Raw genomic sequence first — 50,476 nt, 5'->3', positions numbered from 1 at the left:
TACGAGGTTTGCGGTTGTGAGGCCGTTTGGACGTACTGCCAAATTCTCTAAAACGACGGAGACGGCTTATGATAGAGAAATTAACATTAAATTCTCTAGAAACGGTTCTGGTGGATATTTCTGCGGTCAGTATACCAATTGCATGCTCCCTCAACTTGAGACATCTGTGACATTGTGTGATGTGGTTTGTGTAATAATCATGCTGTTTAATCTTTTTTATATGCCACACCTGTCAGGTGGATGGATTCTCACTAACAAGGATGTAAACAAATTTGTGCACAAAGTTTGAGAGAAACAAGATTTTGTGTGTTAAGGAAAATTGCTGGGATCTTTTAATTCAGGTCATGAATTAGGACTCCTACATGTTTTTTTATACACTTAACAAAAATATAAACGCAACATCTGTTTCTGGGAAACTGCACTAAGTCTAGTCCTGGACTAAAAAAGCACTTTCAACAAATGTGCTTTAGTCTGTCCGGTAAACCACCCCTTTAAGTTTACATTTATTTTAATGCGTTTTCAAATTAAATAAGCAGTAGTGCAGCATGCGATGAGAAAAGGAATTACCAACACTAACTACTGTCCAATTCAGATATTGATCAAAATACTTATGTTGAGGGTATCCTATATGCTGCGTCCTGTATATATTTATTTTAAAAAAAAGAAGAAATTGACACTTTCTGCATCTACTTTATATCTGTGGAGTCAACAAGCTTGTGACAAGCGTGTTTGACTTGATGTGTTGACTTGCCTCCCGGGGTTTGTAGACTCCTAGTTGGAGGCGACAGCAGATGACGTCCACCAAGAAGCCCACCATTCCATGGATCATACCTGTATGGAGTGGACAGAGAGAAGTCTTAAGGCTTCCAAATGAATCAGTTCGGCTGGCGCCTAGACGAATTCGAACGAGTGTACTTGCATACTCCCTTAAAAATACATTCACTTGAAAAACAAGTAGAAAATTGGCAATAGTACTGTTTTTCCATTTTGAGACGCCGCAGCCAGCATATACTTGTACAAAAGAGTCTGAATTAATCTAAGCTAACGCAAATCTCATTAATTTTGGCGTTTTTGCAATTTCACATCACATGACAACGAGTCGTCTCTTGTTGAATGACAACCTGAATGACAAAGACTATTGAAGAATCCCTACTTTCGACCATTCACCGACAAAGGGGCGTAGACTTCGGCTTGTTTGGAGAAAAAAAATGTTTTGAGTGACAGCCCCCCCCAAAAGCATTTCCCAGAGTCCAAAATGAACAAAAAGTTGTGATAATATACAGTACCAGTCAAAAGTTGACACACTTACTCATTCAAAGGTTTCTTTTTTTAAACTATTTTCTACATTGTAGGATAATAGTGAAGACATCAAAACTATGGAATCATACTGAAACCCATAAAGTGTTAAACAAATCAAAATTATAAAAAATTCTTCAAAGTAGCCACCTTTTGCCTTGAGTTTTGCACACTTGGCATTCTCTCAACTAGTTTCATGAGGAATGCTTTTCCAACAGTCTTGAAGGAGTTCCCACATATGCTGAACACTTGTTGGCTGCTTTTCCTTCACTCTGTGGTCCAAAATCATTCCAAAACATCTCAATTGGATTGAGGTCGGGTGATTGTGGAGGCCAGGTCATCTGATGTAGCACTCCACCACTCTCCTTCTTGGTCAAATAGCCCTTACACAGCCTGGAGGTGTGTTGGGTCATTGTCTTGTTGAAAAACAAATGATAGTCCCACTAAGCGCAAATCAGATGTGATGGCTTATTGCTGCAGAATGTTGTGGTAGCCATGCTGGTTAAGTGTGCCTTGAATTAAATAAATAAAAATCACACACAAAAAAAAAAAGGCTGTCACCAGCATAGCACCTCCACGCTTCACGGGAGGAACCACACATGCGGAGATCATCCATTCACCTACTCCGCCTCTCAAACACAGCGATTGGAACCAAAAAGCTCAAATTTGGACTCTGGAATTTGGAATTTGGACAGAACAAAGGACAGATTTCCACCGGTCTAATATCATTGCTCGTGTTTCTTGGCCCAAGTAGTGTTTTTTTTGCGGCAATTAGACCATGAAGGACTGATTCACGCAGTCTCCTCTGAATAGTTGATGATAATGTCTTACTTGAACTCCGAAGCATTTATTTTAGGCTGCAAGCTGAAGTGCAGTTAACTCTAATGAACTTAACCTCTGCAGCAGAGGTAACTCTGGGTCTTCCATTCATGTGGCGGTCCTCATGAGACAGTTTCATCATAATGCTGGATGGTTTTTGCGACTGCACTTGAAGAAACATTCAAAGTCCTTGAAAATATCCGGATTGACTGACCTTCATGTCTTAAAGGAATGATGGATTGTCGTTTCTCTTAGCTTATTTGAGCTGTTCTTGACATAATATGGATTTGGTCTTTTACCAAATAGGGCCATCTTCTGTATACCACCGCTACCTTGTCACAACACAACTGATTGGCTCAAACACATTAAGGAAAGAAATCCCACAAATGTACTTCATAGTTTTGATGTCTTCACTATATGCTACAATGTAGAAAATAGTCAACATAATGAGCAGGTGTGTCCAAACCTTTGACTGGTACTGTATGCGCTAACTCTCCCGAACTGTTTAGGCTGGGAAGCATGCAGACGCCTTTAGACGTCACAAAATGATAAGAATGATTTTTACAACTAGTGTTCTGTGATTATTTTTGCCTAAAGTGCTTTGGATAGGTGTGGGTCCTGTTAGGTGTGTAGTAAATCAGGGTCGTGTTCATTAGGCACTGAACATCAGAAAACAGACAAACAGGAAGGGACTACCTGGACCTTTTCCATTGCTTTTCCATTTTTTGATTATGTGCCCTAATGATAATGACCCAGGTGGACATACTTGGGGTGTTTTCCCTAGGAAGCAAAAGGGACAAAATAGGTAGGGCCTAACCTGAACTTGTCCAATAAGATACATGTTTTTGTTGCAAAACATTTTGCAACATTACACACTACTGAATACACCCCTGTACACTTGTTGCCAGCTGTGTGTGGGTACCTGTGGTGGAGAAAATGCCTCCGATGATGCCACAAAGCCTGACAAGGAACCTCCACAGGGGCATGTGCTGCTCGGTGACTTTCACCATCAACGAGCTGATGTCATACTTCATAAAGATCCCAGATACTCCGTGGCTGCCCACCGCGTGGTTGATCACCCGCTCCTACACAAACAGGGTGAAACGATGACGATACACCCACACCTTCAGTTCATCCACACACACAGCATAGACCTTGTACACTCAAATAAACACACATTCTGGACCTACCCTTTCGGTGACAGAGTACTGGTTTGTGTCTGCTGAGATCTGGTAGGTGTTCAGTTTGGTGGGCACTATGGTGATGAAGTACTGAAACATCTGATTATCTGACAAGGATTAAAGGAAAACAGTCCATACATGAATATATATTATTTAATGAAGGATTAAATTAACAGTTACAATTCCTATACAATGTCCCAATTTCTTCATAACATGTTGAGGCAGACAAACTACTTCCCTAAAAAACCCATGACTTATCTGTGCATTTAGGAAGCCTGTCATGTCACCTGTTTGATGTGAAGTGATAAAGCCTTGGGTTTAAATACTATTTGAAATATTTCCAATGCTTTGACGAATACGCTGATTCGGTGTGCGAGTTCATTAGAACGTGCGTTGAAGATGTCATTCCCATAGCAACAATTACAACATTCCCAAACCAGAAACCCTGGATTGACGGCAGCATTCGCTTGAAACTGAAAGCGCGAACCACTGCTTTTAATCAGGGCAAGGTGACTGGAAACATGACCGAATACAAACAGTGTAACTATTCCCTCCGCAAGGCAATCAAACAAGCTAAGCGTCAGTATAGAGACAAAGTAGAATCTCAATTCAACGGCTCAGACACAAGAGGTATGTGGCAGGGTCTACAGTCAATCACGGATTACAAAAAGAAAACCAGCACTGTCACGGACCAGGATGTCTTGCTCCCAGGCAGACTAAATAACTTTTTTGCCCGCTTTGAGGACAATACAGTGCCACTGACACTGCCCGCAACTAAAACATGCGGACTCTCCTTCACTGCAGCCGACGTTAGGAAAACATTTAAACGTGTCAACCCTCGCAAGGCTGCAGGCCCAGACGGCATCCCCAGCCGCGCCCTCAGAGCATGCGCAGACCAGCTGGCTGATGTGTTTACGGACATATTCAATCAATCCCTATCCCAGTCTGTTGTCCCCACATGCTTCAAGAGGGCCACCATTGTTCCTGTTCCCAAGAAAGCTAAGGTAACTGAGCTAAACGACTACCGCCCCCGTAGCACTCACTTCCGTCATATTATTATTATTATATTATGAAGTGCTTTGAGAGACTAGTCAAGGACCATATCACCTCCACCCTACCTGACACCCTAGACCCACTCCAATTTGCTTACCGCCCAAATAGGTCCACAGACGATGCAATCTCAACCACACTGCACACTGCCCTAACCCATCTGGACAAGAGGAATACCTATGTGAGAATGCTGTTCATTGACTACAGCTCGGCATTAAACACCATAGTGCCCTCCAAGCCCTGGGTCTCGACCCCGCCCTGTGCAACTGGGTACTGGACTTCCTGACGGGCCGCCCCCAGGTGGTGAGGGTAGGCAACAACATATCCACCCCGCTGATCCTCAACACTGGGGCCCCACAAGGGTGCGTTCTGAGCCCTCTCCTTGTACTCCCTGTTCACCCACGACTGCGTGGCCACGCACGCCTCCAACTCAATCATCAAGTTTGCGGACGACACAACAGTGGTAGGCTTGATTACCAACAACGACGAGACGGCCTACAGTGGGGAGGTGAGGGCCCTCGGAGTGTGGTGTCAGGAAAATAACCTCACACTCAACGTCAACAAAACTAAGGAGATGATTGTGGACTTCAGGAAACAGCAGAGGGAACAACCCCCTATCCACATCGATGGAACAGTAGTGGAGAGGGTAGTAAGTTTTAAGTTCCTCGGCGTACACATCACAGACAAACTGAATTGGTCCACCCACACAGACAGCATCGTGAAGAAGGCGCAGCAGCGCCTCTTCAACCTCAGGGGGCTGAAGAAATTTGGCTTGTCACCAAAAGCACTCACAAACTTCTACAGATGTCATAGGAAGGCCATAAAGATCATCAAGGACAACAACCACCCGAGCCACTGCCTGTTCACCCCGCTATCATCCAGAAGGCGAAGTCAGTACAGGTGCATCAAAGCTGGGACCGAGAGACTGAAAAACAGCTTCTATCTCAAGGCCATCAGACTGTTAAACAGCCACCACTAACATCGAGTGGCTGCTGCCAACACACTGACTCAACTCCAGCCACTTTAATAATGGGTATTGATGGGAAATGTAAAATATATCACTAGCCACTTTAAACAATGCTACCTAATATAATGTTTACATACCCTACATTATTCATCTCATATGTATACGTATATACTGTACTCTATATCATCTACTGCATCCTTATGTAATAGATGTATCACTAGCCACTAACTATGCCACTTTGTTTACATACTCATCTCATATGTATATACTGCCCTCAATACCATCTACTGTATCTTGCCTATGCCGCTCTGTACCATCACTCATTCATATATCTTTATGTACATATTCTTTAACCCCTTACACTTGTGTCTATAAGGTAGTAGTTTTGGAATTTTTAGCTAGATTACTTGTTGGTTATTACTGCATTGTCAGAACTAGAAGCACAAGCATTTCGCTACACTCGCACTAACATCTGCTAACCATGTGTATGTGACAAATAAAATTTGATTTGATTTGATTTAATTGACTGGAGTGCCAGGTGTGTGGGGATTGCACTTTTGGAACTTTTCTATTGAGCTTGCCCGTTACAATGGAAACAATCAAGCATGGCGTCAGTATTGAATTATTTTGAATGATATTTGTACCCAGAACTTACGGTCAGTGCAGACTTTCTCTGTCCCGTCCAGAGGGTTGATGATCCCTGGGATCTCCTCTCCGAACGACAGGTGGTCGATGCGATGGGAGAAGTTGTACGCTGTAATCAACAACAAATCAGAACAATCATTAACTCCAGGTCTATGGATATCGTCAGGTTTAAATGTGTTAACTCAATTGAAGACATCACATAGTTCCATCATAACTTACATTTGTTTAGGATGTTTTTATGTATCATGTATGGGAGTTAAACTCTAAACAAAGAAACTTACTATCGTGGCTGACGAGGGCCGCTAGATGGGCGTGGCCTCTAGGATGTGGGATAGCCCTGTATGTGATGTGAAAAGGTCAAGCTTGCGGAGACTCCTCCCACATAGGGCATGATAACTCATATTCAAGAGTCAAATATCTAGGTCATGTTCATTAGGCACCCAACGGAGAAAACAGACAAACAGGGACGGACAACCTGGAAACACTCATTGTGTTCATTAGGGCACACTAGCTAGAATTTTTTGTAGAGAGAGAAGCGGTGACCTACTTGCCCACAGTGATGTGGAAGTTGCCAGCCACCTTGTTGACATAAAGATGGCCGTGTATCCTGCAGGCCGCAGGCGACTGGGAGGGGCTGTCCTCTCTCGAAGGAGAATAGAGGGGAGGAGAGTCACTTCAATAACATAACCGTAATCATTCAATTCAGTTTATCAATTACTTCAATACCTAACTTCACTCAAACACACACACTGTCACAGCAAAGCTGTATTATTTTTTCCAGACCTGGGAGGAAGGGCGGTGGGGGATCCTTTCAGGACGGTCTTGAAGATCACATCCTGTAGCGAGTGTTCCTCTCTTAGGCGGTCCTGGATCATCAGCAGAGTTCTGGGGGAGGAAAGGAAGATGAGTGAGCAAGGGAAAGGTTAAACATGGGAGTGTTGTAGAGGGGAGTCACTATATAGGAGTGAGAAGTTATAACAGATGGTCAATGGATAGCCTTCACTCCACCATACTGTCTTTACTTTATTAGGTTTATTTGACAGATATTATGCATCATGATTAAAATGTGGGAAAATGTGCAACATGTAGCCAACCATCTCTTTTGCTTCACTGTATGCAACATTACAATTTTAGTTGTGCATGTGCAGATGCATTCTGGTGGTGCATTTTTATATTGTCAGGAGACATATCTTGTGGCTGAAATATCTTACCTGTGCCACAGCCTTTGCTGAGGAGAGAGGTCAAAGGTGACCTGCAAGGTGACCATGGGAAAAACATATTAAGAAAGGGCATTGTCACTGGAAAGATATTATGATGAAATTTATGGAACCCTGAATTCTCACCGCACTTGCATCTTGTCATTGTCAGGTTGTCATTGTGTCTGTACTGTTCTTAACTGACTGGCCTGGTTAGGCTGCTATAGCAGGTACCAGACAGAGTCATACTTACTGGCTCATAATGTAGGCCATCTGAAGCTACCATGGTCTCTGCCAAGTCTAGGACATCTGCACCTACAACTACATACAGCCACCCAGACAAACAGCAAATCAATCAATAATATAATCAATCAATATGACATGATGGAAGAGAAGGGCAGCCTACAGTCAATGGCTTCATACAACACTACTGAAATGTTAATTCTACTGCCGACAATCACATTATATCCTAGATGTTCATATCTAGGCATAAATTGTGAGAGCAACCTTCAAACAGTGTAAATACTTACATTGACACCTCATGGCAACTGTGATGTCTATGTTTATTCTTAATTTACTGCAAAAGAGAGAAGATTGTGTTAGTTAGCTCTATAGTGCACTTGGAGCTGTACAGGAAGTATTTCCCTGCTGATGTTGCCCAGCTAACTCAAAAATGATATGCCAGACTGTTGTTTGTGTTCATTAGGCACCAAATGGAAGCAAATGGACTGAAACTGGTAGGGACCAACTAACATTCACTTTCCACTGCAAAACACTTTTTATTTTTTTAAATCTCTTTGGTGCCTAATGAACATGGTCTTGAGAGTTGTTTTTTTACCTGGAGAAGTCTTTATCAACTTCATACTCATACTGCATCCACGTGTCTCGATACACAAAGAACTCAAGGAAAGCCAGCAGAGCCATGGCTGTGAAGGCTATCAGGGACACTGAAAAGACAGCAAAGGAGGAGTGATGTAGAAGGCCAAGTTTACAACTGGAGTAGGCTACTCATTGATTGAAATAAGCAAACAGGTACATGACTCTACTAGGGTTGGCCTAGATGCTCTGTTCTAAACTTTGCCCTACAGTATATGTTATTGTTTGTCCATTGCACTTATACTACGGTTGACATCGTTGATGAACTCGAGGTGTTGGGTTACTCTTAATAGCATACATTAATTTAACATTTTACAATGTATCCAATCTATAATTTTAATAATAGTTTATTTACAATTCATATTTACATTGGCTAGTTAATAACGCACCTGTTCCCCCACTGGCTGTGGTTTCCACATAGCTCTCTGGAACCTTGGGGAATGCATCCAGCTCCTTCACCAGGGTTAGAGCCTTCTTCCGGGACACTAGTCTCCTCATCTTGTTTGGGCCAAGCGTCCACTGGATCCCTCATGCATTAAATCTTTAAGTTCAACATAGAAGTAAACTGTGTTATATATCCTAGCAATCTTATACAAATAATGTCATATCCGAATACCTTTAACAGGTGGCCGCTTGAAGGGAATGAATGAAAACGAGATTTCCTCTCTAGCAAACAAGAATGGCAAGTTTAAACCCTCCCATCAGTTTCTGGCCACAGGTACGCAGAATATTCTGAGACACCACCTGGCACTTTTTACATTCTGTTTGCCTATTGACGTTTCCCAGCTGACTAGAAGCTGGTAGTTAGCTAGCTATCTTGGCTACCGGTAGCTATCAAACCCGACTGTGTATTTTATAATAGTCATACTTCGGTCGTTACTGTCTCAGGTGCCCATTCATTTTCGCCATAGAGGGAAATCCGATTTTTGTATCAATCCATTGTTCTATGCTTGGTTCAGGATTGAAACATCTGGATACTGCGTTAGTTGTTGCAACAAAAAAAACTGTCGCTGGTAACCTTTGACCTGGTGTACTACCATAGACGTTTGAGTACAGTGCATTCATTTTTGCCACAGCGCCCTCTGGTGATCAAAAGTAAGCAGACTGACTCTGCGCACAAACAGCCGTTCTTCTTCGGTGGGGTTTATCGGCGGTTGGCATCCAACGTTATGGTGCATTACCGCCACCTACTGTTTTGGAGTGTGTGCCAGAAACAGGGAGAAACTAAATCCTACCTGCCAGCCCCATTGCTCTTAAAAAATATAAAATATTTGAGACTATATCTAATGACGTTCTACTCAATATACTCTTTAAACAAATGTTCTGTATCCCCTTCTCTCTCATACTAGATCTCAACCTCTCTCTTTCCCTCCAATAATGTCCGAACTGTTTCAATACATGCTCCACGGTCTGTTTCCTGGCAATAATCACACTTTCCTGTTAGATACTTTCCTATCACATGTAAGGTCTTATTCAACTGGCTGTATACCACCCTTAATGTTGTAAATATTCCTGCCGTTCTCCCCTCCAACTTTCCTCTGTACTTGAAATAAAATCCTGCCCTTAGTATCTCGATTCCACTGCTCCTGCCATTTCTCCAACATCACTTTCCATATCATGCTTTTTTCCTCTGCCTTGCTCATTGAAACTACCACATCAACATCCCGACTACTTAGTGCTTGTTTAGCCAGTACGTCAACTGCCTCGTTCCCTTACACTCCCACATGAGCTGGGGCCCATGTAAATATTATCTGTATACCCATTTGTTTACTCCTGCCATGGGTTTGTAGCACCTCATAAATCAGGTTGTGTCTGCTACGTGATATAAAGGACTGGATACTCCTTAGAACTGCACATGAATCAGAGCAAATAACTACTCTTTCTGGCTTAACTTCCTCCACCCACTGCAAGGCCAACAGTATGGCCATCATCTCCGCTGAATATACAGCCAGCTGATCTGTAATACGTTTCCTGACTCTCCCCCCCACATTCCTGCACTACAAATGCTGACCCAGTACATCCTGTCCTTGGATCTTTTGAACCATCTGTGTAGACGGCAACAAAATTCTGATACACAGTATCCAGATGTCTCTTAAACCAATCAGATGGATCAACACCATCCCTATCTTTATGTCATCTCTCCAACACTTCTAGATCAACTACTGGAGGTGGGAGTAGCCATGGTGGATTTACAGGAATAGCTACCATTGGACTAAACTCCCTTCCATACAATCCCATCTCCTTTGCCTGGGTATTACCCACCCACCAATAGCTTGCGTTCGACCTTCGCTCATGTTCCCAGCATGCCTGTAAAATCCCTTTCCCAGGCTGAGACACCCCATGTCCTTTTAGGCGGACCCAATAATACATTGCCAGCTGCTGTCACCTAATCTGCAATGGCATTTCCCCCATCTCCACCTGTAGTGCAGCCACTGGGGACGTCTGGAACGCCCCACTACATATTTAGAGTCATTGCCCCTGTTTGACATCTAGCCTTTCCAATGATATCCGGGCTGCCGAACCATGTGCTATACTGCCATAGTCTATTACAGATTGGATCAATGCAACATACATGGTCCTCAATGAGGCATGCCCAGCCCCCCACTCCTTCCCTGTCAGACAGCGCATCACATTTAGTATCGTCTTACACTTTCCCACCACTCTCTCAATGTGTTCTGCCCAGGCCATTCTAGTATCAAAGTATACCCCAAAGAACCTGAAGGCCTCCACCCGCTCCAAGTTTCTCCCATATAACCTCAAGCATAACTTATCTCCCAACTCCCTCCTGGTAAAGAACACTGTCAGTTCTCTACAGAGAACCTGAATCCCCACATTAATGCCCACCGCTCAACCTCATCAATTGCTTCCTGTACCTTCCTGACTATATATGGTACATTTCCTCCTCTCTTCCATAAGGCCCCATCATCTGCAAATAACGACCTCCCAATATCCAGCTGTACCTGAGAGTAAACATCATTGATCATGATTGAGAACAACAAAGGACTAATCATGCTCCCCTGCGGTGTACCATTATCCACCATGTAGCTGCCTGATAGAGACTTCCCCACCCTCACCTGGATAGACCTTCAAACAGGAAATCCTTTATGCAGTTGTATGTTCTTCCTCCTACCCCCATAATATCAAGCTTGATTAACAACCACTACTTCCACATCATATCACATGCCTTATCCACATCAAAAAAATACAGCTACAACACTCTTCTTGTTCATCTGAGCCTTCCTGACCTGTGCTTCTAAGCAGAGCACTGGGTACATTGTTCCCCTACCCTTCCTGAATCCGCTTTGATGTGGCAATACTGACCCCCTGCTCTCCAGGAAGTAAGTTAGCCTCTCTGTTATCATACACTCCATAATCTTAGTGATGTTAAGGCTATTGGCCAATAGCTTGTTGGCCTCATTGGGTCTTTCCCTGGCTTCCAGATTGGTACCACTACTGCCTCCTTCCAGTTGCCTGGTAGTTTCCCCTCCTCCCACACTCTGTTGTACAACACCAATATTTTATCCAGTGCCTCATCACTAAGATGGGCCAACATAACATAGCACACCTCATCTTTCCCAGATGAATTTAACCCAGCCTTACCTATTGCCCTTTTCACCTATGCCATTGTAAATGGTGCATTCAACACATCATTTACATCCTCCCTCCTATCCAGCACTCCAGGATGCTCCTCTCTCGTTCTCTCTCTCTCTCCCCCTCATCTGACAAATTTGCCTAGCTATGCACTTGGACAAAGGCTTTGGCCATCATCTCTGCCTTCTCATCTGTTACTGCCACATCCTTCCCACTCGTCAACACTGGATAATCCCACTCCCTTCTGACCCCACTCATCCTCTGAATCATCCCCATACTTCTCCCACTGGTGTCGCCCTTCCAATGGTGTCACAGAACCGACGCCAACATGACCTCTGTCTGATGAATAGTTCTCTTCACCAGCGCCTGCTTATACTGAATCAGATGTTGGAAGTTATGTGTCCTTTGCAGTACTCTAAATTAGAGGTCGACCGATTATGATTTTAACGCCAATACCGATAATTGGAGGACCAAAAAAAGCCGATACCAATTAATCAGCCGATTTTTATATATATTTGTAATAATGACAATTACAACAATACTGAATTAACACTTATTTTAACTTCATATAATACATAAATCAAATCAATGTAGTCTTAAATAAATAATGAAACATGTTCAATTTGGTTTAAATAATGTAAAAACAGTGTTGGAGAAGAAAGTAAAAGTGCAATATGTGCCATGTAAAAAAGCTAACGTTTAAGTTCCTTGCTCAGAACATGAGAACATATGAAAGCTGGTGGTTCCTTTTAACATGAGTCTTCATTATTCCCAGGTAAGAAGTTTTAGGTTGTAGTTATTATAGGACTATTTCTCTCTATACCATTTGTATTTCATATACCTTTGACTATTGGATCTTCTTATAGGCACTATAGTATTGCCAGCCTAATCTCGGGAGTTGATAGGCTTGAAGTCATAAACAGCACAATGCTTGAAGCACAGCAAAGATTGGCTGGCAAACGCAGGAAAGTGCTGTTTGAATGAATGCTTACAAGCTTGCTGCTGCCTACCACCGCTCAGTCAGACTGCTCTATCAAATATCAAATCAAATACTTAATTATAATATAATAAATACACAGAAATACGAGCCTTGGGGCTTTAATATGGTCAAATCCGGAAACTATCATTTTTGAAAACAAAACGTTCATTATTATTTCAGTGAAATGCGGAACAGTTCCGTATTTTATTGAATGGGTGGCATCCCTAAGTCTAAATATTGCTGTTACATTGCACAAACTTCAATGTTATGACATAATTATGTAAATTTCTGGCAAATTAATTACTGTCTTCGTTAGGAAGAAATGGTCCTTCACACAGTTCGCAACGAGCCAGGCGGCCCAAACTGCTGCATGTACCCTGACTCTGCTTGCACAGAATGCAAGAGAAGTGACACAATTTTCCCCAGTTAAAATAAACTAATGTTAGCAGGCAATATTAACTAAATATGCAGGTTTTAAAAAATATACTTGTGTATTGATTTTAAGAAAGGCATTGACGTTTATGGTTAGGTACACATTGGTGCAACGACAGTGCTTTTTTGTGAATGCGCTTGTTAAATCATCACCCGTTTGGAGAAGCAGGCTGTGATTCGATGACAAATTAACATGCACCGCATTTATTATATGAAACGCAGGACAAGATAGATAAACTAGTAATGTCATCAACCATGTGTAGTTAACTAGTGATTATGTTAAGATTGATTGGCTTTTATGAGATAAGTTTAATGCTAGCTAGCAACTTACCTTGGCTCCTTCCTGCACTCGCATAACAGGTGGTCAGCCTGCCACGCAGTCTCCTCGTGGAGTGCAATGTAATCGGCATCCAAAAATGCAGATTACAGATTGTTATGAAAACTTCAAATCGTCCCTAATTAATCGGCCATGTCGATTAATCGGTCGACCTCTACTCTAAATGCCCTGTTCCTACTCCTCACCATTGCCCCACACTCCTTTGTCCTCCACGGGACTGCTTTCCTCCTCCTCCCTGAACTCTTAGGTATAGCCTCAGTAGCTTTCCCCACTAACGCAGTTCTCACCCAATTATTCATACCATCCACTTCCCCTCTCAAATCCACCCGAGCCATCACCCGCTCACTTAACTCCTGAAACTGATCCCACTTTTCCCTTTCAAACACCCACCTACCTACCACTGACACCTCCTCCTCCCTCTGGCCTACTGTGCATACTATTGGGTAATGATCACTCCCTACTGTCAACTCCTCCCAATCACAGATTCCTGTCATCACACTAGATACCCGAGAGGTCCAATCCAAACTCTTTCCCTGTAACTACATCAATCCTGGTCCCTCGGCCATCATTCATGCACACTAGATCTTTAACTTATATCAGATTTTCCATCACCTGGCCATTTCCATCCTTCCATCCACCCCCAGAGCGTGTTGTTGACATTAAAATCCCCACATGTTACCTTACTTCTATCCTGGACCTCCACCATCTCCAACTCTTCTAGGTCTAATACCTGACACGTATTATAGTAGTTCACTACCATCTCTCCTCTTAACCACACTGCCACCACCACATATTCCTGTTCAATACCTTTACCTAGCATTCTGTATGGAAGTCCTTGCTTTATGAAGGTGGCACATCACCCCTTCCCCCTGCACCTCTGTCCCTATGTGTTATAAACTCCACATTCGGTTTGAGTCATGTTTCCTGCACACAAATCACATCAGGCTTAGCTGGCATATCCACAATTAAATGATTTAACTCCTGCCCATTAGCCAACAGGCTTGGAGCATTCCATTGTAGTACTACCATCATAATTAAGATCCAGTAATACAGGACTCCACCCTCGGCTGATTGAGGTCATCTTGAACCTCTTCCCATGTCAAGCCTGTCATACTCAGATGTCTCCCAGCGGCACCCACTATTTGCTTAATCTTCTCCGTTTTAGACTTTACTTCAGGGGTGCTGTTGATAACTCCTGCTATGAACGTCACCAGCTTTCTCTTATCTATGTATACCATATCGCCACCCACCTGCCCCGTAATCGCCATCTAGATGCTCCTACCCATCTCTCTCTTGAACCTGTATCTCTCTGGACCTGAACCACCCTCACTGCCTCCACATAAGACTCCCTTCTCTCACTTGTTGCACCACCACTGCCTGCTTCATAGCCTCACACACAATATATGCCACATTATGAGCTATGAACTATGGTTACTTTATTTTGGCAGTACCTGGTCCTTGAAGTGTAACAGTATAGACGGGCTATCTGCCCTAACTCCACCCCTTATTGCTTGCAATCTATGAACATTCACTAAAACGCCTCCTGTCAAATTGTCCCTTATCTCTTGAATGCTAACACTCACAGGCACTCCTGTTATCACCCCTTTAATCCACTGCTTCCCTGCTTGATCACTCCAGCTGCTCGACAACACCTTACACTTCCCTATTTGCTTCACTCCGAGAGCTTTCTCCCTCTGCGCCATGTCCTTACAGAACATCAACAAACTACCATCTCTTAACGCTTTAGCATTGACAACTTCCCCAGTCAACTCTTTTATCACAGCCGTCAACCTTATCGGACTCATCGCCCCTACTCCCCCTTCCTCCCTAAACTTCAGAATCACTTTCTGCTCCTCCTCACCTCCATGCGTCTTATCTTGCCCTCTCTCGGCACTTTCTGCCTCCGAACTGCAGCTATGTTGCTCTCCTCAGACTTCCTTTTCTGCCTCCTCTCTGCCTCCAAAGACCTCTCGTCCCCCCTTCAAACCCCTACTCCCTTTCTCTCCCGCTTTCTTTTTCTCTTTCTTTCTCCCTCCTTTATTGTACCACTATACTCCATACTTTCTTCTCCTACCATCTCTGACCCAATCACAACACAGCTGTGTCGAACCGCCGCCACACCGAGTAAAGTTTGATTGCTTGTTTTTCCGTTAATTCTAACTGTTAACACAACGTCGCTTCCGTTTAGCTTGCAACGTGGAAAACAACCCTTTACACAGTAGCGCCTTCCCGCACGTCCCACAGACATCCACATGATTGCCCATCAAAGTCATTCCATGAAACATGTGAACATTGTAAATTACAACTAGGCCTATTTGATAACCAACTTTTCTTGGCCGTTGTATTCCTGTCATTGGTCAATTTGCACATAACTCACTGGGCGCACACTGGTTGGATCAACATTGTTTCCACGTCATTTCAATGAATTTACGTTGAACCAACGTGGAAAGCTACTTTAGTTATACAGTACAGCTACCAGTGGCGCAACTTTCACTGGGGACGGGACATGCCTCCCCCACATTCTGAAATTGCATTTTTGTCCCCACTAGTTTAATCATTGGAATGTGATATAAAATGCGGCTATGGTTTGCTTTAGGACCATGCGGACGCCTCTGAGTGGTCGGGTCGACTGTTTGGAGTGTTTATCCGTCCGAATAAAAAAAAAAATATATCCTCCCTACTTCTAAAACCGAAAGTGCGCCACTGATAGTTACTATACTATGCTCTCACTTTTCCAAGTTTTCAATGTTTTCCTATTGAGGTACTGTAACTAAAGATGGTTTAGTATGAAGAGTATGAAGTATGAAGATGGTTTAGAAACTCTGCTTTAACCTATGTTTTGTTAGGTTTAGTCATAGAGTTGTATATAGGACTCTTGTGCCCAAAAGCCAGTTTTAGCATGGGCAGCGCCATTGAGGACTTTCACCATTTTGAAGTAGTCAACTGGGTGAGACCACTGAGATATTTATGAACTGGAGATCGTTTCCAAGATGACAGACTGTTGTTTTCAACGTAATCCACTCACGGTCGCATATGCTGTTTTGTGGTGGCTGCCATCTGCTAAACAGAGCCGATAATGTCTGCACACTCAGTGCGCACTGGAGTAGCAGCGACATCATCATCCAGAAACACGACAAACATTGAATGAATATAACATTTTAATATCTTCAGCTGTGAGTGATGGGAAAAAACAAGCATGCAACTTCAGGGTTATGGGTTCGATTGTGGGTTTGACAAACTGGCAAGTGTCTTCACTGATAGTTTCAAACTCTCCCTGACCGAGTCTGTAATACCTACATGTTTCAAGCAGACCACAATAGTCCCTGTGCCCAAGAAAGTGAAGGTAACCTGCCTAAATGATTACCGCCCCGTAGCACTCACGTCTGTAGCCGTGAAGTGCTTTGAAAGGCTGGTCATGGCTCACATCAACAGCATCCTCCCGGATACCCTAGACCCACTCCAATTTGCATACCGTCCCAACAGATCCACAGATGACACAATCTCAATCGCACTCCACACTGCCCTTTCCCACCTGGACAAAAAGGAACACCTATGTAAGAATGCTGTTCATTGACTACAGCTCAGCATTCAACACCATAGTGCCCACAAATCTCATCACTAAGCTAAGGACCCTGGGACTAAACACCTCCCTCTGCAACTGGATCCTTGACTTCCTGACGGGCCTCCCCCAAGTTTTAAGGGTAGGCAACAACACATCTGCCATGCTGATTCTTAATGCTGGGGCACCTCAGGAGTGTGTGTTTAGTCCCCTCCTGTACTCCCTGTTACCCTACGACTGTGTGGCCAAACACGACTCCAACACCATCATTAAGTTTGCTGACAACCCAACAGTTGTAGGCCTGATTACAGACAATAATGAGATAGCCTATAGGGAGGAGGTCAAGTGACAGGAAAACAACCTGCCCCTCAATGTGAGCAAGCGAAAGGAGCAAATCGTGGACTACAGGAAAAGGCAAGCCGAACAGGCCCCCATTGACATCGAAGGGGCTGTAGTGGAGCGGGTTGAGAGTTTCAAGTTCCTTGGTGTCCACATCACCAACAAACTATCATGGTCCAAACACCAAGACAGCCGTGAAGAGGGCACGACAACACCTTTTCCCCCCTAGGAGACTGAAATGATTTGGCATGGGTCCCCAGATCCTCAAAACGTTATACAGCTGTATCCTGACCGGTTGCATCACTGCCTGGTATGGCAACTGCTCTGCATCTGACTGTAAGGCGCTACAGAGGATAGTACGTACAGCCCAGTACCTCACTGGAGCCAAGCTTCCTACCATCCAGGACCTACAGTGCCTTGCGAAAGTATTCGGCCCCCTTGAACTTTGCGAACTTTTGCCACATTTCAGCCTTCAAACATAAAGATATAAAACTGTATTTTTTTGTGAAGAATCAACAACAAGTGGGACACAATCATGAAGTGGAACGACATTTATTGGATATTTCAAACTTTTTTAACAAATCAAAAACTGAAAAATTGGGCGTGCAAAATTATTCAGCCCCCTTAAATTAATACTTTGTAGCGCCACCTTTTGCTGCGATTACAACTGTAAGTCGCTTGGGGTATGTCTCTATCAGTTTTGCACATCGAGAGACTGAAATTTTTCCCCATTCCTCCTTGCAAAACAGCTCGAGCTCAGTGAGGTTGGATGGAGAGCATTTGTGAACAGCAGTTTTCAGTTCTTTCCACAGATTCTCGATTGGATTCAGGTCTGGACTTTGACTTGGCCATTCTTTATGTTTGAAGGCTGAAATGTGGCAAAAGGTCGCAAAGTTCAAGGGGGCCGAATACTTTCGCAAGGCACTGTATATACCAGGTGGTGTCAGAGGAAGGCCCCAAAAAATGGTCAGAGACTCCATATAGACTGTCCTCTCTGCAACTGCACGGCAAGCGGTACCGGAGTGCCAAGTCTAGGACCAAAAGGATCCTTAACAGCTTCTACCCCCAAGCCATAAGACTGCTCAACAATTAATCAAATGGCCACCCGGACTATTTACATTCACCCCCCCAACCCCCTACCCCCTTTGTTTTTACCCAGCTAAACAAGCTGTTTATTATCTATGCATAGTTACTTTACCCCTACCTACCTACATGTACAAAATAACTCGCCTAACCCCACACATTGAGTCAGTACCAGTACCCTCTGTATATAGCCTCATTATTGTTATTTTTATTGTGTTACTTTTTATTTTACTATTTTTACTTTAGTTTATTTAGTAAATATTTTATTATCTCTTTCTTGAATTGCATTGTTGGTTAAGAGCTTGTAAGTAAGGTCTACACCTGTTGTATTCAGAGCATGTGACAAATAACATTTAATTGTATTTTATTCCCACGGGGACTAGTACGAAAAAGTATGAAAATGAAAGCACTCACTACTGTAAGTCGCTCTGGATAAGAGTGTCTGCTAAATTAGTCAAATGTAAATGTATTTCAAATCATCATGGGGGATCAACCAATTAATTATACTTGTGAGTAAACATTCCATAACTGCAGGTGCCAGTATATCGCCAGCCTTGGCTTTATACCTGTTCAAACAACACGCTCCAGGGGGCAGTATCCACCCTTTCAGTTTGTTTACCAACTCATAGAAGTAGTGATGGGCATTCCGTCTCTTTTCAGTGAGCCGGCTTGTTCTGCTCAGCTCACCAAAAAGATCTGGCTCTTTTAGCTCCCAAACGGATCTTTAAAAAAAATATGTTTGTATTTTTCAAGTCAAACAGTTTGCGATAGTTTGACTATGATTGGTGTTAAAAAACAATTCTTATTAACTTATTAAAGGAAGTCATACTCTACCTTAACCACAATATATTTAAAAATGCATTGGTTTGTTATCAAAAGGAATGCTATTAAACATTTGCATTTAATGTATAACTTTTAAATGTGCATATAAATCTAAACATTCAAAACGAATAGAATCTGAACAGCATAATAGAATATTGCACCATATCAAAGCAAAATAAATAACAATTTGCAAAACTGCAGCATCCCACAAATTGAAATACATTTTAAAAATAAGGATGCTATTACACATGTGCATTTAAAGTATAACTGTTTTAATGTATACAAACAAAGTGCATATAAATTTAACAATTCAAAACGAATACAATCTGAACAACACAATAATATAATTTTGCACCATATCAAAGAAAAAGAAATAACAATATGCAAAACTCCAACATCGCACTAAAAAAAATAAACGGGTCCCTGTTTTCTCTCTCTTCTTTATTGCCATGTTATAACCAGCAGCACACAGCAATGCTGACCATATTTTTATTTTATGAGAGTTGATTCAGAAATGCAAGCTGCCTCACTTTCGAGGGGCTGATGCGGTTTCTTCTCTCAGTAATTATTTGTCCCGTTTTCGAGAAGCCCTCAGAGGGAACGGATGTGGCCACTATGCGGAGTCTCCCTGTCATGACTTAAGTAAGCCGTGGGTTGACAGAGGCCTTGTTCTTCCACCAGCTCAGAGGATCTGCAGATCTTTCAGAATGAATGTGTGTGCGCTTGAGCATTTAGGCCTATATTATTTTATTTATTTTTTGGTTCTTTGAATTAGTTCATTTTATTCATTTAAATCTTTTGATTCTTCATATCTTCATTTTTGTAGATTTTTATAAATAGATTAGGCCCGTCTGATATGCGAGCTGGCTCCCAACGTTCACCTACAAGAGCCGGCTCCTTTAAGAGCCGACTCGTTCACGAACGACCCATCACTACATAGAAGTTGTAGAAGAAGAAAATTGACTACTTCAAAATCGAGATGGCCTCAATAGAGCTGCCCGCGCGCTCACAGACACCATCACGGCAGAGATACAATATTGCAATCTCTATACAACTCCGCAGAGCTTCCTGGGCCCTTATAAAAACCAATTATCCATTCACGCAATAATTGATAGGTGTTACCTGCCGCTACCATATTATCATCAACCGACATCGGTTGTTTAATAAACATTGTAGTCTCTTATAATTGATTTATTTTCACCATGAATTGGCCTAATCAACCTAACCTAGGCTAGATTATTAAAACATTTGCTTATATTTCACTGCATTTTATTTTTCCTTGTTTCTTTGTAGACCTACATATATTTGTATGCTGCTGTTTTTCTCCTATGGAATGGAACTACACATCCCGATGTGCGCCTGGTTGTGTGACCCCCTGCCAATCGAGAGCGTGTGATTTGGCGCTGAGCGACATAGACAAGGCCCAAAGCAGGGTGATTTTGTTACAGCTAGAGGAAGAGGGAGCAAGCGAAATTAAAATACAGAAGGGGCGAGATTTATACATAATTCCCACCAAGGTTCCGCAAAATACTAGGCCCCCTTAGGTTCTACAGCCAATAGACAAGACTTGGTGACCGAGCAGTGGCTGTAAATTGGCCCTATTAAAGAATTGCGTTAGAAACGGGGAGGCCTACACTCTGTCCGAATATTTTTTTATTTGATCTCTTTTTGTAAATTGCTCAAAGCGCAGATATCTGGTGTATGTGTTTAGAATGGGACACGCTGAAGGTATTGGCATTTTTATTTTACTACATCTCGCGACTCAGCATTTCGTTCTACGTTCTCTCTCTTGTTGATAATCAGCTTGCTGTCATTATCTTAGCGGTACATTTAGTCCTGTAGATTTAGGGTATTGTTATATCCTCGTTTTTTTTCAAACGAATGATTGATGTGTATAATCACGGTATACAATTTTGTTTAAAGGTGCAATGGCAGCCATATTGGTAACAATGTATAGCTTCGTTTGCCATCGTGTTTCTAGTCGTCTGGATTGTATTGAAATTGCAACAAATCAATGTGTTAACATTGCGGACGTGTCAGAATACAAGCATATCATCTCGGCGTTCGATACGTGTTTTTATATTGACAAGGAACATTATATTTGATGTGCCAGTGTTCATGCAAGCTAGCCACGCTAGCTAACTTAACACATAGCATCAGAACGATGCACAGCACGGCTAATAATGATTCAGTTCAATCACTCAGTGAAACAATGTAACGATATTTCAGTCGTCTGTCTGTGCTTCGTTTTCCTCAATAAAATGACCCCAGTGGTACGGTGTCTCAATTCGTGTATGCAAAGCTGGACTGCGTGATCTACATTACTTTATATTCTCATCCAGCAGCTGTGATACACATTAATAAGTTGTTTTCCGGTATATCACCTTGTGAAAGGCATTAAAGGCTGCTTAATATGAATCAAATCAGGGTTTAGTCTACACCAAAAAGGACATCGATTCAAGGTTATTTTGTGCATATAACGAAGTTATGACACTTTCAATTTTCTATTTCAATATGACACTGTTCAATTTCGGAATCCATATATTCATGCATTATCACTGTACTTCTTTCTGTCTCAGCCAGGGCATGGTCATCTTGGTCCTTAGGCTACCCTGTCACACCTTTACACCCAGAGCAGTTTGACTTCTGGGTGAAATGCTTAGTGCTTGCCTATACTGTAATAGTACATTGCATTGATTGGTGATGGTTTAAGATCCAACAATAGGATTTCTTTAAAAGTGATTTGAAGGATTTTCCCTCTTTTGGCAGAGGCAAAAACAAATGCATTTATTAGGTCCACACAGTCTATTTCTACTGTGTGAACTGACCAGGGAAAAACTCTTTAAACTGTAGGCTGTCACTGTAGTGTACCCATATAGGCTATCATGAAATGATTTTTCCTGATCAGGTCACGGGGTCAGAATAACTACAACAGAGGTCTATTTTTGAATAACCACAACATTGCCCATTACCAAGCAATCCATTCCTTATGAGTCGTTCAGAGCTGATAATTGTCTGCTGTCTGAGTGATGAGTTGAACTCTTTGGCTGTGTTTACACAGGCAGCCTATAATTTGGATATTTTTCCACTAATTGGTCTTTTGACCAATCAGATCAGCTCCTTTGCCAATAATTGGGCAAAAGATCAGAATTGGGCTACTTGTGTAAACACAGCCATTGGCACACTTGAGGTTGTCTCTACACAACTGGCAGGGATCTATACCATTAGATAGACATTACACAGAGATACTGTGTCCCCAGAGATGTCCATGGCAGCCTAGCTCACTCAGTGTTTCCCAAAACTGTGGTCTCCCCGAGGGGTAGACAAGCTAGCTCAACAGGGGTTTTGAGACAAAAATCTGTAATGACAGATTTTGTAGGCCTGTATGTCTTTAAGACATGTTTTCTCATAGCTAGCGTGATGATCAACATTTTGGTCATCTGTACATGAACATTTATCAGTTGAGTATAAGCACACGTGAATGAGAGAAAAAAACATGGGCAACAGCGAAGCATTCAGCAGACCTTTTTTTAAAATTCAGTGCACACTGTGCAGGGACCACTTAGATCTTATTATGGGAAAGACTAGAGATTTCTAGTATGTAAAAACTGGAGATCAGTTTCATTATTTAATGTAGGAAGGGGATATAGCACAAGCTCTCCTCAGAACAGTCTGTCTTTCCTTACCAGTAGGATTAGATTAGAATAGACAGTATAGTTATCATACTGTATGTCACTTTATTTCTCTGACTGTGATGATTGATTAAATGTTCTTACCTTATCAAAAAAGAGAGATGCACAGTTGTAGATCTGATTATGTTGTCTTTCAGTCATCATCCTCTCCATTTCCCCTTAACATCATATCAACCCCTGTCCTATATCTTGGTCATCCTCCAGGTCCAGCCAGAGAAAAGGACAGTTAAGGATGCAGGAGCACAACAATGGATTTCTCCTTCTCTTTCATGCAAGGGATCATGGGAAATACAATTCAGCAACCCCCTCAGCTCATTGACTCAGCCAACATCCGACAGGAGGGCGCCTACGACACCGGCAGCGATGCAGGCGAGGACGGAGCCCCCTCCTATGACGCTGCTCTGGAGGCAGAGTTCTCCTACCCGCCCTCTGCCTCCGAAGACATGCCACCGGTCTCCAATGGTTACCCCCCTGGGCTGGGCCTGTACGAGCCCCAGGCCAAGTTCTCCATGTACCCCCAGTTCCCCAACGGCTCGGCCAATGGCTACGGGGCCATCCGGGGCTATGGCGAACACTGCCTCATGCCTGGGGAGGGAACGGTCCTGAGGGCCCCTGTCCTCCAGGAGAGATCCCCCTCCCCTATATCTCCTCCACCTTCACACCACCCCCACCTCCATCACCCTCACCACCACCATTCTCATCACTACCACCCTCAACTTCACCCACACAGCCCTCCACCCCTGCCCTCCCAACACCACCTCAACCCGCCACCTCACCGCATGTCCCATGTGCTTCCTCCTCCCCCGTTACTCCTGCCCTCCACCAGCCCTCCCCTGTCCCTGCTGGACAGCACCCCCACCTCTCACCCTTCTCACACCCCCTCTGCTTCCTCCATCGGGGTCCTGAAGAAAACCAGCTCTCCAGAGATCAAGCTAAAGATCATAAAGACGTACCAGAACGGGAGGGAGCTGTTTGAGTCTGCGTTGTGTGGAGATCTGCTGCAGGAGTCCCAGGCCAGCGAGGCCTCCCAGAGCCACCGCAGACACGAGAGGAAGAAGGAGAAGAGGAAAAAGACCGTCAGGGAGCAAGAAGAAGGGCAGGACCAGGAGCAGCTACAAGAGGGCACTGTAGGGCAGGCCAGGGACATCCAGACCCAGCTACAGCTCCAGACTCACACCCCGGCCCAGACCCAACCACAGGAGCTGCCTGTGGGGCAGACAGAGAAGCCACAGAAGACCCCCATCAAAGAAGAGCCCGAGACACCCAAGGTATGTGTTGGTTTGCTGCTAGTCTGTCGGTTAAGGTCATCCAGTTAAATTGAGTCACTGTTCAGTACTAAAAGAGTAACTGTTTCAACAGTTTCAGACTTCAGACATCTGATCAAACACATCTATATCATTGTGTTTACTTGATAGCTACTTACACAAATAGCTAGCTAGAACAAAGTGTTAATAAGATAAAAATTCATAAAAAATATGTATTATTGCTTACACCCATCTGATTCTTTTAGATCTACAGAAAGTGTCTTGGGGGTTGGGCATGACTCCTGTCACTAACTGAGTGTGTTTTTTCTCCCCCTGTACTGTAGGTCCAGAAGCAGTACCCTACAGTGATAACCGGTACAGGCTGCTGTAAGGACCACGAGGTGGGGGACCTGGTCTGGGCCAAGGTGGGCACCTACCCCTGGTGGCCCTGCATGGTCTCCTGTGACCCCCAGATGAACGTCCACACACGCATCAACACCCGGGGTAAAAAATAATTTGACTCATGTCTTCTTCCAGGTGTCCAGAACCTGTAAAGATAACTGGTTAAAAGCCTCTAACCGCCGTCTGTCTGTGTTCTTCCTGGCCCTCCAGGTCACAGGGAGTACCATGTGCAGTTCTTTGGCAGCGTGGCGGAGCGGGCCTGGGTCCATGAGAAGAGGGTGGTCATGTACCAGGGAGAGCACCAGTTTGATGAGCTGCAGGCTGAGACACTACGCAAGACTACCAACACCGCAGAGAGACACAAGGTAGAGACACAGCACTGCCTGGCCTGACAGTATACCCACCTCACACTCTTTGCACTGGTTTAATGGGCGAAGGGCTGCCCTGTTTCAAAGCTCACACCATGACTTTTCTCCAAACATGAGATTTATGTAGTTGTGTACATGGGATTGGGATTGTAGGTCATGTAATGGGTATGTATGGGATTAAGCTGGTGTAGTGATTATGTTTTGCTGTTTTCGGCTATATTGAAGAAAGGGCCTACTAAACTTAGTTGAGTGCGCTGACTTGATAAGAGTGTCTTCCAAATGTTAATAAAATGTGTGCGTTTGTGTCAGCTGATGAAGCCCTTCCCCCAGAGAGAGCGTGCTCAGTGGGAGGTGGGCGTCGGCCATGCGGAGGATGCCTTCCTGATGACTCAGCAGGAACGTATCGACAACTACACCTTCATCTACGTCGACCCTGACCCCAATGCTCCTCCCCCCATCAAGAAGACCCCCACCAGGGCGGCCGGTCGCACCCAACGTTCTTCTATCGCAACAAGTAAGAAAGAAGAAGTAGCAGTGACATCACCGGACCGGGCGGAGCCGTCCAGAAGACAGCCTCGTAGGCAGTGTAGTGTTCCTAATGCAGACGACCCAGCCGACCCCCAGACCTCAGAGAAAGACCAGAGCCGGGACCCTGGCCAGCCCAGCCCCCCAGCTCGGGAGGCCCTGTCTAAGGCAGGGGGAACCCAGGAGTCCCCTGCCCCTGTACGGGCCTGGAAGACAGCCGCTGCCAGGAAGTTGCTGCCTCTTTCCATTACCATGAAGAAACTAAATGTGGAGATCACCAAGTGTGACCACGTGTGGCCTCTTCTGCAGAGGAAAGCCCTGCCCTCACCACGGCGAGAAAGGGAGAGAGAGGCGGAGAGGGAGGAGGGAGAAGGCCGACAGGCTGACCTGGGATACTGCTCACCAGAGGTGGGTGCTCTCTATTGGTCTAGACACCCTAGTTGACAATGGTGGTGAATGTTGTTGTTGCTCTAAACTGAATTGAAACATTGTTTCTAAGTGGATTTTTTGTCTCCAGCAGGGCTGTGGAGTTAAACCAGAACCCAGTCCAGACGAGGAGGAGAAGAGGGATGAGGGAGAGGAGAAAGAGGACAGGGAGGAGAGAAGTGACCAGGAAGCAGCACAGCACACCCCCTGTCCTGGGTCTCAGCACAGCACCCCGCCAGGTATGTACGTGTGTATGCACGTTTTCTGGGTCTTCTGGTGATAACTGGTGAATATTCTGTTGGTGGGTATGTGTTCCCCACAGAGCAGAGGTGTTTAACCAGGTATCTCCTTCCGGTAGGTTCTCAAGAGCGCAAGCAGCAGCGCAGGTCAGTGAGGAGCAGATCAGAGTCAGAGAAAGGCTGTGAGCCCGTCCCCAAAAAGAAGACCAAAAAGGAGCAGGTACCAACCTGCTAATACCACTTACTGTTCCCCTCTGTAATGTTAACCAAACTGGTGGTTCTGTCACTCACTTCTCTAGAGGAGGATCACAATTTAACGGAGCAATCTGAAACATCCATCTCTTGCTTCCTCTCTCTCCCTGCAGGGTGAGATGGCTCCTGAGACCACTCTGAGAACAGGCTCACAGAAAGGTAGCGACTCCAGCTCTGTCCTATGACTCTCTCTTTCCCATCCTGCTCTAAGCATGTTAGCTTTGTTTAACGTGTTGGGTCATAAAAAGGGAAGCAGTGTGGAGGTGTGTGTTAACCTGTGGTGTGGTGTGTAGGAGCCAGTGAGATCTCAGATGCCTGTAAGCCTCTGAAGAAACGCAGCAGAGCCTCCACAGACGTAGAGATGGCCTCCTCTCAGTACAGAGACACATCCGACTCTGACTCTAGAGGCCTGAACGACCCGCAGGTAAACACAAACCCACCTCAGACCCTGACTTTAGAAGGCTAAATGACCGCAAGGTGCACACACACACACAAAGCCCACCCACTCATGCTCTCTCTTGTGTAGAGTCTGTTTGGGAAGAGTTTGGACAGTCCAGCGGCTGCAGATGCGGACGAGTCAGACAGCCAGTCAGTGGACTCCAGTCTTTCCAGACAAGGAAGCAGCACAGCCAAGATAGACACTGTCTGCCAGGTACACCACTGCAGGCCGCCTCTCCTAACCCCTCATCCTTTCTCCTCTTCCGTCTTGTCACCTCATTTTCTCTCTTCCCCTCTCTCTGCTCTCTGTGATCATTTTAGAAGAAAGCCGAAGAAATATACACTGAACTAATATTGAAATGCAACATGCAACTATTTCAAAGATTTTACTGAGTTACAGTTCATATAAGGAAATCAGTCATTTGAAATAAATAAATTAGGCCCTAAGGTAATCTATGGATTTCACATGACTAGGAATACAGATATGCATCTGTTGGTCACAGATACCTTTAAAAATAAAAAGGTGGGGAAGTGTATCAGAAAACCGGTCAGTATCTGGCGTGACCAGCATTTGCTTCATGCAGCGCAACTCATCTAGTTCTGATGGAGTTGATCAGGCTGTTGATTCTGGCCTGTGGAAGAACTGGGACATTTTCAGCTTCCTGGAATTGTGCACAGATCCTTGCGACATGGGGCCGTGCATTATCATACTGAAACATGGTGATGAGAGCGCATGAAAGGCACGACAATGGGCCTCATGATCTCATTAAGGTATCTCTGAATTCAAATTGCCACCGATAAGATGCAGTTGTGTGTGTTGTCTGTAGCTTGTGCCTGCCCATACCATAACCATGGGACACTCTGTTCACAACGTTGACATCAGCAAACCACTTTCCCACACAACGCCATACACGCTGTCTGCCATCTGCCCGATACAGTTCAAACCTGGATTCATTTGTGAAGAGCACATTTCTCCAGCGTGCCAGTGGCCATCGAAGGTGAGAATTTGCCCACTGAAACCGTTTACGACGCTGAACTGCAGTCAGGTCAAGACCCTGTTGAGGATGACAAGCATGCAGATGAGCTTCCCTGAGACGGTTTCTGACAGTTTGTGCAGAAATCCTTCAGTTGTGCAAACCCACAGTTTCATCAGCTGTCTGGGTGGCTGGTCTCAGACGTTCCCGCAGGTGAAGAAGCTGGATGTGGAGGTCCTGGACGGGCATGGTTACATGTAGTCTGCCGTTTTGAGGCCAGTAGGACATACCGCCAAATTCTCTGAAACAAAGTTGGAGGCGGCTTATGGTAGAGAAATTAACATGATGAATTCTCCAACACTTTACATATTGCATTCATAGTTTTGTTCAGGGTATGTTATACTCCACTCTTCCTCTGTATAGAACTGTAAGGTGTATGTATGGAGATGGTTGCGTGTTTCTATATCTTCCTCTATGTGTAGATCTGTGAGGTGTATGGAGAGGGTCTGGTGTCGTGTGAGGGAGACTGCTGTCGGCTGTTCCATCTGGAGTGTCTGGGTCTCGCCTCCGTACCTGAGGGCAAGTTTACCTGTCTGGAATGTAGAAACGGTGAGACATGGCATGATGTCGCAACACATACACGATGCATTTACATCCTAATCATTACTAGACCTACACTACCATTAGACAAGTTCTCTTTGATTGCTCCTTTCATCTTTACAGTATCATGTTGGCTGAAATGGTTGAAAGGATTATTTAAGTTATTCCAGGGCACGTCCTTCAACTTTGTGAATTCTGATGAAGCTATGGGTGTGAACAGAGAAGACGGCTTAAGCCCTGATTATGTAAATTACCCTACAGACAAATCTGTGTGATTTCAACCCGGCAGACATGAGAGATTTCTCTGATGGAGGAATGAAGAGTAGACTGGCATTTGCCTTTTTCTCACCCCTCTGTACGCACACACACTCTCTCTGTCTGCCCCCTCCCGCTTTCTCGGTCTGCCCCCTCCCACGTTCTCGCTCTGCCCCCTCCCGCTTTCTCGCTCTGCCCCCTCCCGCTTTCTCGCTCTGCCCCCTCCCGCTTTCTCGCTCTGCCCCCTCCCGCTTTCTCGCTCTGCCCCCTCCCGCTTTCTCGCTCTGCCCCCTCTGGCTCTCTCGCTCTGCCCTCTCTCTCTCTCTCTCTCTCTCGCTCTGCCCTCTCTCTCTCTCTCTCGCTCTCTCTCTCTCTCTCTCTCTCTCTCTCTCTCTCTCTCTCTCGCACACTCTAGGCTCTCACTTGTGTTTCAGCTGTAAGGCAGGGGGAGGGGAGGTGTTGCGCTGCTCAGTGGTTGGCTGCGGGAGGTATTATCATGACGACTGCGTGCGTAAACTCCCTGGCACCGTGGGGAGTGGTACGGGCGGGGGGTTCCGCTGCCCCCAGCATACCTGCGCCACCTGCTGTCTGGAGAGAGACCTGCACCAAGCCACCCAAGGTAGGGAGTCAGAACACCGGTCCAGATGAAGGAGAGGAGATGAGGAGAGGAACGGAATCCACTTCAGGTTTTTGACATGGTCCCTCACATACTGCAGGTGTTAGTCTCTCTTTGTCTAACACTCATCTCTCCTTCCTCTCCCCATCCCCAGGGCGTATGATGCGTTGTCTGCGCTGCCCTGTTGCGTACCATACAGGGGACAGCTGCGTGGCAGCGGGTAGCATGGTCCTCACCCACCACATCATGATCTGCAGCAGCCATGGCATTGCCAAGAGGAACGGCCTCCTCTCCTCACCCGTCAATGTGAACTGGTGTTTCCTCTGTGCCCGAGGTAAGCTCTATCTCCCACCTTAGACCTCCTGTAGGGACCCACCCTGACTCACTCACCTTCTGTGTCCCAAATAGCACCCTATTCCCTATATAGTGCACTACTTTTGACCAGGGTGCCTGAGCCACTGTCTCCCGAAGGGGAGCTTCCAGCTTCAGCCCCGTGGCTTCAAAATGTTTGACTGGAGGACAGAAGGAGAATCAGTAGAGAGGGATGTGGCTTTGTCCTGCCCCTGAGACATCTGGACACAGTGTTTGAGTGAATAGAGCCCTAGCTCCAACTCCTTCTGCTTAGGTGTAAGGGTTAGCCAGAACCCCCCCCCCCCCCTCGCTCTCTGAATCTGAACCCCTCTAATCCAGTCTTCTCTAATCATTCAAACTTTGTTTATCCCCCTAGTGGTAATTGATTTGTGTGGAGGCTTAGCTGAGGAGACTACTGGTGCTGGCTGATCTTTCTCAACTCAGTGCTCCTCAGTAGTCCTCAAAACCACAGTCTCCTATCCCAGGGAAAGGTGGCTGTTAGCCCTGGGCTAAGTGTAGCGTGAACGTGGCTATGCAAAGAACTAGATGTCTAACTTTGTCTAGTTGAGATGGAGATTCATTCCACCTGCATGATAGTTACGATGCATTCTCCTGTTTGTAAATGTATTTGTGACATTTGACCATTATTGTTGTCTCTGTTGTACCTGATGTGGCAGTGCCTTTAGAAAGTATTCATACCCCTTGACTTATTCCACGTTGTGTTACAGCCTGAATTTAAAATGGATTAACAATTTTTTTAAATCTCAACCCATCGACACACAATACCCCATAATGACAAAGTAAAAACATGTTTTCAGACATGTTTGCAAATGTACTGAAAATTAAATACAGAAATATCTCATTTACATAAGTATTCACACCCCTTCAAGCTTTGTCAAGTTGGTTGTTGATCATTGCTAGACAGCCATTTTCAAGTCTTGCCATAGATTTTTAAGTAGATTTAAGTCAAAACTAACTAGGCCACTCAGGAACATTCAATGTCATCTTGGTAAGCAACTCCAGAGTATATTTGGCCTTGTGTTTTAGGTTATTGTCCTGCTGAAAGATGAATTTGTTTCCCAGTGTCTGTTGGAAAGTAGACTAAACTAGGGTTTCCTCTCGGATGTTGCCTGTGCTTAGCTTTATTCCATGTATTTTTATCCTAAAAAACTCTGTAGTCCTTGCCAATGACAAGCAGACCCATATCATGATGCAGCCACCATCACGCTTGAAAATATTGAGTGGTACTCTGTGATGTGTTGTTGGATTTTCCCCAAACATAACGCTTTGTATTCAGGAGAAGTTTATTTCTTTGCTTATTTATTTTTCTTCAGTTTTATGTAAGTGCAAACAGGATGCAGGTTTTGGAATATTTGTTTTCTTTACAGGCTTCCTTATTTTCCCTCTGTCATTTAATTTAGTATTGTGGAGTAACTACTAATTTGTTGATCCATCCTCCAGTTTTCTCCTTTCACAGACATCAAACTCTGTAACTGTTTTAAAGTCACCATTGGCCTCATGGTGAAATCCCTGAGTGGTTTCCTTCCTCTCCGACAACTGAGTTAGGAAGGACAGCTGTGTCTTTGTAGTGCCGGGGTATATTTTGAAACACCATGCAAAGTGTAATTAATAACTTCATCATGCTCAAAGGGATATTCAATGTCAGATTTCTTTTATCTACCAATAGGTGCCCTTCTTTGAGAAGCACTGGAAAACGTCACTGTTCTTTGTGGTAGAATCTGTGTTTGAAATGAATTGCTTGACTGAGGATCCTTACAGATAATTGTATGTGTTGGGTACAGAGATCAAGTAGTCACTAAAAGAGTTGTGTTAAACACTATTATTGCACACAGAGTGAGTTAATGCAACCTATTCTGTGACTTGTTGAGAAAATGTTTACTCCTGAACTTATTTAGGCTAGCAATAACAAAGGGGTTGAATACTTAATGACTTAAGACATTTTTGTAAACATTTCTGAAAACATTATTCTACTTTGATATTATGGGGTATTGTGTTAAGCCAGTGACACACAATTTCAACTTCATCCATTTTAATTTCAGGCTGTAATACAACAAATGTGGAAAAGGTTGAGGGTTTCTGAAGACACTTTAGATGTACTGATCTGTGCTTTTACAGAGCACTCCTCTTACAAGAAATACACCTGTTTTGGATGATTAGACTTTTCTAACTGATTTGATTGCAGAGTACATCGTATGTGTAGAAATATTTTGGTCTCCATGGTTACTAAAAGCAGTTGATTCTTATAACCGGAGTGTTCTGTTGGACGACTCTTTAGTTTACTTTTACTCCTCTGTTTCTCTCTCGTTTATGTGTTCTAACAGTGTATGTGTTCTTTTTCTCCTGTGGAATCATGGGTACTGTAGTCTGATTACGGCTCACCCAGTCTCTTCCTGTGTGTCTTGTGTAGGACTGTTAGTGCAGGACCTTACTGACACCATATTAAGTTCATATGCCTATAAGTCCCACTACCTTCTGACTGAGTCAAATCGTGCTGAGTTGAAATTACCTATGATTCCCTCTTCTTCGTCAGCTACCAAAAAGAATATTGGGAAAGGTAACAGAACTGTTTTACTCTCTCTCTCCCTTTTCCCCACTGGTGCGTGTGTATGTGTTTGAATGTGTCTATACTCCCCACAGTTGATTTGAAGTTCCTCCTTATTGCTTTGTTCTGCCTCTAGCGTGTCAACATACAATCTGCTGCCATTAACGCTACAGCAGGGCTTAAAATAAACTTTCAGGGACCCTAACATGCACTGGTTCAGCCGGGAACCACACCGACAAAGTGTTAACGGCATTAAAAGTGAGCAAAGCTCATCTCTGAAGCTGTGGAATGTGACTCTCCTCTCCAATACAAACACAAAAGGGGATTTGTATAAGCGGACCTCAGCACACTGTAACATAACACAACATTTGGTTTAGTCATCAGAATTGTGAAAGAGGGATGAAAAGAGCAATGACCTGTCTCCCGGGGTTATTTTACGCCCTGTCTGTATGGGGGGGGGGGGGTCTTGTTGCTGCTGGAGGAACACAGCTTCTCTGCTTCAGCACTTTGAGCTTGTCCGTAATCTGAAAAACGAAGAGTTACTTTTTCTAACTGCTCACTTCTGTTTTTGAATGAAAATAATTGTCCCTCGCTTCTCTGCTGCTCTCACTGTACTGCGATCAGCCTTTACCGCGATCGGATGTTTGTGGCGGTCCTGACTTTCTGTGTTAAGGAGTTAATTGTTCCTAGAAATATTGATTCTGCGTTGAAATGCAGTTCATTCAAATAGGTTATTGTTCATGACCAGTATAATATTGCTCACAAGATTATCAATTTGATCAATAAGTCAAAACTGTCAATGTTTGAATAAGATGCTGACACTCGTCCTTCTAGTTGACATGCAATGGGAATTATTACTCATCAATGATGTTATTCATTTGACATTTAAAACACTTCCACAAACACATGTTTAAGTGAGATTCCATGAAGACTGTCTGGGGTATGTATAGTGTTGCAGAGAAATGGCACCACCCCCCTTTACAAGAAGGAGTGCATGTCAGCTTTGTGCCGTTCCTCTTATATTTTGGTAATTCTTTTTTTTATTTTATATTTTTTTACTTCATATTTATTTGCTGATTTGTATTATCATCGGTGCTATTGCATGTGTGGTGATTGTACAAGGGGCCTGGTACTCTAAACCTGCCTGTCAGACATTCCATTACACCATTGTTGACTGACTGCTAAGGAAAAAGCAGAGGACAGCAGTAATATGAAGACTACTCTCTTTTATCAAAATGGTTTCCACAACAGCATAGGTTTCAATAGATAAAGCAAACGTTATTATGCTGTGGGAGTTACAAGTTATTCCACCTCTGTGAATCCTTTGGAAAAGGGCAACTTCAGGCCCATTTGATGGTCCAGTTCAATATACATATCTATCCTTAGACATACACTCATAAGATCCTTTCATATGTTTGGTATAAGCAATGTCACAATGGCTCTTCCAACTCTCTGGAAGACAATATTACTTACTAGGCCCAAATAATTTCTGTTGTATTGACAAGATGGTCGAGTGACCGCTCTAACAATGGAAAGACATGTCCTCAAAGATGGAAGGCAGTCAGGAGGAGGTGAGATCAGGTGGGACCATTCTAGCTGATGAGGGCAGATACGCGAGTGAAGAAAAGGCACAACTCCAATAGTCTTTTTTTGTGTGTTTTTTTTGCCGAAATGCCACGTGTCCACTTATATCAGTGCATTCCTAGCGACCTAACCATTACGAAACTTGATCAAATAAGCCTCATGTAGAAAATGAGCAATTATATATTTTGTTGATCAAATTTGACACTCATTGGCCTCCATACAGTAAACCCTCTTGCTTCGCTTCTTCCTCTCTGCTTGGGCATAGCATTACTCACAGTGTATAGTGAAGGGGTTGAATGACTGGCATGCCTAAGGATAAGGTTTAGAGTGTGGTGGCCCCTTTTGTCCAGGTGTGGAAGTATGTTCTCTAACCCTGTGCTGCTCTTTTCTCTATATACACACACACCCACCCCCGTGCAGGAGAGAAGCTGCTGTGCTGTGCGTTGTGCCCGGCGTCGTTCCACCCAGAGTGTTTGGAGATGGCGATGCCAGAGGGGGCGTGGTCCTGCAGGGAGTGCAGATCAGGAAGGAAACCCCACTACAAACAGATCGTCTGGGTCAAACTGGGAAACTACCGGTGAGTTGATGGACACCCAAAAGCTGTTGGATAGGTTCTGGCTAATGGTATAGTAAACATATGTAAAATGACAATGGTAGTTGCACACTCTAAATATTCTCCCATTAATTGAATGGATAAACACCAATGGTGTTTAACCTTTATATTACTGAGAGCATATTTAATGTGAAGCTACAGGCGAGGAACAACACAACTCAGGAATATGTGGAAACAACATTATTGTTGCCAGATGCAGAAAACGGGATGAGAGTGGCACGTTACTGTACACTACGAAGGGTTCATGTATTTCAGAAACTTGTTTTGGAATCAGAGGTTTGGCTTTAGCTGTATCTTATGGACTGATCGGCGCTCTTTCTTTCCTCACGTCTCCTGTCTGTCCCCATCAGGTGGTGGCCAGCGGAGATCTGTAACCCTCGCCTGGTGCCTCCCAACATTCAGACGCTCCGCCACGACATCGGAGCCTTCCCAGTCTTCTTCTTTGGTTCCCATGACTACTACTGGATCAACCAGGGCCGTGTGTTTCCCTACGTGGAGAACGACAAGACCCCTGTCACGGGCCAAATCAACATCAACAAGACGTTCAAGAAAGGTGAGGCCACCTTGGGCTCTATTCTGTGCTCTGGGCTCTGTTGGTTCTTGAGGGATATGCTAGTGCCTGATCCCTGAGTATTTGTGAGACAGGCAGAAGGTCATTTCATCCCTTCTGTGTGTGTGTGTCAGCTCTGGAGGAGGCTGCCCGTAGGTTCCAGGAGCTCAAGGCACAGAGGGAGAGCAGGGAGGCCCTAGAGCAGGAACGCAACTCACGCAAACCACCGCCTTACAAGTTCATCAAGGTAATGCATCCAGTCATACTGTATACAGCCCTACCCTGCAAACACATACCTTCCCTACAAATCTTCTGGGACTGTGAAGAGACACGCGTGCACACACAGGAAGGGACACACGCATATACACACACATGATAACATACGCACTATACACACACGTATACATGTATTTTGTGTTGTGGAGTAATGACCTGAGGTCTGTTGTGAAGTGCATTGTGTTTTTAGAATTGTATATAACTGCCTTAATTTAGCTGGACTCCAGGAAGAGTAGCTGCTACATTGGCAGCAGCTACTGGGAATCCATAATAAATACAAAGTCTTGCTTTGCCAAGCAAACTGAGAATTGTCTCTTTTAGCTGAATGAGACCTTTAGATCTCATATGGGACCTTGTATGTTAGTCTGAGTCTTGGTGTGTCCTCGTGACACATTGTTGTCATGTCTCTTTCAGTCCAACAAGCCGGTGGGGAAGGTGCAGGTGCACATAGCCGACCTGTCTGAAGTCCCACGATGCAACTGTAAGCCCACGGACGAACACCCCTGCAGCCTGGACTCCCAGTGTCTCAACCGCATGCTGCAGTACGAGTGTCACCCGCAGGTTGGTGTGCGTGTGTGCGTGTGTGTGTGCGTGCGTGCGCGGAGGTTAAATCGGCCCTGTTCTCCTGTCCTAGGTGTGTCCGACAGGTGATAGCTGTGAGAACCAATGCTTCTCTAAACGTCTGTACTCCGAGACAGAGGTCATCAAAACAGAGGGTTGTGGCTGGGGCCTCAAGACCAACCAGGCCCTCAGGAAGGTAAGTGAGGGGCGCTGGGGTGGACGTAGTATGGGGCCCAGCTCTATTTCTTTCCTTAGCCCCTAATCTTTAGGTGTTAATGATATTAGCAACACTGTGAAGGCTCCACCTAGCCTTTCATATTGTTTGTACCTATCCAGACCTTTCGTATAGGAACAGGGTGAGGGCTGGAGACCAAAATGGAAGCGAGCCTGTGTTGTGTATAGATTAGAGATTATTGTTAATAACCACCGCTCAAGAGGACTGTGAGCTCTCGTCCTTCGAGGCTGATGTGAGGAAGACATTCAAGCGTGCTAACCCTCGCAAGGCTGCCGGCCCAGACGGCATCCCAAGCCGTGTCTTCAGAGCATGTGCAGACCAGCTGGCTGGAGTGTTTATGGACATATTCAATCTCTCCGTATCACAGACAGTTGTCCCCACTTGCTTCAAGATATCCGCCATTGTTCCTGTACCTAAGAAAGCGAAGGTAACCGAACTAAATGACCATCGCCCCGTAGCACTCACTTCTGTCTTCATGAAGTGCTTTGAGATGCTAGTTAAGGAACATATCACCTACACCTTTCCTGACACCCTAGACACACTACAATTTGTATACAGCAGATCCATTAATGATGCAATCGCCATCGCACTGCACTATCCCATCTGGACAAGAGGAATCTCTATGTAATAATGCTGTTCATCAACTACAGCTCAGCCTTCGACACCATAGGGCCCTGGGTCTGAACCCCGCCCTGTGCAACTGGGTCCTGGACTTCCTGATGGACCGACCCCAGGTGGTGAAGATAGGCAACAACACCTCCTCCATGCTGATCCTTAACACAGTAGCCCTCCTGTACTGCCTGTTCACACATGACTGCGTGACTGCTCACGTTTTCAACTCAAATCATCAAGTTTTTTCAGATGACACGACCGTGGTAGGCCTGATTACCAACAACGACGACACAGCCTACTGGGATTAGGTGAGGCCCTGGCGGAGAGGTGCCAGGAAAGTAACCTCTACTGCAAAGTCAACAAAACCAAGTAGCTAATCGTGGACTTCAAGGAAACAAAAGCGAGATCATGCCACCATCCACATCAAGGGGCCGCAGTGGAGATCTTCTAGTTCCTTGGCATGCACATCACTGACAACCTGAAACTGTCCATCCACACAGACATTGTGGTGAAGGCGGCGCAGCGGCGCCTCTTGAAACTCAGGAGGATGAAGAAATTTGGCTTGGCCCGTAAAACCCTCACACACTTCTACAGATGCAGCATTGAGGATGTTCTTGATGATCTTCTTGGCCTTCCTGTGACACCGGGTGGTATCGATGTCCTGGAGGGCAGGGAGTGTGCCTCTGGTGATGTGTTGGACTGACAGGACGTCCTCAATGCTGCAACACCCCCCTGGTATGGCAATTGCACCATCTGCAACTGGAGGGCTCTCCAGAGGGCGCTGTGGTCAGTCCAACACATCACCAGAGACACACTCCCTGCCCTCCAGGACATCGATACCACCCGGTGTCACAGGAAGGCCAAAAAGATAATCAAGGACATCAGCCACCCGAGCCATGGCCTGTTCACCCTGCCACCATCTAGAAGGCAGAGGTGGTACATGTGCATCATTTCTGGGACAAAAAGACTGAAAAACAGCTTCTATCTCCAGGCCATCAGACTGTTAAATAGACACCGCTGACCGGCCTCTGTCCAGTACCCTGCCCAGAACTTAGTCACTGTTAGTAGCCAGCTACCACCCGGTACTCTACCGTGCACCTCAGAGACTACTGCCCTATGTACATAGTCATTCAACACTGGTCGCTTTAATAATGTTCACATACTGTTTTACACACTTCATATGTGTACACTGTACACATAGTCTTTCATCCAGTCTCTCATCCTGTATAACTACAACTGTACACTCATTTTCTATTCATAAACTGTCCATGTCTATACACTCCATCATATATATTTATATTCCGGACTCTGACATTTCTCATTCTGATATTTCTTCATTCCTTTCTTTTTATTTTCGGGATATGTGTGTATTGTTTTGTATTGTTAGGTATAACTGCTTTGTTGGTGCTTCGCTGCACCGGCTATAACATCTGCATAATAACATCTGTATAATATGTGTTTTTTTTATATATACCACGGGTATGCTTTGTTGTAAGTAATATATCTTATTTCTGTGTCTCTTCCGCAGGGAGATTTTGTGACAGAGTACGTGGGAGAGGTGATAGATTCAGAAGAGTGCCAGCAGCGAATCAAACACGCTCATGAGAACCGTGTGACTGACTTCTACATGCTCACCCTGACCAAGGTAATGACGTACAGGCTGTGTCCTAACAGCCTGGAATGGCCTCCTTTACTTGACCTCTCCACCTCATGACCAGAAATACACACAGTGCATTCTGAATGTATTCAGCCCCCTTTGTTAAATTGCAGCCTTATTCTAAAATGGTTTCAATTAAAACAATTCCTCATCAATCTACACACTACCCCATAGTGACAAAGTGAAAACTGTTTTTTAGAAATGTTTGCAAATGTATTCAAAATAAAAACAGAAATACCTTATTTACATAAGTATTCAAACCCTTTGCTATGACTCTAAATTGAGCTCAGGTGCATCCTGTTCCATTGATCATCTTTGAGATGTTTCTACAACTTGATTGGAGTCCACCTGTGGTAAATTAAATTGATTGTACATTATTTGGAAAGGCACAAACCTGTCTATAAGATCCCACAGTTGACAGTGCATGTCAGAGCAAAAACCAAGCCATGAGGTCGAAGGAATTGCTCCAAGAACAGGATTGTGTTGAGGCACAGATCTGGGGTAGGATACCAAAACATTTCTACATTGAAGGTCCCCAAGAACACAGTGGCCACCATCATTCTTAAAAAGAACCACCAAGATTCTTTCTAGAGCTAGCAGCCTGGCTAAACTGAACAATCGGGGGAGAAGGACCTTGGTTGGTGAGGTGACCAAGAACCCGATGGTCACTCTGACAGAGCTCCAGAGTTTCTCTGTGGAGATGGGAGAACCTTCCAGAAAGTCAATCTTATTTTCTGCAGCACTCCACCAAAAAGGCACCTAAAGGAATCTCCTGGCCAATACCATCCCTATGGTGAAGCATGGGGATGTCAGCATCATGCTGTGGGAATGTTTTTCAGCAAAAGGGACTGGAAGACTAGTCAGGATCGAGGGAAAGATGAGTGGAGCAAAGTACAGTGATGAAAACCTCCTCCAGTGTGCTCAGGACCTCAGACTGCGGCAAAGGTTCGCCTTCCAACAGTACAACAGCCCTAAGAGAGGATCTGCAGAGAAGAATGGGAGAAACTCCACAAATACAAGTATGCCAAGCTTGTAGCATCATACCCAAGAAGACTCAAGACTGTAATCGCTGCCAAAGGTGCTTCAACAAAGTCCTGAGTAGAGGGTCTGAATACTTATGTAAATTATATATTTTTATTTTTGCAAAAATGTATAACCTGTTTTTGATTTGTCATTATGGGTTATCATGTGTAGATTGATGAGGGGGAAAAACTATTTAATCAATTTTAGAATAAGGCTGTAAAGTAACAATTTGGAGAAAGTCAAGGGGTCTGAATACTTTCCGAATGCACCATAGTATGTGTATGAATCACTCTCTTTTCAGTAGTGTTCGTATATTTTGTGTGTGTGTGTGTTTTCCTCAGGACCGGGTGATAGACGCGGGGCCCAAAGGGAACTCCTCTCGCTTCATTAACCACAGTTGCAGCCCCAACTGTGAGACGCAGAAATGGACTGTCAATGGAGATGTACGGATAGGGCTCTTCACCTTGTGTGACATAGAGGCTGGTGAGGAGATCGACAAGCACATGTTCTGTAATTTTGTGGATTGATCTCTCTGATCAATCTCATCTCTCCTGCAGACACAGAGCTGACATTTAACTAAAATTGTGTGTGTTCTGCAGGCACTGAGTTGACGTTTAACTATAACCTGGACTTGGTGGGGAATAGAAGGTCGTCGTGTCACTGTGGAGCTGAGAACTGCTCTGGCTTCCTGGGGGTGCGGCCTACGGTACGGGACACACCCACATTCTCTCTCTCCTTATTATGACTGCGTCATGTAGGAATCAAGTAACATGTTTCTGGTGTCCCACCTTAGCAGAACCCTTCTGTCCATGGTTTGTCTTCAATGTTGTATAGAACTATAGACGCTGGCCTAACAAGGCTTGTAACTCTTCTCTCTCTATTTTAACAAGGTAAATTGTCAGAATGTCTCTTCTCAGAAGGTCATATAAACCATATTGCTAATAATAAACTATGACAATGGATTTAGGGCAGTTGTTCCTACACCTACAGTATCCTATTTGACTGTTTAGGCTTAGATATCTGTAAAACAACAAAAAACATCTCAATTCATCAAGTCTGCTAACTGAACTGTAACATTTGTACTTGTTCTGTTTCACTTTATTATTTTTCTAATACCTCAAGTCCTAAAAAAATATGCAGCTTAAGAGACTCCATGTGTAAGGCTGCCACTAATGATAGTGCAGGATGGGGGAGCCAGAGATGGAGAGTCTGGGGGCAGAGACGTGTGTGGGGGGGGGGGGGGGTTGTTCGATGGGTGAGTTTCCCTGTGGGCCCTGCTTTTTGTTACACACCCATGGGCTTATCAACTGTAAAGCTAACAATTATACAATTAATTTAACATTCCTGTCTGAAAAACAGTGGCAACACTAGCTATTCTCTCTCTGAATTTGAAAGGCCTAAATGGTCCTATCAAACGTTCCAGCTGTCTTGATATCAGTAATGCTCCGAGAAACACAGCTGCTCCGTAAGGATGCACAACTATTTGTACAAACTGTGCCTTTTCATCAGCCCCAAACAAAATATGTAATCATAATGATAGATAAGAAATTCAACCATCATATTTTTATTTGATTTATTTAACCAGGTAAGTCCCAACTGTCTGGAATGGTTCCGATATTAAACTATTTTCCAAAATGTTGTCGTCCCATCTCAAGACTTACTTACCCAAATTGGTCCACACAGACCAAAGTGGGTTTGTTAAAAACGTTTATCCTCCGTTGACTATTTACATATCTTATAGCTCAGACACACGGGTAGGATTGTCAAACGTTTGCCTGCCGACAGTTCTTAGCATTTCTGAACAGTGTCAGAAATGTCAGTCAATCTCTTTTGTGTTCACACAGCAAAGACCTTGGAAGTCATCAGCCACTCAGCCTTGTTAAATTAATCAAACCAGAAGGTGGCAGTAGCGTTGTTTGGCCTTGCATATCTGTGTGTGTTGCTTATAGTCTGATTCCAAGCCATCTGCGCTAATGTTGCTATTTTGTAGAAATCCCTTCTTGATACTAGCCAGATGGCCACAGCTAGATGACTACCTAGCAAGATGATGAAGAAACAATTTAATTCACTCCCATACTAATCCCATAGTGCCAGCCCCCATAGTGCCAGCCCCCAGTGCCAGCCCCCATAGCCAAATATTTAGCTCGCTAACGTTAACATTTGTACTCGGTCTCGGACAGTGAGGACTTGTCATTTCTTCCGAGACCAGCGGAGTAAAAAAACAAATTATCAGCTTCCATTCAGTCGGCGCATAAAAACTCTAAGCCATGCCAAATATTATTGAATCATTATTTCATTAGCTTAACAGTCTTCAAATCTATTATAGACATGTTTGCGCAGTGGTGAACCTATAGGCATTCAGTGTGTGACAGGTTTGTGATTCTGCAAGGACTGCAACCGTAATACTAGGGCTGTGGCGGTAACAACATTTCGTCAGCCAGTGATTGTCAAGCAAATAACTGTTGGTCTCGCGGTAATTCACCATTATTTAACATAAACACATGAAGCATCTCCTGGCTTCCACATACAGCCTACAAGCCATTGATCCAGACCTTTTGAAACATCTACATTTTTAAAAGTATAAAAAATCCATGTAATATAGCCTACACCATCACAATAAATCCACTATTTATTTTAGTCAGGTCTAAAGAAACATGATATGAAGAAAATGTAGTCTATTTCAGGAGAACATAATAGAATACTTTTTTAAAAAGTTGTCTTTATGTTAGGTGCTGATCTGGCTATGCCATATGGCTGTTTGGATAAGCGAGTTCATTTAGCAGACAAGATTTGTTTAGAATTCCGTGGCATTATTTTATAGTATGAAGAATACAAAGCTGAATAAAATATAAATATTTTCTCCAAACTATTTGAGAGAGTGCGCACATGCGGCTATTCTGTGTTCAGCATTAACAGAGAAATAGGTACCCTAGGTACTCCTATATGCTTAATTTAGAGTTATTAATGTAACTTTAGTTCTACAAACGTTGGGCGATATATTTTGATTTTCAATACATTGTAAGACTGCATGATGTGGTTCTAATGATGGTTTGAAAAAAGTTGCTTGAAAGGCATGAGCTCTGCTTTGTTTTTTTTGTGCAGGCTGTACACACGTCATCAGTCTCTCATTCACAATATGACAAGCACTTGATAATACCTTGGATTTCACAGTAATGCACCCTAAAAAAATCCATGATTTTTGCGGCCAGTGGCCGTTGTGCCCTTGGCCCAGAGTGTTGCATGCTCTAAAGCAGCTCTCACTCACATGGCTCTCCATCACGTGATCGGGTCTTTCTCACAGGCTACAAGTGAAGACACACATCGTGGACGCAACTGCGCGCATCCTTATCCAATTCTGAGGTGCATTTTGAAGATATTGGAAGAACTGTCCACATTTACTTTTTGTCAGCCAACAAAAGATGAGTAGGCCTAACGAACAGCAAAAGCACCAACCTATGTCAATCTACTCATAGTACAAACGTTGACCTATTCTGTGCGAGAAATAAATATACCAAACATAGTCTGGGAGAGTTGTGGAATGTGAGATCCCAAATTAATTCAACCACTAGAATTTAAAAAAAACGTTCTTACTCAATGTGGCTGATGCAACAGATAAGAATGTTTAGCTTAAAATGTTGATAAACTAGGCTATTTCTGCACAGTTATAAGCACAGCAATGCGCACACGGCAGTAGACTATAATTGCTCATGGGAAAACACCGTTATTAAAAGTGACCGCAAATGTGATTATGCATGTAATGCTTTTATTATAAAGGTGCATTTTGTTGATGAAAATTATCTTCCCCAAACTTGAAATTCACACTCTGCTTATTTATGTCAGTTAGGCTCTACACCTCTTGTAAAGCGGATTAATGTGCTTAATTTTAAGAAGTTATTTGGCCACTTTAGTTGTGATCCTGGGCGGCAGGTAGCCTAGTGGTTAGAGCGTTGGACTAGTAACCGAAAGGTTGCAAGATCAAATTCCGAGCTGACAAGGTACATTTCTGTCGTTCTGCCCCTGAACAAGGCAGTTGACCAACTGTACATAGTTCGTCATTGACAATAAGAATTTGTTCTTAACTGACTTGCCAAGTTAAATAAAGGTAATTATTAATTTTTTTATTATGATTTGGGGGAAAAAGGCATTTCTTGCCTTACGCTGGGCTTCATTCACAAGTGTTAATATATCATTCACAGGTGGTAGTCTAATATTGTCACCCATCAGACTATTCTTGATTTAATCATGTCTTTACATATACTAAATAATATGTGTGTGAAATTAGTTTTGATTTCAAATGGACCATTATCATACCCCTGTCTCGATACAAAATACATGTCATCTATGCACTTAAATAGCGAATGGAGGACACTTTCCCCGTGGTTTATTTTGATGCCAGACAGGTAGGCTATACTCCTGTTGTAAATATAAGCAACGTGCTTAATATTAGGAAAGTTGAGAAATAAATATAATAGGCCTAGTCTATAGAAAGCTGATCAAATCCTCCTCTTTTTAATAGAGCCTATTAATCTGTTTTCTCACACAATTGCATAGTTAGCACGTTTGGTAGGCTACTAATGATCAGCAGCAGCATCAGAGCTAACAGAAGCCTACTTATCATGACTAAAGGTCATGGACTAAAGGAATTTGACTGCCGTCATGACTCGTGACCGCCTGTGTGGTGGTAACACGGTCACTGCAACAGCCCTAGGTAATACCAGCGCACACATGTAGGAGAGTAAAACACAGATGGCCAGTGGTATTGTGGAGGCTATATGCAGGAATAAACCGTATAAGCACTTTTTTCAGTGGGCATTGCGTATACTCACTTCTTGATCCCTACTGATGCGTATCAAAGTAGTGCAGTGGAGGTATACGACTTATCAATTATGTAGTACAATAGGGAAATCATGCACAGAGTAGCCTACACAATCACAAAGGCTGCACACATCCTAGTTTCAGCAGAATATCATCTGCAGGCAGCAAGAGTGTGCAGCTCTCAGCTGGTTTTGGCATGGAGCAGCTCACAGAATAATGACAAAGGTAGCCGGTAGGGTAGGAAAGACGTTTCAACTTATATCTACCAGTAAATGCTAACTAAGGCAACAATGGGTATGCAAACCAGGTATTGAACAAGTTTAGTCCAAAGTGTTGGTTAATAGGCTATTTGTGATGCGCAATTGTCATCGTGCTCAGTTTGCTTTCGGGGCATAGACACGGATGGGCCTGGGTGGACTGAGGGCAACCCACTGGGAAACCAGGTCCTGACAGGCCCACCCAATCAAATTGATGTGATTGATGTGAAAAAATTGTGATTTTTGAGAGTGAAAATCAATAGGAAAACTTCTTTTTTTTAAACAGGATTTTTCACTGGGTGCCTTTCCTTTGCTGAGCGGGCCATTTGGAAACTTTTGAACAACATTTTTGTACACCCACTTCTCCAGGCCACACCACACCACTGCATAGGGCTGATGAAAAGACAGCAGTCACACACAGCATAATGTTAAAGGATAAGCAGTCCATAAACTCTGACATAATAAGCCAGTATGTCCCAATCATAAGAATACAAAAAAACAACCATTAACCATTTCCCAATCAAAATGTAGAAATATTACTTTCTTGCAAAAAAGATTTCACCGTTAGCACACAAAGTAACATGTGACCTAAGGTTGAAAGTGGAACTGACAACATTTTAACTACTTTGTCTGCTTGTTTCATATCTGCAATCATAATATCAGTCAAAAATACCAGTAAATGCTACAATGCCAACTTTATAAGAGCTTTTAAAAATAGATTATATTTGACTCAACATTCCATAGATGACAGAATAGATGGATGCCGTTTTAATGACTCAATATTCTGGACATAAACTAAGTAACTAAGGCTAGAAATGTCAATACAATAAAACTAGCAAGGGCAATGATCACAAGTCAGTCATAACGTGGCTAATAGGCTAGCGTATCTATTTATGTAGCAAACCAATAACATGGAGCCTAACGTTAGCTAAATAACTAGGAAGCTGCGAGGAGGATGTCATATCTTGTCATTGGAGGAGTAGGTGAGTGACTGACTTTTCCCCCTCAAATAGTTTTTCTGTGTCTATAGCTAGAGATGTCATTTGGTTAGTTAGCAAGAACTTGAACGACTGTTATCCAGTTAGCATATCTCTTGCGTTCGCAAATTCACTCAGGCTATCTACTCCGATTTCAGAACACCGGATTTAATTTACTAACATGCAACATCTGCTGAATATGGTTTCAATAAACATAGGCAAAAAAAGTTATGGCCAAGAATGCTCTAGATAACATGTAAACAGCCTAACCAGCTCTGCTACGGCAAGTAAAATCATCAATGAGGTGTTCTCTCATTTGTGTCTGGAAGTAGCTAGCTAGCTAACTTTAGCCAGTTAGCTTAGGTGCTTGGTTAGGACAAGCATGCATTGGCAGGCAAGCTGCAGAAAGACGAGGAGGCTACCATTCCCCTTCGTTTCAGTGCAATTTTGACGGCCAACTAGATATAAAAGTTTATCGTATTTTCCTTAACTTTTATGTCATCTTGCTCTGGCAAGCATTAGTTGTTGACCATGTTATTTATGTGCATAACTGAGGGAGAGAACCTACCCTTTTTCATGGTTGCTTGATCCATAGGACTGTAAAGTTCAGAAATGTAAGAGGACTCCTGTGATTGGTGGAGTGCTGGATAGATGGTGGTCCTTATGGAAGGTTCTCCCATCTCCACAGAGGAACTCTGGAGCTCTGTTAGAGTGACCATAAGGTTCTTGATCACCTCCCTGACCAAGGCCCTTCTCTCCTGATTGCTCAGTTTGGCTGGGCAGCCAGCTCTAGGAAGTGTCTTGGTGTTTCCAAACTTCTTCCATTTAATAATGATGGAGGCCACTGTGTTCTGGGGACCTTCAAATACTGGAGTTTGCTAAATATTTTCATAAATAATCTGATAAAACACACAGGTGAAAAATCAAGGTGACTTACAAAGATGAGGAGGAGCAAGAGAGGGAGTGCGGTAATGTAGTGTCCACAACTAAATAGTCATTGTGGTATCTGAAAAGACCGGTATCCCAAAAGCATGATGGTGTACTTACTATGTGCACAAGCTAACAGAAAGGAATGAGGTGGGTATCTAGCTAAGTGTGTCATTATAGTAAAGTATTTATAAACATAAAATCTGATCTCTTAAAAGTTCAGCTAATCTCCGTTCTATTAACTATACAATAGGCCATCATTGATTTTTTAAAATGGTATATTACCTCTTTCAAGGAGCTTTCCATTCCTTTAGGCCTACCTACAGAAAAATACAAAAACTATTACGCATCCCTGCCCAGCCTGGCATGAGTGGCCCGAAGTGTGTTTAGCATCCCCAGTGGCTCTTCAAGTGAGGAGAGGATATTCTCCACTGCTGGTCTGTTCTCCAGTCACCATCGCATGACCCTGAAGCCACAGACTCTTGACAAACTCATGTTTCTAAAAAATGAATTCAAAGGCACTGTAGACTGAGCCTAATAAGACATTTTTCCTTTCATTTGTATTTAGTTCTAAGTAAGTTACATCCTATATGTGCAGTTTTAATGATTTAATACAACATTTTGTTTAAATGCTGAGCTCTTAATGTCCCTATTTAGTGTTTATGTTGTTTACTACGACATGTAGCCTATTTGAAATGATGAGCGCTTCTTACATTCACATTTTCCTGTTCATTCAAATCAAATGGTTTGGTTTCCATAGGCTACTTCAAAACCAAATGGTAGGTCCAGGTAGTCACAAAAAATAGATGGTGTTGGTTAAATGGGGATTTTAATGAATGGAGCTCATTTGGAGCTGCAATGTTTTCGTGCTTTAAGTGAGGAGAGGTTTTTAGCGGAGCGGTTGGAAAGGATGTTGAGCGCCGGAAAGCACCACTCCATGAGTGATAAGCAGGATTGGGATGAGAGACTCACTTTTAGTTTATTTTCCTTTACATACTAAATGTATGAGTTTTACTCTGCAATATGATCATAATGATCACTGCTTTGTATTTATGTACCTTAAAAAAGATGGTGAATACAAACAAAATATGAAATTATATTAATTTCTACATTGTACCTTTTTAACCCCATGCCCCCATTATAACAAAACAAATCATAATAGTCACACAATAAAAACTTATCATCTGAGCCGATTGTTTTATGACATTGTTTTTCTGTCTGACAGAGTGCAGTGGTGATGGAGAAGGAGGAGAAGGCGAGGAACGCTAAGCTGAAGCCCAAGAAGCGTAAGCTGCGACCCGAAGGGAGACGCACACATGAGTACTTCTGTTTCTGCTGCGGAGAGGGAGGGGAGCTGGTCATATGTGACAAGAAGGACTGTCCTAAAGCTTATCACCTGCTGTGTCTCAACCTCACCAAACCCCCATATGGTACGCTGTGGGGGTGTGTGGGGGTGGGTGTGTGTGGGGTGTGTGTGTGTCTATACGTTAATAATCTTCTCTCTGTGTGTGTGTGTGTGTGTGTGTGTAGGTCGTTGGGAGTGCCCATGGCATGATTGCAGTGTGTGTGGTGTCCCAGCCTCATCCCTCTGTGACTTCTGCCCTCGCTCCTTCTGCCGGCAACATGAGGGGGGAGTTCTCACCCCCTCTACCCTGGAGGGTCGCCCCTGCTGCTCCAATCACAACCCCCTCAGCCCCCTGGGCTCCAACGCCAACCTCCCACATACTCACACACACCACCCTGGTACGGTCAGTATCAAAGAAGAGCCAGAGGACCCCGAGGAGGAGCCCAGCCAGCAGAACCGAGAGTAAAGCTGTCTCAAATCACACCCTTTTCCCTAAAATAGTGCACTAGAAATGGAGCACTATACCTATGGGGAATAGGGTGTGATTAGAGATGTGCCATAAAGTGAAAGAGACCAGAACTGCAGCCAACAGTTACACCTGATATTCCCATGGGCTGGAATGACTGACAGACCGAAGGACTGACAGGCGCAGACTTGGTGTGAGTAGTCAGTGGTTCTATGTCAGAGAGCGGAGCAGAGCTCCTCTATCTAAGGATATTGGGAGTGGAGGAGAGGGCAAGGGGAGATGGAGAGGTGTGCCGCACATCACCCCAAATAATCAGTGTTTGTTTCACCACTTCAGTGTGATTCTGTCATTTCTACAAGTATGGATTCTCAGTGTTATGTCATTGGTTACCGGCACTTTGAAGAACTCCGTGAGGGGGATGGAGAGGGGGTTTAAACCTTTTTCCAACATGCTGCTTTTCTCTTTGTTTACTTCCTGTGTACTGGGGTTGCTAGTGGCCCGTTGCCAGGGGCTGCTTCACATTCCCAGAAGGCTTTGCTGTGTGTTGGTGAGCCAGCAGAGTCAGGCCCAACACTCCTACCACCCTCATCACTCCAGACATGATCCATCGATCCCTATCTGGCTCTCCTTTCACAACGAGAAGAAAATAGATTTGTGCAATTTTCAGGATCACACTATATTCCGACATTCCTTATACCTGTTTTTGATACACTTATGAATATATATGTAGTACCAGTCAAAGTTTGGAAACACCTATTCATGTAGTAAGTAATAAAGTTGAAACATATCAAAATATATTTTATATTTTCTTCTTCAAAGTAGCCACCCTTTGCCTTGATGACAACTTTGCACACTCTTGGCATTCTCTCAACCAGCTTGATGAGGAATACTTTTCCAACAGTCTTGACGTACTTCCCACATATGCTGAGCAATTGATGGCTGCTTTTCTTTCACTATGCGGCCCAACTAATCCGAAACCATCTCAATTGGGTTGAGGTTTGAGTGATTGTGGAGGCCAGGTCATCTGATGCAGCACTCCACCACTCTCCTTATTACACAGCCTGGAGATGTGTTGGGTGATTGTCCTGTTGAAAAACAAATAGTCCCAATAAGCGCAAACCAGATGGGATTGCGTATATCGCTGCAGAAGCACCATCACACCACCTCCTCCATGCATCACGGTGGTAACCACACATGCGGAGATAATCCGTCCACCTACTCTGCGTCTCACGAAGACGCACCGGTTGGAACCAAAAATCTCAAATTTGGACTCATTAGACCAAAGGACAGATTTCCACCGGTCTAATGTCCATTGCTCATGTTTCTTGACCCAGGTAAACCTCTTCTTCTTATTGATGTCCTTTAGTAGTGATTTCTTTGCAGCAATTTTACCATGAATTCTTGATTCACACAGTCTTCTCTGAACAGTTGTTGTTGAGATGTGCCTGTTACTTGAACTCTGTGAAGCATTTATTTGGGCTGCAATCTCTTGAGGCTGGTAACTCTGGGTCTTCCTTTCCTGTGGCGGTCCTCATGAGAGCCAGTTTCATCGCTTGAGAGTTTTTGCGTCTGCACTTGAAGAAACGTTCAAAGTTCTTGACAGTTTCCGTATTGACTGACCTTCATGTCTTAAAGTAATGATGGACTGTCGTTTCTCTTTGCTTATTTGAGTTGTTCTTGACATAATATGGACTTGGTCTTTCACGGGATGGGCTATCTTCTGTATACTACCCCGACCTTGTCACAACACAGCTGATTGTCTCAAACACATTAAGAAGGGAAAAAATCCCACAAATTAACTTTTAACTAGGCCTACCTGTTCATTGAAATGCATTCCAGGTGACTGCCTCATGAAGCTGGTTGAGAGAATGCCAAGGATGTGCAAAGCTGTCATCGAGGCAAAGGGTGGCTACTTTGTTGAATCTTAAATATAAAATATATTTAGATTTGTTTAACACTTTTTTGGATACTACATGAATCCATATGTGTTGTTAGTTTGATGTCTTCACTATTATTCTACAATGTAGAAAATAGTACAAATAAAGAAAAAACATTGATTGAGTAGGTGTGTCCAAACCTTTGACTGGTACTGGTGCCTTCAGAAAGTATTCACACCCCTTGAATTATTCCACATTTTGTTGTTACTGCCTGAATTCAACATTGATTTTTTTTTCACCTTACACACAATAAACCATAATGACAAAGGGTAAACATGTTTTAGAAATTTCTGCACCTTGATTGAAAATGAAATCTTTAATTAACATAATTATTCACACCCCTGTGTCAATACATGTTAGAATCACCTTTGGCTGCGATTACAGCTGTGAGTCTTTCTGTGTAAGTCTCTGAGAGCTTTGCACACCTAGATTGTTTTTTTCCCCATTTATTATTTTCTGAATATTTCTGAATTCTTCAACCTCTGTCAAATTTGGTTGATCATTGCTAAACAACCATTTTCATG

The 50,476-nt window shown here is 43.7% G+C and overlaps 2 protein-coding genes across 8 annotated transcripts in view; one reads left to right on the top strand and one right to left on the bottom strand.

The window, feature by feature from the left end:
- Positions 1-15,380, bottom strand: part of LOC124034223 (endoplasmic reticulum-Golgi intermediate compartment protein 2-like) — a 17,381-nt gene extending 2,001 nt beyond the window's left edge. The window contains exons 1-13 of one of the 4 annotated variants that reach the window (XM_046347112.1): positions 15,231-15,380; positions 8,420-8,571; positions 7,993-8,101; positions 7,685-7,731; positions 7,408-7,475; positions 7,170-7,210; positions 6,742-6,843; positions 6,506-6,601; positions 6,240-6,295; positions 5,969-6,067; positions 3,306-3,403; positions 3,038-3,200; positions 752-831 (exon numbers count right to left, since the gene is read on the bottom strand). In XM_046347112.1, coding sequence (XP_046203068.1) covers positions 752-831; positions 3,038-3,200; positions 3,306-3,403; positions 5,969-6,067; positions 6,240-6,295; positions 6,506-6,601; positions 6,742-6,843; positions 7,170-7,210; positions 7,408-7,475; positions 7,685-7,731; positions 7,993-8,101; positions 8,420-8,528 — 1,068 coding nt within the window. In that variant the 5' untranslated portion in view covers positions 8,529-8,571; positions 15,231-15,380. Of the gene's footprint in view, positions 1-751; positions 832-3,037; positions 3,201-3,305; positions 3,404-5,968; positions 6,068-6,239; positions 6,296-6,505; positions 6,602-6,741; positions 6,844-7,169; positions 7,211-7,407; positions 7,476-7,684; positions 7,732-7,992; positions 8,102-8,419; positions 8,572-8,646; positions 8,878-8,898; positions 9,132-13,363; positions 13,387-15,230 lie in introns of those variants that run through there. The other 3 variants (XM_046347113.1, XM_046347110.1, XM_046347111.1) reach the window with 3 other exon arrangements.
- A 5,141-nt stretch (positions 15,381-20,521) lies between these two features.
- Positions 20,522-48,464, top strand: nsd3 (nuclear receptor binding SET domain protein 3). Of its 4 annotated transcripts, none has more exons than XM_046347106.1 (24): positions 20,522-20,900; positions 23,069-24,132; positions 24,453-24,612; positions 24,721-24,875; positions 25,188-25,811; positions 25,924-26,068; positions 26,188-26,288; positions 26,434-26,479; positions 26,614-26,744; positions 26,847-26,972; positions 28,215-28,341; positions 29,003-29,206; positions 29,358-29,537; positions 31,983-32,129; positions 34,122-34,278; positions 34,665-34,867; positions 34,999-35,111; positions 35,555-35,701; positions 35,775-35,897; positions 38,077-38,193; positions 39,570-39,711; positions 39,828-39,934; positions 47,430-47,634; positions 47,735-48,464. In XM_046347106.1, exons 2-24 carry the CDS (start codon positions 23,113-23,115, stop codon positions 48,013-48,015), a joined length of 4,761 nt encoding a protein of 1,586 aa, XP_046203062.1. In that variant the 5' UTR covers positions 20,522-20,900; positions 23,069-23,112; the 3' UTR covers positions 48,016-48,464. The 4 variants fall into 4 exon arrangements, with proteins under 4 accessions (XP_046203062.1, XP_046203061.1, XP_046203063.1 ...); XM_046347105.1 differs by having other exon boundaries at positions 25,921-26,068; XM_046347107.1 differs by having other exon boundaries at positions 20,523-20,900; positions 25,921-26,068; positions 32,106-32,129.
- The last annotated feature ends 2,012 nt before the right edge of the window (positions 48,465-50,476 follow it).

Source organism: Oncorhynchus gorbuscha, linkage group LG04 (assembly GCF_021184085.1).
Source record: "Oncorhynchus gorbuscha isolate QuinsamMale2020 ecotype Even-year linkage group LG04, OgorEven_v1.0, whole genome shotgun sequence".
Taxonomy (NCBI): Eukaryota; Metazoa; Chordata; class Actinopteri; order Salmoniformes; family Salmonidae; genus Oncorhynchus; species Oncorhynchus gorbuscha.
This window is presented reverse-complemented; position numbering and strand designations above follow the sequence as displayed.

What these genes read in the sequence shown, in the direction of transcription:
- nsd3 (XM_046347105.1), top strand. Translation starts at nt 23,113, where the DNA reads ATGGATTTCTCCTTCTCTTTCATGCAAGGGATCATGGGAAATACAATT. An exon ending in AAGAGCCCGAGACACCCAAG is followed by an intron (nt 24,133 to 24,452) that starts GTATGTGTTGGT and finishes CCTGTACTGTAG; the next exon opens with GTCCAGAAGCAGTACCCTAC. An exon ending in GAGGCCTGAACGACCCGCAG is followed by an intron (nt 26,745 to 26,846) that starts GTAAACACAAAC and finishes TCTCTTGTGTAG; the next exon opens with AGTCTGTTTGGGAAGAGTTT.